Here is a 72,089-nt window from a genome sequence, read left to right as displayed (position 1 = left end):
GACCCAACCTCCTTTAATGAGCACTTTACACCCGTGTTCCCGAACAGACTGCTACTTCCTACCACGAATTTGTACGCTGCTAGTGCGTGAGCCTTGTGTCGGTAAACCACCCGACACGCAAATGTGTTCCAGTATATCCGTGTACCCGAATGGTCCATTGGCCCGAACCGCGCGAACCGAGCTTTGAGTTCGTTGGTGGACGGTAGAGATCCGCCTTGTGGGAACTTTATCATTAACGAGGTTGGTTCCAGTGGGACCCGCTGCTCGGTTCTTTTTAACATATCAGGTCCCGGTTTCTTTAACGTCTTAACGACCGGCTGCTTGACAGCTGGCTCATCGATTTTCTTAATTACCTTTTTGTCCTTGGTTAAGGTTCTGATTTCACCTACTTTTTTCTTCTTTCTTGCAGCCATTTCTTCCTGGCAGTCAGACAGCCCTCGTTTTCGCCCGCCTAAAGTCGGGTCATCAATTCTAACTGAAGAAACAGCCTGTGATTTGACAGGTGTCACTCCGGTTGCATTCTCAGAAGGCTTATTAGACCGGTTATCGTTTCCGTTACTGTCATCATCATCGGGTGTTTGGGATGAGGTTAAGCTTTTCTGAAATACGAGTGACCGGAACTTTATAAAAACCTGTCGGGTTTTAATGAGTCTTCCTCGGTTCATAGCATGGAAAGGGTCGAGTGCAAGTAACAACAAATCACCGAGCACAAGTGGAAGCTCAGGTTCATTATTGGAAGTATGTGAAGTAATGGGCTTATTATCATCGGGCCCGTGTGGGCCTGGGCCCCCCAAAGGAGCCTTGTTTGTGCCATCTGATATCAACTGTTCTTTCTTTATTTTCTTTTTCTTCTTCTCACTAGAGCCCGTTTCAACAGGTCGTTTAGCAATCTTCTTCACCTTTTTCGGCCCGTTAACTGCGTTTTCAGCCCGTTTATCAGTTGCTGACCTGTCAACTACTGACTCAGAGCTTGTCGTTTTGTCCTCCATTTGTGAATCAATCGTTTTGTCATCATTATTAATAGTTTGAAAACCAGGGTCTTCAAATTCAACAACAGGCTTGTCTTCCATATTTGCATCTGAATCTTTTGAAACCGATTCATCATGTGCTGTTGTTGAGGGTCTCTTTTGAAGAACATGGTCACCAGCAGGAACTGCCACATCATCCTCGATATGCTCAAGCTGGGACGAGGGTGTTACTTTGTTTTTGTCCTTTTTTGGGTGTGGTTTTAGCTCTTTAGGGTCGTCTCTTCGTTTGAACAGATACTTATCTTTCTTTGATTGATCTTTGGGCTTATTGGGCTTTGTGGAACTCTTTCCTTTGCCTGATGTGTCAGCAAACACCTGACGACCACTTAATGGGGCTGTTGAAATAATAACAGATGTGAATTAGAGACATATTGAAACTCTAAATTTTATAAATACTGGCAAGTGTATTGCAACAATACTAAACCAACTAGGGACGTTTAAGCTGTGCATATAGGATATAACTATACAAGGAATACAATATGTTGGAGATAACGATTTACTTTTCTTGTGTGCCTAGTATCCTAGGTTATTTAGTTTCCTTTTTATGGTCTTGTACCTTACGCCCTGCTTGCGGTGCGCGCATATAATGTATATATGTGTGAACCCTCGGGTGGGCAAAAGTAAAATTGCACTAATTTTGACGTTATTTTACTAATCTCGTGAAAATAACGTTAAAAGTGGCGGAATGTTAATCAGGCATCATGTGGTGGCGTTGATAGCCGAAAGACAAGGGCACATGCACCGATCAGCCGGTGTCCCGATGATTAAGTGCTATGTGCCTTATGTCCAAGGCTTGATGCAAAACTACTATCGAGCCGGGGGTCTCACCGGAAGCAGCCTCTCTATCCCTATGGGATAGAGGTAAGGCTGTCTACATCTTACCCTCCTCAGACCCTACCATAGCATTGCTATTGGTGGGATATACTGAGTACGATGAAGATGATGATGATGATGATGATGATGATGATGATTTATGGTCTTGTACCGTAAATTTTGGTGACCTATGACGTAATAAGATATTTAAGCCATAACTCCATCTGTATTCGGTTTAAGTAACGTGTTAAAGATAGGCCTTGGTTTTAAAGATAATGAGGCGCTTAGGATCCTACAAACCGAAACACAAGGTGAAAGCTTTAGCCTTCGGATGCCAGTCACCCGATATTCATATAACAATTATAACTACATTAAGATAACATTTTCTACTCGCTTAAACCTTAAACACCCACGAGAATAACTAAATAATCAACAAATTAAATTTACATTCCTTATCACTCGCTACATACGACAAAAAAACCCTGCTTACAACTAAAATGCACAAGAAAACAAAATGTGCAGTCTAATTACCAAAATTCACAAAACATTAACTTCTATATTTTTCAACCCCCCCCCCCCCCTTCTTCTTCTTCTTCTTCTCTCTCTCAACCCTAACAAAGTTCCTGGACACAAAGACCTGATCTGGCGCCTCAGGTAAAAAGCGACTGCCTCAAGTCGCTTCACGAGACCAAAAATACTTCATGTCCTCTGAAACGATTTCCAGATCGCCTCCAACAGGAACATACTTTATATAACACGCCTGAACAACTTTTTTAATACTAATCCGTCAAAACGCAAATAAGAGACTATTAGACTATACTCTTGTCGTATTAATTTCACCAAACTTTAGGAGTTTGTACATACTTAAGACACATTAATTGTAAAAGACTATACTACCGTTGTATTAATTTGTTTTTGTTTTAGTTTTAGGGAGAGTAAGGCATGAATTTGTGTTAAAAAGTGTATCAATTCCCAAAAGTAACCAACATCTGTTATCTTGTATAGATTACCACCAAAAGATAAACTATATCAAGAAAAATTTCTTTGTTGTAAGATATAGCCACTTTTACATACACAAAAACATGATATATTACTTAAGAATCTAGTAAACAAACAACAAACAGAATCAACCATTTAATCATGCTCTTGGTTTTAAATTGCGTGATTCGCTCCGATGAGTTTGGTCCCAAAATCTAAAAAATACTAAAATTCCAAAACAGACGTAAATGTTCACACATTCTTGTTGTCCCAACAAACTAAATTCTAAACATAATAATATATGATAGGAAGCTAAAATTCACACTTTACCCCTTCTAGATCATGTTGCTTGCATCATAGCGCATTATGTGCACATCATGGAAATACAATATGACAAGTGAGCCAAAGCGCTCTCGTCAACAAAACAAGCACATCACGCATTATGTGCATAAAAAGCGCATTTTAAAACCAAGATCAATGATCATGTCATCCATTGCTTTTAAGATCCAAAAGAACAAGTAGTTTGTTAAGAGCGAAAATGAATCAGCCATTTGCAGTAAACCGAGAAAAAAGAATGTACATGAAAAGGAAAAACACAAACACACAGCTTATAGTCTCGTATAGTATATGCATCAATACCTTTAGATGGCGTTTTCCGATGATCCTGTTCTTGAACTGATCCAGATGACGAACGAGCAGAATCATATCCAAACGCTTGCGCATACGTCTCGTCAAACTCCTCGTAAACCGCCCGTCGGTAAGATATAACCTTAGCCTTATTCTTTACAAAATCAATACCACCATTCACACCACCCATCGGCTCCAAAGCCAAGCGCCTTACAAAATCAAGAGCCGAACTGGGCTGAAAACTTTCCCTAGCTTTCCCAATTTCATCAATTGAGTACACAGCTCCCGGCTCATAATCAGCCACATCAACAGCATAATACCCTTGAGCATCAGTCTCCCTAAAATTCTGCTTACTTCTACACATACAAGACAACCCAAGGGCGCTCCTTCTACTGACCTCATCCATCGCCTCCTCAACAGCCTTGACAAAAGTTTTCGAGTTAGTTTGTTTCGACTTCTCCGCATAATTCGCATCAAAGGGTATAAGCTCAGACGGATGAAACCATCCGTAACTACTATCACCAAAGAAGGCAACCAACAAAAGACCATCTCGCTTGGATCTCCTTACCGACGGTGTCGCAAACTTCTCACTGAAAATATGACCCGGCCACCAGGGATGCGACTTCACCTTTCCCCAAACCATATCCCCAACTTCAAATCCATGACCTGGTGAGGCTTCGACCTCATTGGCCACACTACTACCACCACCATTTGCAGCAAACTCATCAAACTCCGAAATCATAGAATCATACACTGTCGCTTTCAATTCGTTCTGCTTCTTCTTCTTCTTTTGCACTTTCTTCTTCTTCTTCTTCTCAGTTTTCACACTCGTATCGGTAGACACCTCATTGTTCCTAGTATCTACATCGCTAGTATTTCCTCCAGACACACTATCCATAGTAGCATCCGCAACAGACCGATTAGCTGTGGAGCTAGGGTTTAAATCGCCAGGTGAATGTAGGGATGCAGGTTCTAATTCTACGCTAGGGTTTGTAGTGTCTAAATGGCCGTCCATCATCTCAACACAAGCCCTAGAAATTGAAATTAAAAGGGGATTGAATTCATGTATGTACCTTGCTTGGAATCGATAGATAATATCAAAGCAAACCAAAAGTGATGGTGTGTGTTTGTGGTTTTTGAAACCCTAATTACGATTTCACGCTCTGGATGGAAGGAAGAAGACACTAATCTAATGTATATCTCGTTCAACAAATTACGTTTTTGGTACTTCAACTTATTGAAATGTTGTTTTTATATATATTTTAGGAACAATTTCGTCTACAACTACAAACACCAACTTATAGCAAGCGTGCAAATAACTAACGTAATTATCATTACAGCTGCATGAGACGGGAATACCCGTATCTATGCTCGTTCAGTACCTATATCCCCCGCCTATTTGGCATGGGTATCGGTATCAAGATTTTAGTGTTTTGGTACTTACTGGTATCGGTATGAGTATAGAGTATAGATATGGGTATTTCGGTAATTGGTACCTGTTTGGATTATGGTTTTTGTTGGGATATCCAACACTTAACTCGTGCGTGTCACCTTCAAGAGGTACCCGTTGGTACCCATCATGTACCGGTTCAAGGCTTCAAGTGTTTACTGTTTAGGTATTATAGTTCATTGAATGTCGGTATCGTACTAGTACAAAATTATCCATTTGGTACTCGTCGAGTACCAGTACCTAGACCGATTCAGTTTATTTGTTACTTGTACTAGTATCGATACAAAGTTCAGTGGAGATTTAAAAAACAAATTGGTACCAAAATAAGTAAAGAAAATTGTGTGAAAATATTTGTTTTTGATTATGATTTATGGATTAACTTTGTTTATTGCTTATTTTGAAATCATATACTTTACTTTTGGGTTGCTTTTTTTAGCGTAGTCCCCTCCGGTGCAATTGAAAATATTGATCGGCAGGATCCAAAATCAATTTGATCATCAAGAAGTGGAGGCGTCAGATGAGTTGCAAATGGGCTAACACTATGTTCCCGAGTTTAATTTAAAGAAGGAAAAATAAAACCATCAACAAAAAGGTCATTCTCAATCGTATCCTTCCTCCTGTTCCTACGTACGAAAGAAAGAAGTCACAAATTCCCAAGTCCAAGCTTTATATTTATAGGGCTACTATATAATTTACCCTTTGGAAATCCAGGACAAAATGCAATCACTCATCCAGTTCAGATGAGTCTCCAAGCTCTGATTTTGTTGCCACCAGACCACCCACATTGTGTACGTTGGTAAGAATATATGCTCCCCCTTGCGTTACAAACAAACATACATTCATCTAACCCTTCCCACTCAACACACTCCCCCTCGCTTTTTAATTTATGAACAAAGATGAGTCTTATGAGGTAACCGGCTGCTCTTCAAGGTAATTTGGTTTGATCAGTTGTTCTGCTACTATAGTGGATCTGTTCATTGTTTAACTTTTAGTATAAACTAATTATTTTGAAAGAATAACCATCCAAATCGGCAAGACCTCAAAGAAGGACCCTACCATCGAGCTGTGGAAACCAACCGAAGCGTCCAAAATAATTTGTTTACAAAGTCTTTAGCAACTTCTCGTGTGTGATGGAAGGAGGATTTTTAAGACTGTTTTGAGGCTATCGAAATTGATTTGTGTTGTGTTTAGACAAATTGTTGTTATATATAACGCTTGCAAAAATCCAAGTTGAAATGTAGATCACCACTTTTCTTTCGAATATATTTTTTGTATTGGTCAATTTCTAACAGTTTCGATCCGTTCTGGCCCAAAACAAACTCTGATTAGTTTCTACAATGACTAAGTAGTTGTATTTCAAAGTTTAAAACTCTATAGATGATTATGAACCATATACAGCCTAAGAGTAAACATGCACGGATATGGTTCATAAACACCTTAATGACCTTTTCATCATCTTTTATAGAGACCGATTCGAGATGGTCGATCTCCCAAGATAGTTAATTCGTTGTGTGGATCAAGCTCCAAAGAAATAAGAGAAAGAGAAAAACATTTTACTTCATAATTTTCTTCTTAACAATACTAAAGTATAAAAGACATTTTATAGGCTACAATGCAATGCATGAAAGTTTTTTTTTGGGTAAAGGGGTTCACCCGGTTAAATGCATTCACACAGCCAAAAAATACAAGTAATATGACAGAGTGCCATATTAGTTCTCAAGTATGACATGCCATACAAGAGTAGACAAACCAAAACCACCAAAACTGGTAAACACAGCTAAAGCTTACACAAGAACCAAGGAAAAACAAAACAAAAAAACAAATCAACCATTATCATCAATTTGATGGGAAACTCCCCGCGGAAAGTGCCAATCCTCGAGAACCCGATTAATCCGTTCAGAATTCTTGAACTTTCGAGTCATAAGCTTTAGGCGAGTACCCCTAATAATTTCTTCAGCAACAGTCGTAGGAGTCTTCAAGGAGTTCCTGAAAAGCCGGTTATTTCGCTCCTTCCAAATAACGTACACCGACGCCCCAAATAACAGCCGATTAACAACATTATCAATAGAGTTGGACATTCCAAATTGAGACACATATTGAAGAATATTCGCCCAACCATTTCTGCACCCCTGAAACTTCCCTTTCAGTTTTACAATACTCCAAACCTCAGAAGAGAACTTACAGTCAAAGAAGAGATGATTACGAGAATACGGCTCTCCATTACAAAGAAGGCAGCAATACAAGTTATGATTTGGATACCCACCAATCTTCCACCCCATAATACGATTCTACGTGCTCAACCTGTCATGAATCACAGTCCACAACAAAAAGGAGTGTTTTGGAACACATTGAGAGAACCAAACAACATGCACCCAAGACACCTTATCAGCCGGTCTCCGAAGAAGATGCCATATACCTGAAGTCGAGAAATTCATTGAAGCCCCATTCTCATCCAAAACCACTATCTTGTCCCTCATATCCGGACAAATACTTACATCTTTTAAGTTCGAAAGAATTGGGTATCTCAAAGACCAATCAGGCGGCCAACCCCAGTTATTATGATGAACAACATCACTGACACAGGTCTCTAAAGACAATCCAGCCCGATGAATTGCTCTAGGGTTGATATAATCAATTAAAGGACAAAGAACATCCCATTTATCGTACCAAACTGAAGTAGCTCTCCCATTACCAATTTCATGCCATATAAACGGTCTTATATGGGGACGAAACTGAATAATTTTCCTCCACCCCCAAGTACACGAGTTAGGCATCTGCAAGCTCCAAAAATTTCGCCCCTTCATTTTATACTCATGAATCCATTTAACCCACAGCGAATTACGCTCATTGATTAAGCTCCAAATATGATAAACCAGAAGAGAGTTATTGACATCCCGGATACGCCGGATACCCAAACCACCTTCACATTTCGGCCGACACACAATATCCCAAGAGACTTTATGGTTTCCCTTATTGTGACCATAGTCCCAAAGGAAATTTTTTATCCGTTTCTCAAGATCAGTAATAAGTCTAGAAGGGAGTGAAAACACAGCAGACCAATAAATATATAAGGACGACAGAACAGACCTGACCAGCTGCAGTTTACCCGCAAAGGATAAAGTTTTATTCTTCCAATCTCAAATCCGACTATCCATACAATCCAGCAACCTCTTACAATCACGGTAATTTAACCTCGTGGAAATAAGCGGAACTCCCAAGTATTTAACCGGGAGCCTTCCCTCAACGAATGGCATAATACTCAAAATACCACTTTTAACGCGGTCCGGGACATTACAGAAAAACGCGGTACTTTTCGGAACACTCGGAGTAAGTCCGGACATATCTTTGAAATCATTCAGAGCCCCCATAATAGTTTTAGCAGAATTCACATCACCTCGAGCAAACAGGAACAAATCATCCGCAAAGCAAATATTGATAATATTTAATTTTTCACAATAACGATGAAAACGGAACGAGCGTTCAATACGAACCTTACGATGCAAAATTAACGTGAGAGCTTGCATAACCAGTGTGAAAATATAAGGGGACATCGGATCGCCCTGTCTCAGACCTCTTTTACCACTAAAGAACCCGTGTAAGTTCCCATTCACGGATATCGAAAAGGAAGAAGTGGTTATGCACTCCATTATCCAATGAATCATCCTATCGTGGAAACCATACCCAAAAAGAATATCACGAATGAAGTCCCAACTGACCGTATCGTAAGCTTTCTGGATATCAACTTTAAAAGCACATCTAGGCGGACCATTATTAGTGTGATAATTATGCATTAACTCTTGGGTCAAAAGGATGTTATCAGAAATCCTACGCCCAGGCACAAACGCAGACTGATTGATATCAATTAACGACTCCAAACCCTTCATCATACGAACCGAGATAATCTTGGTAATGCATTTATATAAAGTGTTGCAGCACGAGATGGGGCGAAAATCATTAGGAGTCACAATGTTGGTCACTTTGGGAATAAGGGCAATAATAGTGTGGTTTACCTGTTTAAGGAGACTTCCTTTTCTGAAAAATTCATGAACCGCCATACAAACATCTTTCCCAACAATATCCCAAGAACTTTTGAAGAAGGCCGAGGAAAACCCATCAGGACCCGGCGCTTTGGAATTCCCAATAGAGAAAAACGCATCCTTGATTTCCAAATCGGATATAGGTCTAACCATAAGCTCCGCCTGAGAGGCCGTGAGCTTAGTAGTAAAAATCTGATTATCCGGTTTTCTCAATGGTTGCAAATCAGAGCCAAAGATGTTCATAAAATGATTAACAAACACCGAAGGAACATCCAACCCCTCAAATAAACGACCCTGAGCATCACTTATAATATCAATACGACCCCTATGGTTTCGCATTTTCAAGGAATTGTGAAAGTACGCAGTGTTAGAGTCACCAAGCTTTAACCAATCAACTTTAGCCTTCTGTTTAAGGAATTCTTCCTCATCTTTAGCCGCCTCATGATAAGCCTTGAGATAACTACTCTGCTCCCGAATCAACTCCAAATTCGTAGGGTCAATGTCTAGCCGGGTTTGACAAGCATCCAGAAGGGTTCTAAGATCATTAACTTTCTTGTGGAGATTGCCTTGCCGGTGCAGCAAGGAGCGGATAGGATGTTTTAAGTTTTGGAGTTTCTTTACCACGCGAAACATGTGATAACCATTCACCTCAATATTCCAGCCATTAGCAATAATATCATTATAACCCGGTTTTCCAATCAAGAAATTAGGGAATTTAAACGGTTTAGGCTTACCTTTAATAAGAGAGGGGAATTTCAATAGACATGGAGAGTGGTCTGAAATCCGGTATGGGAGGAACACCGCCGAAGAATCATTAAAAATCTCCATGAATTTAGAGTTTCCCATCACCCTATCAAGCTTTTTGAAAAGACCCATACCCGTTTTCGGTTTATTGCTCCAAGTGAATTGGAGTCCGACCCCATTAATATCCTCAACTTCAATGTTCTTAACACAATCACGAAAATCAAGCATCCCAGTGGAGATTTTGGAAGAACCATGTAGGCTGTATTCCAAATTAAGAGCACAATTAAAATCTCCTAGTAAAGCCCAAGGTTTACCACGAGTGAATTGATTATGAACAGTAAGATTGTGCCATAACTCCCTTCTTTTCAAATAACAATTCTCAGCATACACAAAAGAACCATACATCACCTTGCTATCCAGCTTAAACTTTAACTGAACGTGAAGAACCTGGTTCGAATAATCAATAACCATAAGATCAACCAAATCCGTATTCCACCCCCACAATAATCCGAGTACCTTTATCACAAACACTACCATTACTGGTCCAATCCCAATTTTTACAAATCTTCTTACAAACATCAAAAACCGCGTTTAATTTGACGTGAGACTCAAGAATAGCACACACCTGAATATTATTCTCTTGGATTACCTTACGAACCTCTTTTTGTTTAAGAGGGCGGTTCAACCCTCTTATATTCCAAGTGGCGATGGTACCCATTAAACACCCAATTCACCAGGTGTGCTTGCACCCTCAGAACCAATATCCGCTTTCATAGCTTTAGCCACATCCGTAAACAGCTCCTCCACATCATCATCATCTGCATCACTTTCCGATTCGTCCGCCAAATTACCAAACCGGTTACTGGTTTGGACAGCATGCTTTTCCTTTAACTGGACCCCCACAGCCATAGGAGTTGTAGGTTTTCCCACAGGATGATTATTGTCTTGTCCTTGAGCAGATGGTTTATTTATAGGTTGTGACACAGCAGGTTTAACGACCGGTCGATAGACAAGATTATGTTTTTTGACTTGCGTATTAACTTTTTTCTTTCCCTTCACCCTCTGGAAACCATCATCATTAGTGACTTTCGTTGGTTCTTCATTTAACTTTTTATCATGAACTTGTTTCGGGCATTGAGTGTTCGAATGACCAAACACCTCACATAGAGAACATCTGGGGGGCTCCCAATCATATTCAATCTTAATCTCCGAGATCTTATTTGTCTCCCCCCCACGTATCCGGAACAGCAACAACAAGCTTCCTTTTAATATCCTGATTTGCCTGAAGCTCAACCTGGACTCTAGCAAAGCTACTTCTTCCCCACGATTCCTTACACATATTGGCAGTATAAGAATCCATACTTATCGGATCCCCAATTCTTGACGCGAGCATACTTAGACCCTCCTCAGTAAAAGCACCCAGGGGAATGTTCTGTAATTTGACCCAAACCGGAACAGACCGTACATCCTCCTTCTCCAAATCTGACTCCATAGTCCAAATATGAAGAATAATGGGGACATTCCTAATCATCCAAGGACCATCTTCAATCAACTTCATCATCCCAGCTTCCGTATGAAACTTGAAAAAGAAAAACCCTTTCGCATTCATCATAAGTCTCGTTAGCCCATATTTGTTCCAATTTTTCTTAGCAAAATCCTCAACAACCGGAAAAGGAAGTCTATTACCCAAAAAATAGCCAAACAAAGTATTATTAAACCTTTCTTTAACTTTCTTGACAGATTCAACCGGGATAACCACATCAACTCCTTCCATTGTTGACTCCACATTTAATTTTCTTAATGTTACCTTCGATGTCTTGTTTTCAAGTTGCACAACACTCACATACGAAGGCTTAGAATTTTCCATCAGTTTTTCCTTCCCTACATCCCTCTGAATATAAGAAGATTCAGATCCAACACCTTGTTGTCATTCGAGACAAAGGCTGAAACACCTTCATCTTGTTTAATATTTAACGAATCTGATCCAATAGCCTTTTTATCGCTCGAACAACCACTATCTTTGTTCCCCATGGCTGAACATCCACCATCTTTGTTGCTAACATCATTTAAAGGAGCAATGAATGTAGTTTTTGCAGCAAACGAAACAGACGAACCCGTAACATTAGGGTTTTCCGATGAACCAGTTTTCAGAGCCCCCCTACGAGGGAGAACCCCATCAATATTCGTTACCCGATTAGCTGAAAACCCTTGCCTAACACGATCAACAAAGCCATTACCACCCTTCTGCTCCATGCACACCCAAGAATCACACCACACCCTGATCGGTCACAAAATAGCCAAGATACCCCAAAATCAAGATCAAGATCAGCCAATCAAACCAAATCGGCCAATAACAAGATCAAGATCCAAAGAATCTCAGCCAAGATCAAGGAACAATCTCAACCAAAATTAAAATCAAGAACAAGATCAAAATCCAAAGAAAAAATCTCAACCAAGATCAAGAAAAATCTCAGCCAAAAATAAGATCAAGAACACAATCAAGATCCAAAGATCAAATCGGCCAAGAACACAATCAAGATCCAAGATCCAAAGAACCAAGAATTCAACTCAACCAAGAACCAATCGGCCACACTAAGAAACCAATCAGCCAATCAGCCAAATCAAGAACGGCCAATGGATTAAGATCAAGCAACACCTAATCAAGACCAAGAAGAACAATCAAGATCAAGATCAATCAGCCAAGATCAAGATCCAAGGAACCCAGCACTCCAAGGAACCAATCAGCCAAGAAACCCTAATCAAGATCGGCCACTAGATCAAGAACACCAACACCGAATCAAGATCAACTAGGATCAAGATCAAGAAACCCAAGAAACGGCCAATAACAAACAACCCTAACCTTGATTAACCACAAGATTCTTAATCAATTAATAGGATATTATCGATCAAACTAAACTATAACAATAGCCGTGATCAATAACAAACCTGCTAATCAATCAGAACCAAGGATTAGATCAAGATTTAAGCAATAAAATCAAGAGAAAAACAAAACCCTAAGCGGCCGAAGGCACTAGGGTTTGAACTTCAAAATCGCCTCCTAAGCGTTTAGGAGTTGTTTAGGCAAATAACGCAATGCATGAAAGTTAACTAACTACTTAACACTACGTCATTACTTGAGAACATGAATAAAATAAATATGCAAATTATATGTGTCAAATAAACGTGCATGTGGGCCCATATCTCGGGTTCAGTTTCACAAGCTCCAACCGCGCAATTGAGTCGGGTCGTATCAACATCATCCTTATATTTTCTTATTGGAACAAATCTATAAATCTACTTTTTTTCACAAAAAAGTAAGTCCAATGTTATACAACTAGCCAATCATTTAAACCTAAATTCTCCTTTCAAAATACAAGATTAACTAGAATAAATTACACTAATCATAATCTATATCAATAAAGACCAGTTTACAACTTATATGCAAATGCAACTAAACTAGAATTTACTAACATAAGACGCATTTAACCATCAGATTAATGCCAAGCACCATAACTTGCACTTTTGCGGCATATACATTATTCAAAACCACATATATTTTCAAAATCTCCATCGTCTGAAACATCCATACAATTAATCAGGCTAATTCAAATACAGTTTTCACCCGTTTCATTCTATTAAACTATGATTTATGTGTTATATATGTTAAGGATTGTAATTAGGCTAGATGATAGTTTACCATAATTAGTTGTATGTGCTCTATATTAAGAGTCTTCTATTATACACAATAATCATCAATACACAATATACAATTTCCATACCAAGATTATTTTGGTATCAGAGCCTGGTCGTCCAATCTTAATTCCGCCGCCAACTTTTTTTTTCTCCTGTAAATTTTTCTTTTTGCTTCTTCTAAACTGCCCACAATGGCCATAGTAACCTTTACCACATAACACAAAACAAATCACAATTCTCACAAGTTTGGTTTCAAACTAAGTCCTACCAACTATGGATTTTGGAAAACAATGATCCAACCTTTTCTGATCACCAATGATCTTTTTGGCTATATCGATGGATCTATCTTCTGTCCATCAAAAACTATCCTCACCACATATGACAAGGATCCAGTAACAACAGTCCTAAACCCTAACCCTGAGTATTCAGCATGGATCTCTAATGATGCTCATGTCCAGATGCTGCTACTTTCAACGATTTCTGAAGCCTCATTCAAGCATGTCCAAGGTGATACTTCTCGTGAACCATGGCTTGCCCTGGAACGTGCTTATGCACCACACACATCCTCACGAGAATACATTCTCAAAACACAGTTGCTAAAGCTCGAGATGAAGCCATAAGAAACGTCTGTTGATTATCTTACACGAGCACAAGAGTATTCGGATGCTTTAGCAAACATCGGTGAGCCCATGAAAGAAAAGGATGTCGTTATGCTGGCTATTTCGGGACTTCGGGAAGAATACAATTCCCTGAAGCCCACTCTGGTTGGAAGACAATCTGCTGTCACTCTTTTGGAACTTCCTGGCCTACTTTCTGATCATGAGTTCATGACAAAAAAAAGTTGATCCCACCATGCCGGCTGCCCAAGCCTTCACGGCTACAAACAGCCGTGATTCCACCAGTCTACGGCTTCCAACCAAAACAGTTAATTCTCTTCAGAAATTATTGACACAATTAGGCCTTACTGTGCACCCCACACAACAGCCAAACCTGGCCTTTTACACCACTCGTGGCATACCCAACCGCGGTTCCTACAATCGACGTGGTCATGGACGTTACAACAGTAGTAATCAAAACAACTGACAAAATGGCTCCACTACAGGTATTAATTCTAGATTTGCTTGGGCATGTAATCAAAATACGGTCTACGGTTCGTGCAACAGATGTGGCATTGCACACATTCCTTTAGAATGCCCCAACCATGAGCCTTCAACAATTCTTCCACAAAGACAGGCTCCACAAGCAAACCTTGCCCATCATTGCTCACAAGCATCATCATCATGGCTGCCAGACACTGGTGCAAGTAGTCATGTAGCTCCTGACCTCAATGGCTTTGATGAATCTGAGCCGTATTATGGTAAGGATACACTAATGGTTGGTAATGGCAAAAGTTTACCCATCTTTCACATTGCTTCTACCACAATTCATTCACCAAATAAAACCCTCTCTATTAACAAATTCTTCATGTTCCACAAATTAAACGAAATCTCCTTTCTGCACAACGTTTTTGTCATGACAATAATATATTCTTTGAGTTTCACTCTACCTTTTTTTGTGTGAAGGATACGGTTACCCGCACTATCCTCCTCATGGGTCCAAGTAAAGATGGTCTCTATTCCTTCCATCTGCCAAAGTTTAATCATGTTTCCAAAGTTGCTTTTTCCACTGTTCGAGCATCTCCCACAACTTGGCATCAAAGACTTAGGCATCCTCATTCATAGTTGTTAAAGTCTATGATTTCAAAAAATAAACTTCCTGTTACAATTAATTCTGTTTTTCCTTCTTATAATTCTTATCCTATGGGAAAATCTTCAAAAATGCATTTGTATGCTTCAAACCATAAAAGTGCATGTGTCTTGGATTTAGTATTTTGTGATGTTTGGGGTCCAGACCCCGTTACTTCCTTTTATGGCCATCGTTGTTTTTTACTTTGTGTTGATCATTATACTAGATACATGTGGTTATTTCCTATAAAACAAAATATGATGTATTTAGCACATTTAAACAATATCATAAAATGGTTGAAAGACAATTTCAAACACAACTCAAATCTGTTCAAACAGATGGGGGTGGAGAATTTTGAAACTTATCCTCTTTTTTCACAAACCTTGAAATTATGCATCGCCATTCTTGTCCTCATACAAGCGAACAAAATGGTTTCGTTGAGAGACGAAACCGCCATGTGGTCGAGACCGGTCTCACTCTCTTGGCACAATCCGGTGTTCCAAAGCGTTTCGGGAACTTTGCCTTTGAAACCGCAACATACTTGATAAACCGCATGCCCTCTCGCACTTCTTCAAATATCTCTCCTTTTGAGCATCTTTTTAATCGTAAACCTGATCTATCCTTCCTACGTTTGGGTGCCAATGTTTCCCTCATCTTCGCCGTATAATCCACACAAAATGGATTTCCGCTCACTACCTTGTATCTTTTTAGGGTATAGCTCCTCTCATTACGGGTACCAATGTCTCGATCCCATCACCAACCGCATTTATGTTTCCCGACATGTATGGTTTAATGAGGCATTTTTTCCTCTTCTCCAACCATCATTACCTACACCTCCCACACCCTCTCCTGATCCATACTTCTCATCCTATCCATCTCATGGTCCACATCACTATCCCTCCAGCCTAACTGACCAGCCATCCAGCCCAAATAACCAATCATCTAGCTCACTTGATTCCCATCATACCGACAATTCATCACCCAACTCTTCTATGACCCAAGATACAAACGGACCCACCCAACAAACGTCTCCACATCCTTCTTTGACCCATAATACTGATGTACTAGTTACAAACACCATCCCAACCTCGACTTCATCTACTACCCATACCCAACCACCTATCCAACATACATACAGCCGTCGATAAAGCACCACTGCCCAGCCTATTCCAACTTCCCCACAACAAAAAGTCAACCCCGTACCCAACCAATAAATCTTAGACAAAATCCTAAGCAGAGAACACCCTACAATGCCTCTGCTTTTCACACCTTCACAGACTCTTCCTCAACCGAACCCCACCTTTGCTATTGCCAACAAAAGTCCTCAAACCACCTTTTCCTAATGCTAATGTTGTTGATTGTAAATGGGTGTACAAGTTGAAATGTGATGAAAAAGGAAATATAAAATGCTACAAAGCTCGCTTGGTAGCAAAAAGGTTCAATCAACAGCCGGGAAGTGATTATCATGAGACATTTAGCCCCATGGTAAAATCCACTACTGTACGTGTGGTTCTATTACTTGCTGTCACAAGGCAATGGCCTTTTCGTCAACTTGATGTGCAAAATGCTTTCTTACACGGTGATCTCAAGGAAACCGTCTATTTACGACAACCACCAGGTTTCATTGATTCACAAAAGCCAAGTCATTTACGTTTGCTTCATAAGTTGTTGAGTTGAATATTTACAAAGGAAGATTGGAATCTTCTCAGCCTCCTCAAGAAATCGGCTAAGTATGGACTACGAGCAAGCTTGGACCATCGAGCGTGGTTTTACTACCTCGAGAATGGTGTTTCAAACCTACTACAGTGAAATCTTCTAAGTGTTGAACGCTTCGAGCAAGCTACACTTCACCAAGCAAGAGTGTTCTTCATCGAGTATGGATTGCCAATCGAGCAAACAACTTGATCATCCAGCTTAAACCAAGTGTTCCGAGCACATTGGTGGGTCGAGCATGGATGCAATAAAGAAGATGCCAAATGTTCTAAGTATAGACTTCGAGCATGGATCAGTCCCGAGCAAGCTTTGCATCTGAGCATGCTAAAGATTGTTCAATAAGTCTCTAAGGCAGGATTGAAGACATCAAGAAGAATATGCTTGCTCGATGGACTTATTCGAGCAAAGCGAAGATTGGTCAAGAAGATTGGAGCATGCTAAGTAAAGTGTGCTCGAAGACTTGCATCGAGCATGCTGTGCATATCAAGTTTGCTAGAACAAGATATACCTTACTCGAAGACTTGTCTACACTTGTATTTTATTTGTCATTCATTAGTAATGATTAGGGTATTCTAGAAGGAATGTCAGGGGCCTATAAACAGTGTACTAGGTTTCCATTTATTGCATGCGTGGATAGGCACAGAATACGAGAGCACAAACATTCCAGCGAATATTCCTTTTATGTTTTCTCGTACAACCGCCACCGCCTTCACGAAACCCTAGACATTCCTTTCCATATTACACTAATGATATATTCAATATAGTGAATCTTTGTCTTTGACTATTATTCTTACTGAATATCTATTATTATTTCATTCCTTCACTTCCATCCGTTGAATATCTTGATTCTGCCGGGATATTCAATAGGCCTACGGGTTTATTAGATCTGTGTGTTCTTGTCAACCTATTAAGGTTTGCACCAGGTCCGGTCCTGACAAGTGGTATAAGATCTTTGGAAGCTCACTGAAGGCCACGGGACTGAAGGTTTTGAAATAAAATTTGAATCTTTAAAGGGTTTTCGTCTGTAAAGGTCCAGATCTGAAAAGATGGACAACCAAGAAGTCTCTACAAACAAGATTCCAAGGCTACTCGTTCAGGAAAATTACATAAAATAGAAAGTGTTGTTTGAGGATGCTGTGAACTATAATGACACAGAACTTTGGGTTTCTATTCAAAATGGACCCTATGTTCCTTCTAAAGCAACTGGAAACAATCAAGCTGTTGAGAGACAAATGAAGAAAAGAGATGACAAAGCACTGTCAATGCTGAAATTAGGTCTCTCATGGGAAATATTGACAAGTGTGAATCATCACACCAATGCAAAAGATATATATAATGCTATGGTAGAAATGTTTGAAGGAAATTTCGAGCTAAGAGATATAAAAAAGGACGGATTGAAACAACAGCTTGACAAATTCAAGTTTAAAAAAGGTGAAAGGCTTAAATATGTGCTGCAAAGGTTTATGGCTATTGTGAATGAGATTAGAACCACTGATATGCAGATTTCTGATTTTGAACTAAACAAGAAACTACTGTCTTCTTTGTCTGACAAATGGTATACAGCCATCAAGTTCATCAAAGAGAAAGTTAATTTTCCTAATTTCAAGTTAGATGATGTCATATCATATCTACAGGCTGTTGAGCATGAAATGATTGAGAACAATATGATTAAGGAAGAGAGGCCAAGCTTTCCGGTGACAAATGCATTATGTGCACCAATGGGCAATCTCTCTATCAAGTCTCAGCAGCAGCCAATAGTGGAAGAGCCATCTGAAATAGGCTCAATGTGTGGAGGAAGTCAATCAAGGTTCAATGTCCAAATGATTGAAGATGACAATGCCTCAACGGCCAGTGGACAACCTCCATTTGTTCAGAGTTCAAGTCAAGGGACTGATTTGCAAGCATTATTTTCAATGTTTACTGATTCCTATAATGCCTTTGTTGCAAAGAATCTGATACACACAAGTGTGGTGCAAGAAGATTTAGAGCAAATTGATGCAGATGATCTTGAAGATATGGATCTTAAGTGGCAGGCTGCAATTTTGGCTGTAAGAAGTAAAAGACTATACAATAAGACTGGGAGGTCAACCATTTCTGGACCCAATGACAGAATAGGTTTTGACAAGTCAAAAGCCATCTGCTACAACTGCCAGAATCCAGGTCATTTTATAAGGGAATGCAATTTACCAAAACAATTTGGAAATCAAGTGAATCAAGCACAATTTTATCAAAACCAGCATCAAAACTATCAAGGCTACCAACAGAGAAACCAACCCACAAATCATAATCCTTATCAACATCAAAACAGACCCCAACAGCAACAGCCTCCTTAAAGACACAACCAGTTGCAGATACAGGGCAACCAGAACAGGGGAAATGTGGATGTGAACCAGAATAAGGATCAAGGGAATGTTGCAGTGACAATGGTTCCTCAAGATGGTGAATTTAATGGGAGCAATCATGCTGCAAAATTGAGAAGGCCAATGTTGCATATATGGCTATAGTGCATTAAAAGGGAGAATCATCTAACTCATAGGTACACTCTGAACCTTCTATTTCTGAACTTCTTTTAATAATTGATGATCTCAACAAGGAAGTTGGAAATTGGAAATCTGAGTGTGGAGAAAGGAAGTTATGCTGAATGTGTATATGGCCACTGAAGCAACATATGAAAATCAAATCAAGAGCCTTGAAGAAGATTGTATGCAAGCTTGCATGACTCAATCAAGGATGAATACTGAAATTGAGGGGCTGAAGAAAATGTATACTGAAGAGAAGCTCAAGAACTCAGAGTTGTTGATACAAATGGAATTCTTGAAGAATCTTGTTTCAACAGGAAACATAGTGGGATATGTGGAAAAGATGAGTCCAGAAGAGAAGTACAAGAAGGTTCCACCACCATTTTGTGACAAATATCCATTAAAGGTTGACAAAGAAAACAGAGAAGAATACTTGAAGAAATTTAAAAATGTGTTTGAAGACAAGGAAGAGTTTGTGGAGAAGTATGACAATGTGACAGTTAACAAAGAAGGTGAGTTTGTGATGAAGGAAACAACTACACCACCTGAAAAGGAAGTGAAGCAAGATGCAACTAAGAAAAAATGGAGTGAATATTCTAGTGAAGAAAGCACTTACAGCTGCAGAAGTGAAGGATCATCTGATCACAAGAGGAAGAAGAAGACATCAAAGAAGAAAACTGGTGATCAACTACTAAAGATGCCAAAAGTGACTCCCAAACTGAGGAAACACTATGAACAGATGAGAAGGGAACACAAGGTATTTGATATTTATGAGAGGTCTCAATCCAAGAACAAGAATAACCAATCAAGAAGCCACTCAAATGAAGAGTTCTATGCTCCTATCTACCCTGTGTTCTCAAATCATGAACTCTTTGACATTGGTGATGTTGATTATGGGCCAAGAAGGAGATATGTGGCAGAAAAGGATGTGAGCTCATCAGGTACCCCTGCAAAGTTGAAGACCATTAAGTTTGTGAAAGAGAAGTATCCACAGATTCCTGAAGTGAACAGACCAATCAAAATGGAGTTCAGCAAGTCTTTGTATCCAAAAACCTCCTTAGGTTTTGACTTTCCAAGACCTAGTGAAAAAATTAAAGACAAACAATTACTAGAGGATATGGGAAGTTTGCCAAGGTGTGGTGCAAAAAGTGTGATGCCTATGGACATCACACTGATTCTTGTTAGGTGGAACAAGAAGAGGAATACTTCATTCCTGACATTGTATGTGGATTGGACATGAAAGCATACAAACAAATGTATGAAAGGTACCTGAATGAAGAGAAGAATCCATCAGATGATGAATATAAGTGACTGAAGCTGGAAAATAGGTTGAAAACAGTTTTGAAACTAAATGAAAAATCAAGCCAATCTGAAAAGACTGTCAAAAATAAGAAACCTGGCATGAAAGAAAAGGGCAAAATGAGACCAGGAGTTTTGAATGGAGATGAGAAGTTTCTCCTAAAACAAGGTTTTGAACCTAAAGGCTTTTAGTGGAAAACAAAGGAAGAGGTGTTGAAGAAGAAGGAGACTGTGATTGAACAAGTTGAAGTGAAGAATGTTGAAGCTATTGTTGAATATGGATATGATTATGATGAATCATGTGAATAATACATCAAGATCCAGTTCCAACCCCTTTTGAAGTTCAAATTGACTCTGATTTACAAACTGATGAAGTTTGTAACTCAGAATGTAACTGATCTTCTTGTGTCTATATGTGCAGGAATAGTCCTCAAATGGAAATGATATATGGTACATGGACAGTGGATGTTCCAGACACATGACCTGTAACAGAGAAGCACTTATGAATTATGAACAAAAATATGAAGGACCGGTAGCCTTTGGCAGTGATGAAAATGGAGGGAATATTGTAGGAAGAGGCACACTGACCAATGGCAAAGTATCCTTTGAGAATGTGCTACATGTTGAAGGACTACAATACAATCTGCTTAGTATTTCTCAAGTGTGTGATAAAGGATACAAGGTTTCTTTTAATGATGCACATTGTCTCATCCTGAAGCCTGAATTCATCATCCCACCAAAAACGATAATGATGATGGCTCCAAGGAATGGAAATCTCTATGAACTGAGAATGAAGAATGCTATCTCTAGAGGTGGTTTATGCTTTGTATCAAAGTCCACTGAAAATGAAAAAAATTGTGGCATAGAAAAATGTGTCAAGTAAATCTCAAAAACATGAACAAGCTTGTGAAAGGAGAGCATGTCATAGGTCTTCCTATAAGAGAATTCAAATTAGAAGAAAAATATTCTTCCTGTCTCCGAGTAAAACAATACAAATCCTCACACAAGAGCAAACTGATTAACTCAATTGATGAGGTTTTGGAACTACTTCACATGGATCTGTTTGGTCCTGTAAGTGTTCCAAGCATTGGAAGGAAGAGATTCTGCCTGGTAATAACTGATGATTTTTCAAGGTTTACATGGGTCTTCTTCATGGGAAACAAAGATGAGACTCCAGAATTAATCAAGAATTATGTATTGAAAATGGAGAATCAACTTGAAAAGAAGGTGAAAGTGATTAAAAGTGACAACAGTGCAGAGTTCAAGAATGGAATCATGAAAGCACCTACACTTCTAAAGGAATCTTTCAACAGTACAGTTCTCCAAGAACCCCTGAACAAAATGGTGTTGTAGAAAGAAGAAACAGAACATTAATTAAAGCTGCAAGAACCATGATAACTGATGCAATCTTACCAGTGACATTTTGGGCAGAAGCTATCTACACTGCATGCTATGTGCAATACAGAGTTCTTTTAAACAAGACACATAACAAGACTCCATATGAGATTATCTTCAAAAGAAAACCTTATGTGAAGTTCTTGAAGCCATTTGGATGTAAATGCTCACTGTTGAACACAAAGGACTATCTTAACAAATTCCAATCTAAATCATTGGAATGTTTCTTTGTGGGCTATTCATCTCAATCAAAGGCTTACAGAGTCTATGTTAAAGAGCATATGGTTGTAATTGAGTTCTCAGACGTTATCTTTAATGAAAATCACTTCAATAATGTAGAAGGACCAAAATGGTTGCTTGATTTAGAGAAAATGATTTAAGTCATTCAAGATATATAATGAATATATGGATGACAACATGTTCAGAACAAGCATTGAAGAAAAAGGGAAGCAAAAGAAGATTGATCTAGACAAGCTGAGGTCAGCTGTTGCATCAAGAGAACAGGAATATAACTTTGAGAGAAATGACAGAAGAACAAATGAGATTGAGAACAGTGATCATGAAGCAGCAATTGAAATCTCTAATGATGGTCCAAGTGGAATAGAGAATGAACCCATGCAGAGTCAACCTGAAGAGACAGAAAGAAATGAAGACAGGTTCTAGTCATTGTTTGACTCTCTGCAGATCGGGAACAATGAAGCATCCACATCAGAAACTATTTTCAATCAAGAGTCAGATCAAACTGATGAAGAAACTCAAAATGAAACTTCTGATGTGAACATGACAAATCTAGATGCTGAAGTAATTGCAGATCAGATTGTTCAGACTTCCTCAGTTGAAAGAGATCATCCTGCTGAGAATATCATTGATGACTTGCATGAAAGAGTGACAAGAAGTTCATCTGAAAGAGCAAACAGATGTCTTTATGCCTGCTTTCTCTCCCAAGTTGAACCCAAGAATATCAATCAAGCCTTGAAAGACAACAGCTGAATGGAAGCAATGCAGGAGGAGTTAGCTCAATTCAGGGACTTACATGTTTGGGATTTGGTTTACAAACCTAGAAGAAAGTATGCAATTGGCACCAAGTGGGTTTTCAGAAATAAGAAGAAAGAAAGAGGGATAGTCATCAAGAATAAAGCAAGACTAGTGGCTCTAGGATGCTTACAAGAAGAAGGGGTAGACTTTGAAGAAGTCTTTGCTCCAGTTGCCAGACTAGAAGCCATTATAATATTCTTAGAATATGCAGCATCCATAAACATCAAAGTCTATCAATTGGATGTCAAGTCTGCACTCTTGAATGGGAAGATTGATGAAGAAGTTTATGTGCCACAACCTCCAGGATTTGAATACCCAATTCATCCAAACAATGTGTACAAGTTGAGCAAAGCATTGTATGGACTACATCAAGCTCCTAGAGCTTGGTATAATGAGCTCTCAAATCACCTTCTGGATAATGGTTTCAGTAGAGGATCAGTTGACAAAACCTTGTTTTACAAGAGGAACAAAAGAGCCCTACTGTTGGTTCAAGTATATGTTGATGACATTATTTTTAGATCAACAAATGAACAAATGTGCAAAGATTTTGAGCAAGTCATGAAATCTAAGTACAAAATGAGCTCAATGGGATAAATGATTTTCTTTCTTGGATTGCAAGTGCAACAGAAGATTGATGGAATATTCATCAACCAATCCAAGTATGTGCAAGAAATTCTAACCAAATTCAAATGCCAGGACTACAAGAAAGTGTCCACTTCAATGGACACTCATGAGAAGATGGTGGCAGATGAAAAGGGGGAGCCAGTTGATCAACATGAATATAGGGCCAAGATAGGATCACTAATGTATTTAACAGCTTCAAGGCAAGATATCATGTATGCAGTCTGTGTATGTGCAAGATTTCAAGCAAACCCCAAGGTTTCTCACATGTTAGCTGTTAAGAGGATATTCAGATACTTGAAAGGAAAACCAAACTTGGGAATCTGGTATTGATATAATGCTTAATATACATAAATCCCGTGTACATTTTATATAATATTTTATTATTTTATGTTCGGTTTTTATTATGATTTGTATACTGCTAACATAATTGAATAATGTAGGTTCCGGGACTTGTTCATGGTCAAAAAGGGTGAAAAATGAGCTAAAACACCGGTGAACCAGAGCATCAGAGAATTAAACCGGACCGCATCAGAATTGAACCAGACCACATCAGGAAACGAACCAGACCGGTCAGCAACCCTAGCCCGCACGACGCGCGACCGGAAGGCAAAACGCAGCCGCGCGGTGCTCCGGGGACCCTATTTCTCAAATTTTCATCGGTATTTATCAGTTTTTGGGCCCAGAAAACCTATATAAACACCCCTAAACTTAATCTTGAGCATACCCTGTGAACCAGAGCTGAATTTGGAGTTTCCTGGAGCTTAGGATTGCAATCTTTGGTGGGTTTGAAGGCTAGGAATCAGCCGGTGAAGTGCTTATCATCCAAGAACGAAGACCACGGGTTTTATCGCCTTTAATCTTCCATTCTTATGTATTTTCGCCATGAATTCTTTATTATTGTTTTGTTTTATTTTATGATGTTAGGCTAAACATTATAGACTGCCTAGGCTTATGATGAACCTACTTTGACGTTGTGTTTTAATTTGGGATTTATTTACCGTTATGGTTTTATGATTTAGTAAAAGGTTTAATTATATTAAATTTATGTGTATGGATATTTAGGATTGTTTGATTAATTGTTATTATTCCATAATTGCCTTGATTATTATTTGTCATTATGATAGGTTGCTATTAGGTCATCTACTTTGTGTTTTTGACTATTTTATGATTGATTCGCGATTAGATTATAGGAATAACAATTATTAATTAAATAAACCTAAGTGTACTGCTAACCTAAATCTGTAAAGTGCTAGGTTATTAATAGATCTTTATTATTTGATCTTGCTAGATTAGTTCTTCGTAAGGAGTCCGTCTAGGTTTGATTATTTAATTATTGTCTATTGAATCAATTAAATATATTAAACTGCCTTTGATTTCCGCGCTGTAAGGTAGGATTTCGTATAAAGGAACTAAGTCATAAATAATTAGGTGACCGTAAGGAAACTTGATTTTTAATACTGGTGTGCGTTAAAACTTATTAGAAACCCATAGTTGTCTCTTGAGAAGGGTCAGGGGTCCTGTTCGGGTTTTCTCTTAGGTGTCTTGTTTATGATCTCAGTTCCATAACTAAGTATTCTCCCGGTTAATTGATAACTGAAACTTAGGGGATTCTAGCCTAGGTGGTTGTTCATCATCGTCTGAATTAAGTCCAAGTTATAAGTTTTGTCGTCTTTGGTTTTCTTAATTAGTTTAAATTAGTTTATTAGTAAAACCCCCTTAAACAAATAATAAATAAATAGTCATGTCTGTAGTTGAGTCTAATTTAGCTAGTTTACGTAATTTAAAGAGTCCGGTGGGTTCGATATCCGGACTTACTTAGCTGTACTAGAGTCGACCGGTTCACTTGCCGGTTAGTATTTTTTGTTAAGTTAAGAGTCTAGAATTTATTACTTGGTGTCTAGATTAGCGTGTTTTTATTAGACTACTTTTAGCACATCAAGTTTTTGGCGCCGTTGCCGGGGACTCTTGGCGATTGCGTTATTAGTTTGATTAGATTTATTTGCTACATACGTGCTACTTGTTTTGTTTTGTCTTTAAGTCATTGGAGTCTAATTAATTTTAGTTTAATTTTAAGTCTAGTTTATTTTATTTATTCTTAGTTTTTATTTTAATATTTACATAGAGTCTATTGATTTGATCTTGTGTGTTTTTCAGGTTTATGCCACATCATCGTTCGCAAGGACCACCTCCGTTAAAGCCAGAAGCCAGTTCATCATCACCGACATCATAGATTCTCCACCGAATTCATCACCACACAGTTCACCGCCGTCGAGTCCCAGAACCATTCCCGATATTCAAATGGCCGACAACCGAACCGTTTACCAACAAGCCTTCAAGGGTCTCACCGGAGATCACTCGCCCATCATCACCCCCGCAATCAATAACCCTAATTCCTGTCAGATTCCATCTTATGTCATAACCAATCTCACTTAGAGTAATCTATTCCATGGCCGTGACGATGAAGACGCACTAGCGCACATCAACCGTCTCACCCGTGTGCTCAGAACGTTCAATTTACAAGGTGCTAATGAAGATGCCATTTTCCTCCATTTGTTCCCGTTTTCACTTACGGGTCGTGCCACCACCTGGCTCGATTTGCAACCTGCTGGAGCATTCACTACTTGGGAGGCGCTGCGTACCGCTTTCTTGAAGAAATACTTCCCGCCTGCCAAAGCATCTCGTCTCCGAGGTCAGATTTATTCTTTACATATGGAGCCGGACAAGCCGTACTATCAAGTTTGGGAGCGTTTCCAGAACTTACTGTCCCGTTGTTCACAGCATGGTCTTACTCCGTGGGCCCTGGTCGAGAAGTTTTACAAAGGGTTGACATATGAGACACAAGCTCGTTTCGACACTGCTGCTGGAGGTAATTTAATGGATAAGAAAATTGTAGTATAGTGTAATGAGTTGTTTGAAAGTTTTGCCCAGTCCGAGTTTGCTAAAAAGCCACGTAACGTGAATTCAAATGCCGTCACTAGTACACCCTCATCCGTCCGAGGTGTGCACCAGGTTAATCTGGATACTAGTGTGGCTGCTGCCTTAGAAAGTCTAACCAGTGAGATCAAAAACCTTAAGGCTAAGATAGATAAGTGTGAGCCGTGTAGAGGAGGGCATGGGACTTCAGATAGTCCATTGATGGATCAGGAGCAGGTAGAGTTCATAGGAGGGCAGAATAGGGTTCTTAATGCATTTAATGGTAATAATAATTCAAACTGGAACAACTATAAAAATAATAACTATAATTCTAATTGGCATTCTTCCGGTACACCCCCTGGTTTCCAACCAAGTTCAAATCTTAACTGGGGGCAGGATCAATCATTTAGTGGGGATCAAAGTAGTCAAGGTGGGAATAATAGGCCAGATCTGTGTAAGAAGTTGGATGAGATGATGTAGAAAATCATTACTAGAGATCAAGTTACTCAAAAGACTCTTGTCGAGCATGATCTACTTGTTAAGAATCAACAATCAGCTATGCTCGACATGCAAAGGACCGTAGGTGATATAGCCCGACGTTTAGATGAGAGACCCCTAGGTCGGTTTTCAGGTTCTACTCAGCAGAATCCGGCCACTCAAATAAATGTCATTTCTACTCGTAGTGGTAGGGTTTTAGGTCCGGAGAGAGAGATTGAGGTAGAGGAGAGTGATGAGTTTGTGGTTGAGGAGATAGTGTTAGAGACTCCTGAGAGGGTACAACCTAGGTTAGACCCAGCAATTACCGCACCAACCAGTGAGTCCATAGTTAGAGGAAGTGAGGAAAAGAAACCAAGAGATGTTAGGCCTTCACCACTTATAGATCATGCTCGTATGCCGTATCCAGCCCGTGTTAAGAATCAGAAATTCAGAAGAGAGTACGGGAACTTCCTACATATGTTTAGGCAGCTTAGGATTAATCTTCCATTTATCGAGGTCCTCCAGCATAAGCCGAAATAGGCCAAGTTCTTGAAAGATATTCTTAAGCAAAAGGAAAGTCTGGAGGAGCTTTTGACCGTTCCACTGAACGGAGAGTGTTCGGCAATAGTTCTCAATAAGGTACCCGAGAAGTTACCCGATCTCGGTGTTTTTACTGTTCCATGTTTATTCGGTAGGGATACCTCGTGCCAAGCTTTAGCGGATCTAGGAGCTAGTATAAACTTAATGCCATATTCGTTGTTTGAAAAGATACGCTTAGGAGAGCTCACACCCACCCGCATGACCTTGTCTTTAGCTGACCGTTCGGTGAAGTACCCTAGGGGGATAGTAGAAAACTTGCTCGTGAAAGTCGATAATTTGGTTTCCCTGTAGATTTTGTGGTTTTAGATATGGAGGCCGATGAGAGAGTTCCTATTATTTTAGGTCGTCCATTCTTACGTACTGCTAGGGCACTTGTAGATGTTTTTGATGGTAGGATCACTCTTAGAGCCGGCGACGATAGCGTCACTTATGTTGCTAAATCCATGAGACACCCGAGTGGTCAAGACGGTCTCATTGATCCATGTTATCCTGTTTATGTGATTGAGTCTTTTATTTCGGGCATGGATCCACATCTTGAGCACCCCCATTCCGTCAGAGTTTGTTTAGAGGAGGAGAGAGAGGTCGCGAGTTCCCAAGAGGCGATGGAGTTTGATAGAGAGAGAGGTGGTGGTCTGCAAAAGTTTGTGGAGTTTGGAAAAGTTGGAGATAAGAGGAATAAGATTGAAGATGAATGGTCGTATCGTGATGCAGTTTCTTGGAGGACCATGGAGTTTTACCGAGGTGGAGGAAGCTCCACTTGGGCAGCTGAATAGATCACATAGTAGAGTGTCTTGATTAAAAACTCAAGTGTAGAGTTTGTATTTTTGTCCTATCTTTATTTTTGAGTTGTGTCGAGTCACTAACATAGATTTTGGTAGTTCTTCTTTGTTTTTGTTTTTTAAGTTTTGTAGGTTTTGAGCTAGAAAAATGACCCCCATGAAGTTTATTGCAAAATTCAAGTGTGGGGATGGAGCAGCCGAACTATATACTTTTTATTATTAGCTGCTATTTGTTCAAGTTCTATATATAGGGTGGATTGGTTGGTCTGGTGAAATACTTTGAATGTTTTAACATCTATCAAATTGATAAGATATGTTTTAAATATTGTTTGTGTTTTCCGCTTCCGTTCGTGAGTTAGAGAATGAGATATTGTTTGATGCGCACGTTTGGAGTTGGAGGGCATACATGGAAGAAGACTTTGGCATCATATCGTCATTCGCATATTACCAGCTAAGTCTTTTCCATTATTTATCTTGCTTGTTTATTTTTATTTTTATTTTTGTTTTTATTTTTTGGTTTTTAGTTTTTTGTATTCCGATTTTCTTTTTATTTTCTTCCTTATCCTTGCATTGAGAACAATGCACAATTTAAGTGTGGGGATAAGACATTTGAGTCGTAGTTAAATTTTTAATTAAAAAAATTGAAAAAGTTTTGAAAAATGTCCCTTAATTTTGTTTCTTTTTGCACTTAAATGGGAGATGAGGATACTTATCGGGAATCAGCTTTTCAAACTACTAATAATATGAGATAATATTAAAGAAGGCGTACTTAACTTGGGATGTGTCGGTAGGCCCAACTAGTCTTGAAAGGTTTTCCATTGCATATTCTTAATAAACCTAATTAATCTTAAATTTTGTGGGTTCTCATCCTAAGGGGGATAGTGAAGCTAAAATTCGATTAGGTATAGAGAGTATTACCATAAGCTGATTAACCTAAGGTGGTGAAAATTGAATGCACTTTAAAATTAGCACGCCACTCCATTTTATGAAAATAAATAAAGAGTGGTGGCGCCCGCAAATGTCCAATTTTATACGAGCTTTAGTCTTTAGTTATATATTTTTAGGTAAACGATGCCTAAGTGCACAATAAATAAATAAATAAATAAGTATTCCAAAATTTGATCTGAAAATAAAAAGTAAGGAAAGTTATGTAATGAAAAATGCCAAAGAAGCATTCTCAAAAAATAGAAAAAGAGGCCAAAGTGCACATACTAGACGAGACTGAGAGTTTACGTGTTACCAAAGGAATGGCGACTCTGAGGGTACACTATTGGGGCTCGAAAGTTTCTAGTCAATAAATATTTTCTTAGGGCATATATAGGACGAAATCCAATAATATTTAGGGCGTGATCGTATGACCTCACTTGACCTATCATCCATAATTCCATCTAAGTGCATTTTCTTCTTACCATTAAGGGGTTGTTATCTTACGATGATATGTTGAACCATTTTGCTTCAACTCGATTATTTTTAATTGTCTTTACTATGCTTGAGATGGGGTAGGTGGATCTTAACTCCAAAGGTGTGAGACCCATAGCTTTTTGATATCACATGAACTTAAATGCTTAATGTGCGTGGGGACTTGATAGGCTTGGTGGCTGGGTTTAAGTGGACAACAATATCGGCAATCGCGGTTTTTACGTTTATCTGAGCTTTAAGATAACCTAATATGTTTTTAAGACTGTATTTCTCCGATACTGATCCCATTGCAATAAGACTTTTTCAGGGACAAAAAAGAGATAAGTGTGGGGATATTTGATATAATGCTTAATATACATAAATCCCGTGTACATTTTATACAATATTTTATTAGTTTATGTTCCGTTTTTATTAGGATTTGTATACTACTAACATAATTGAATAATGTAGGTTCCGGGACTTGTTCATGGTTAAAAAGGGTGAAAAAAGAGCTAAAACAAGCCAAACCGGTGAACTGGAGCATCAGAATTGAACTGAACCGCATCAAAATTGGACCGGACCGGTCAGAAACCCTACCCCGCGGCGCCGAGCGACCGGAAGGTAAAGCGCCGCCGCGCGGTGCTCCGGGACCCCATTTCTTGAATTTTCTTCAGTATTTATCAGTTTTTGGCCCAGAAAACCTATATAAACACCCCCTAAACTTAATCCTGAGCATACCCTGCGAACCAGAGTCAAATTTTGAGTTTCCTGGAACTTAGGATTGCAATATTTGGTGGGTTTGAAGGCTAGGAATCAGCCAGCGAAGTGCTTATCATCCAAAAACAAAGACCACGAATTTTATCGCCTTTAATCTTCCGTTCTTATTTATTTTCGCCATGAATTCCTTTATTATTGTTTTGTTTTATTTTATGATGTTAGACTAAACATTATAGACTACCTAGGCTTATGATGAACCTACTTTGGCGTTGTGTTTTAATTTGGGATTTATTTATCGTTATGGTTTTATGATTTAGTAAAAGGTTTAATTATATTAAATTGATGCGTATGGATATTTAGGATTGTTTGATTAATTGTTATTATTCCATAGTTGCCTTGATTATTATTTGTCATTATGATAGGTTGCTATTAGGTCATCTACTTTGTGTTTTTGACTATTTTATGATTGATTCGCGATTAGATCATAGGAATAAGAATTATTAATTAAATAAACCTAAGTGTACTGCTATCTAAATCTGTAAAGTGCTAGGTTATTAATAGATCTTTATTATTTGATCTTGCTAGATTTAGTTCTTCGTAAGGAGTCCGTCTAGGTTTGATTATTTAATTATTGTCTATTGAATCAATTAAATATATTAAACTGCCTTTGATTTCCGCGCTGTAAGGTAGGATTTCGTATAAAGGAACTAAGTCATAAATAATTAGGTGACCGTAAGGAAACTTGATTTTTAATACTGGTGTGCGTTAAAACTTATTAGAAACCCATAGGTGTCTCTTGAGAAGGGTCAGGGGTCCTGTTCGGGTTTTCTCTTAGGTGTCTATTTTACGATCCCAGTTCCATAACTAAGTATTCTCCCGGTTAATTGATAACTGAAACTTAGGGGATTCTAGCCTAGGTGGTTGTTCATCATCGTCTGAATTAAGTCCAAGTAATAAGTTTAGTCGTCTTTAGTTTTCTTAATTAGTTTAAATTAGTTTATTAGTAAAACCCCCTTAAACAAATAATAAATAAATAGTCATGTCTGTAGTTGAGTCTAATTTAGCTAGTTTATGTAATTTAAAGAGTTCTGTGGATTCGATATCCGGACTTACTTAGGTGTACTAGAGTCGACTGGTTCACTTACCGGTTAGTAGTTTAAGTTAAGTTAAGAGTCTAGAATTTATTACTTAGTGTCTAGATTAGCATGTTTTTATTAGACTACTTTTAGCACATCAGGTATCCAAAGAACAACTCCTTTGACCTGACTGCTTTCACTGAAAGTGACTATGATGGTTGCAACATGAGCAGGAAATCTACTTCAGGAGGATGCTTATTCTTAGGAAATAGGCTGGTGTCATGGCAATGCAAGAAGAAAACCACAGTGTCCATCTCAATTGCTGAAGCTGTGTACATTGCTGCATCTGCCTGCTGTGCACAGGTTCTTTGGATCCAAAACTGATTGCTGGATTATGGTCTAAATTTCTTACTCACTCCTATTTATATTGATAACACTGCTGCAATGTTTATTGTGAAATATCCTGTCCAACATTCAAAAACTAAGCATATAGAAATTAGGCATCACTTCATTAGGGACTGCAATGAAAAAGGGCTAATAGAAATGAAAAGGGTAGACACCACTGACAATTTGGCTGATTTGTTCAACAAACCATTAGACAAAACCAGGTTTCATTTTCTATTAAAATGCCTAGGAATGATAAATGCTGATGAAGTTTAATTGCTAATATGTGCTTAGATGAGATACTGAAATTTCTATCTGTTTATTACTCACTTCATGAATGTATGATTGTGTGACCTATGCTGATTATGCTTTATGTGTCTGATGTATTTTATGCTTACAAATGATTTGGCAGTATGTCTTGATTGTGTTTTGTGCTGATTATGTTTTGACAATCAACTGATTACTTGCATGTTTGTTGTGATTAATCTGAATGAACTGCTGAGTGTTCTGAAATCTATTTGAATCAAAGCATTGAAATGGCATACATCCATGACTGTTTGATTCTTAAGATGCATGATTCATATGCGCTTGAATGAATCTGTTTTTGTTTGAATGAATCATATTGTGCTGTTTTTGAAACGTTTGTAAGTTAAATGCTCTTTAAAGACAAAATTGTTTTCAGAAACCAAATACTAAATGATTAATCAAAGGTAAGTTTTTGAAACAATAAATGATTTTTGACTAAGCAAACTATTTTTTGTGATATCCAAGGGAAATGATAAGATTATTCAGTTGCAAGCTTTATAGAAGCTTGAAAAGGTTTTGTGATAGAAATAGTATCCAACCCTTGGGAAATGATAGAAAACTGTTTGATTGACCTAACACATTGATTATAGGCTTAAAAGTCCAAAATTCAGTCATTGACACTATTTGATAACTTTCTATGGTAAGTAGTTGTCTAAGTGATATAAACATAATGATAATGCTGAGTTTGATGTGGGGATACATTTGAAAATCAAAGTCTTTCTCTTACATATCTCTCCAAATGAAGGGCAGAAAGGTAATTATACAGTCATACACAAGCCTGTTAATGTATTGGTCACCAAAAACTTTTGTCTAAATGATTGAGCAGCTATATATATGCTACTATATAATATAATTAGATATTTAAAAAAAGGTATATAAATATGCTAAATATGAAAATTTTATATTTATAAAACTATTCAGACTTAAAGGGCACCATGGGAACTACAAGGGTGGGGCATTCAAATAAGTTCTAAACACCTTGAATGTAAGGCATGTAAGTTCGGATGGCGTGTAAGTCCAACGTTCAACCTTAAAGTCTTCTTTTCAATAAAACTGCTCAAACACTATTTTGACTAGTGCATCAGGGAGTTGAAGTCAAATTGGGGTGACTTTGAGAAAGCTAAATAAGCATTAAGAAGAGATTGGGGACAAACTAGATCTAAAGTGTTGACCATGCAAACTTTGACACTCAATTGAACCCTGATAATATCACTGAAAAACAATGATGACCATGAAAAGTTCATCTCAACTGTCAACCTGAACTAGGCCACAATAATGCCAACCATGAAAAGTTGTGAAAGTAATTAAACAGTATGATCCCATGTTGAGATCTTTCTATAAAATGTTTTACTTGGAATATTAACTGAAACTTGATCTCTTAGTTCACCTTAAACTAAATGCTTAGGTTAACTCAGTATCTAAAAGTTTATTCTTGATGAGTTTTGAAGGCTTAAGCATGATGTTTTTGTGTGTGACAATGTCTTTTTCATTAAACAAAGTTGAATTACTTGTCAAAATGTGGTCTGTTATGACAAAATTGTTTTCGAGCATGTTCTACCTGTTAGATTTGCTCTTTAAGTGCTTCGAGCATGCTTCTATGCCTGGTTTTGACAAACTGTTGCTCTTTGAGCACAATGATATGTAGTGGAATGTTTTCAAAGTCATTCGAGCACAGATCATGATACTCGAGCACATATCATGTGCTATGGGTTACTCTAAGTAATTCGAGCACAGATTCTTGCTTCTTTCACATGAATGTGCTTTTCGAGCACAAACTTTGTCTTGATAAATTTTTATAAAGTGTTCTCGAGCATGTGTACATATCGAGTACAAGTTGTCTTTTTCGAGCATGTTTGTAGTTCGAGCACAAGCTAAGTCATGATAGATTTCTTTAGTGTTGTCGAGCATGAGAGTATGCTAGATGCTTCAGATTGGATTTACGAGCACAAGAAATGGAATAATAGATTTTTTTAAGCATTTCAAGCATACGACTATGCTAGATACTTAGGTTTGGCTCTATGAGCACAGGATAAGAAATGATGACTTTGATAAATATTTCGAGCATGAGGATACTCTACGAGCATAGGTGACCATAGAATAATTCTCTAAGTATGTTCGAGTAGAGTTGATGATTTGGATGTGTTTCGAGTACGATTGACTGACTGAATATTTTTCTAAGTACCTCAAGCACATGAGATGTTTGTTATGTTTCGAGCAGAAAAGTTAACTCGAGCATACTGCTTATCTTTCTTGAACTGCATGAACTATGTATTGAAGAGTATGTGTTCGCGGAGATGAAGCTGACTGAATATTTTATAAGTATTTTCGATTATGATCTTTTGCAAACGAGCATGAATGAATGTATGTGTGTGAAAGTAGATTGAAAATTGGTTAAGGCAAGACCTCGAGCACAGTTGTATCTCGAGCAAACATGGAAATAACTGATAAATATGCTAAGTTTTCTCTCGAGCACACATTTAAATGAACATCTCAAACTGAATCGAGCATGCTTGAAATAGTAATTTTGAGTATACTGGGAGCCAGCGGTTTTGGCTGTATGCTCGAGCACAGCAGGTACATTAAATTACAAATTCAAAATTAAATGACATCTGGCGTGCACTAGACGACAAATTTATTTTGTACTGTATAAACGTTAGGTATAAAAGGGGGACTTAGAAAATTTTTCGAACATTCATCTTTCCCTCTCTCAACCTAAATTCATAATACCTCCTTGCTCGTGCTTCCCTTGTTGCTCGAAATCACTCGATTCTGCTTGATTATTGTTCGACAATAGCCATTAGCTCTATTTCGACCTTGGTAAGATATCGATTATGGTTTATCATATCTCCGAGCATCGAAATTAGGGTTTCTATTGAACAAGTTACTGACTGTTTATTTGATTTATGTAGGTTCACAAACTGTTACGGAACAGGTTACTGAAGAAGAATCTCTTCTTTAACTACTAGCCGCTATTGATTCTGCGTTTATAAATACTGATTATTTTCTATTTTGCAGAACTGATGGCCATGAGGTTCGAACCCAAGCACAACATGTGTGCCCGGTTGGAAGTAGATGATGAAAATAGGGAGTTGGAGTTCATAATAAATTTCCTTAACAACTCCAACATCCGGGTGGCACTTACAGAGAACCAAATAATTTACAGAAACCATATCACAGATTTCTGGGGTTCTGCTGCATATGTGAATGATATCAATGGAAGGAGAATAGAAGCATCTGTTTTGGATCAGGATATTGAAATAACTGAACGTCCATTAGTGTAGCTTTGCAACTAAATGACAATCATCAGGAGCTGCTCATGTATTCTACCAAGAGGCTGTTAAAGATATTCCAAGAGATGCTGGGATATCAAGGAGGTGTCCATGAAGGTCAATTCCAGAAGGAGAGCTTTCCATTGTTATACAGATTTTTAATACATCACGTGATTTAATCCTTATCTCTTGGAAGGGAAACATGGACATTGCTGAGTAGGGAACTAGCTACCATGAGAGTGACAATACTATTTCGCCAACCATTCAATTTCTTAAGATTTATATTCAGTGGTTTGGTCAGCAATACTGAGAAGCAGGCACATCATCGTTTTCTAATGTATCCTAGGTTCTTGCATATCATCATTAACAGATCTCTGCAAGGTCTGAATTTGGTAGGAGACAAATTAAGGCTGCAAGATCCGAATATCTACAAGAGGACAAAGGGGCTAGGATCCAATTCAATGAGAATGCTGAATGGGATATTCTTCCATGGCTTTTGAATGATAAAATTGTGATAATTAAAGTACCCTCCTCCCCTGAGCAGTCTGATGATGAAGGTGATGACTCTGATGATGAGAGTGATGATGATTCTGATGAAGATGATAATGGGAATGATGGTGATGATGGTGCAAATAATGGTGATGATGGTGCAAATGGAAATGATGATGGTGTAGAGGCTCAAATGATAATTATTAAGCCATAGGCTGATGAGTTGATAAATGAAACTTTCTTAGCTCAAATTGCACATGAAGCACACAATAATGAAGAACCAGAAACGCAATTTGAGAATATGGAGGTGCATGATGAGACGACAACAAGGGCTGAGGGGGCAGCTGAAGACAACATTGATACATCCTCACATGGGTCAGAACCATGATACAGTCCAATCATCCCTAGCAAATTCTGAACCTTTGATATCCAGCCCTGAGCCTATTCATGATTCAACTATTCAAGCTACATTGATACTAACACCTAGAACCTCACCTTTCCTTGAACCTATCCAGGATACATCTGTACCCACACCTCCAGCATCTCCTATCCAACAAAGTACAAATGTCCGACCTCAACTGAGGCTTCCAGACTACCCTCTCCTGAAACCTCTTCTAATCAACTTTCCTCTGAACCTGCTCTCAAGCCTACCCAAGAGACACCACCCTAAAGTCCAAATGTCTATAACCTTATCTCTGAAAATACAAGTCTGGAATTGGAGAATACTATGCTTAAAAAGAGAAATTCTATATTGGAAAGGAAGAATTTGACATTGGAACAGGCTCTACAACAAGCTTTATTAAAAATTCAAACCCTGGAGCACTCTGAGGTTGAGAAGACCTCATATGCACCAAAACAGAGGGAGAATCCTAAAGAAGCAGATGCCATGAAGTTGATTAGAAGCACATATGCAAGTAGTGATGAAACTACTGATGTAAGAACACACAATGTATTAAATCTACTGAATGAAGAATATGTTGATGAGGATGAAGAGAAGGAAGTTGTAAACAAAGGACAAGAAATTAATGAAGTAGAGACTGAATTAAATGCTGAAGAAGAGAGGGAGTCAAATGATGTAGAAGAGACCCCAAGGCAAGTAGATAACAGAAAACAAAAGGGGAAGGGGGTGGCTCTAAATGAAGAAGATTTGCATCCAAAAGCTACTCCAAGACTAACCTCTGGTGATAAAATTCTGGAAACAAATGAGGTGAATGACCCTGATATGGATGAGGCTGAATATGTCAAGATAGTCATTGAAATGATAAATGAAGAAAGGGCTAGAATGTCAGTTGTAGAAGAAGAGGGGGATATTGCTCAGGAGGTGTTAGAGACCCTGATTGCTAAGAAGAAGAAGAAGAAGAAAAAGAAGAAAGGCTTAGGAAAATGGCTGATGAGACTCTAGGGGCAGCAATGGAGAATTTTAAAAAGAGTCAAAATGAACAATCTGAAGAACCAACTCCAGTTGCACAAACTGAAGACGAGCCCGAACTTGCACAGCCTGAGCCTGAAACTGAAACTGAGTTTGGCATTGGAGTTAGAGATGAACCAAAAAGGGATGAAGGATAAAAAAATGCCACGGGATAAATATGTAAAATTTATTTCTCAATTGGTCATGCTCAGGACATACTATAACATTATTTTAAATCCTGACGAGCATGCACCAGAGACAATGGCTGCAGCAAAAATGGCTCAAGCAGAAGAACGAGAAGAGCACTGGAAGGCAAGTCAGCTGCTTATAAAAGACAAACCAGAGCCTAGAGTTGAAGAGATTGTTGACGAAGAAGATAGGGACACTGAAAATGAGCCCCACATTACAAAGCCAATAATTGAAGAGATAGTGGATGATGAGCCTATTGAAGGGGTAACTGAACCTGTTATTATTGAGGAACCAGAAACTGAGGCTAGGGAGTCTGTGAAAAGGAAAGAAACATCATAGATAGAGACCCCTAAGGCCAAGAGACAAAAGTATGTTAAGAAATTCTACACAAGAAGACACAAGCCCAAGGTTGTTGTTGAGCCAATTATTACTCAAACAGAAGAACCAATGATAGATGCTCTACATAACCTGGATGAACAATTAGAAGTTGAGGAAGATGAAGAAAGGCTGAAGAGGCAGAAGAAAAGGAAAATGAAGATAAAGCATACTTGTTAAGCCTTAAATACGAACCAAAATATTTGAAAAAGATGATAAGGGAGAGCATTACACAAGAGGCAGAAGGATGGAGAAGCAGAGAATCTCGAAGAGCCTTCTTATTGCAAGCTGGACACCGACCTTCTTTCCTTAATCTGCAATCCTTTTTACACATTTGATAGAATGTACATAAATGCCTTAGCGGACGACACAGCTAAACATGTGCAGGAAGTGACTGAAAAGGAAGTACAGTTTGATAGTGGTTATGTAGAGTTGAAGAAGAAACACAAGGATATTAAATTCCTGCAACTGCATGGATATAAATATGACTCTCTCATTGACTTATCAGAAGAAGACTTAAAAAGAAAAGTGAAAATGGTCAAATATTCTCACAAGGATGCTAAGTGTTGAGCAGAGTGAAAGAGAAAAGAAATTAAAGATGAAACTGGATAAGGAAATAGAGGAATCGGAAAAGAAGAAGGCAGAAGCAGTTGAGTGGTTCAATGATCCCAGAAGAGTGCAGACCTTGAAAAGTATATTATTAGAAAAGGGGTTGACTGAAGCTGAGTTCGATAGCATGCCTCATGAGCAACTAATTGAAGTATACAAAAGAGAGAAGATGCTATTTTTGTAAACTCAGAGAAGAATTCTGGCAGACAGACTAAGAAGAAGAAGAAGAAGAAGAAGAAGAAGAAAAGGCTGAATTGATAAGCACTCTTTGCAAAAGAGGTGTAATCCTGAATAAATTGGTGTTACAAGACAATGAAACAATCAAAAGATGGTTTGAAGAATCCGAGAAAGAAAATGAAAAGAAAAATCCATTTACAAAGTCAAGCAGAGCTGTCATCAGATCAGAGGTTGTGAGGCCTGAAGCTCCACCGAGAAATTTAAACCTGCCCATAAATCTTTATTTTGACAAAAGATCAACTACGTTTAGAGTCATTACTGAAGATGGTGAAGAGACTCATATCATATTCAGGGATGATTTCAGAAGTTTTTCAAGGGAACAGTTGGAGAAGATGGCTCAGCTAGATTTATTTGACAATCAACAAAGGAACCTAAAGGCTGGCCAACAAAGGAATGATCTTTTAAAATTCTTAAAAGAACAATCTGAAAAGGGATTTCCACTCATTAAACAAAATAAAGAAAGTATCATTCAGAAGCTGAGAGTGAAAGAAGGAGGAAAAGAATAAGTGAAGTGCATTTATCTGAATTATCCCTCTAGGAATCTAAGAAGGGAGGAACACACAAAGGAAGCACCTCTAGTGCTAAAAGACAAACATTGAGAGAATGCTTAGCTATGAGGAGAGACATGAAAGAACCAAATTCAAGAGTCCAACAAGATGGAAAAATCATTCATCTTACATACAACAAGAAGAGTGACTCTGTCTCTCTTAGAAATGCATCTGGAAGAACAATTGCTATAATTGAATATGATGAAAAGTTGCAGTTCTTACACATCCAGGACCTTTCAAGATATTGTGAATGTAGAGGTTCCTTTGGAATCTCAGAATGGTGTAGAACTGGAGATGTTTAAGTAAAGGGCTGCAGTTGTGAAGCTAAGAAAGGAGAGAGAAGCTGACAGGCTCCAGGGCAGAAGATAGCAGGAATGGAGCTAATGGATGATCTGTTTATCCTTGTTATCTTTTGCATTCTGTATTTTTGTTTACTCTATGTTTGATATGTAAATTGATGTGTAATGCCCAAGTGGCAGAATTCCCTTATGTAATGTAATGACTTTTTTCTTAAATTGACTATCTTTGAAAATTGATACATTTGTAACTATATGCAGGTATGTTTTGGTGCATCTGAGCTTGTTCCAATCTAGGGGGAGATTGTTGAGTCAGATATTTACAAAGGAAGATTGGAATCTTCTCAACCTCCTCAAGAAATCGGCTAAGTATGGACTACTATCAAGCTTGGACCATCGAGCATGGTTATACTACCTCGAGCATGGTGTTTCAAATCTACTTCAGTGAAATCTTCTAAGTGTTGAAGGCTTCAAGCAAGCTATACTTCACCAAGCAAGAGTGTTCTTCATCGAGTATGGATTGCCAATCGAGAAAACAACTTAATCATCCAACTTAAACCAAGTGTTCCGAGCACATTGGTGGGTCGAGCATGGATGCAATAAAGAAGATGTCAAATGTTCCAAGTATAGACTTCGAGCATGGATCAGTGATGTGGTCTAAACTATACATATTATTAAATAAATATTCCCTATTTTTAAGTCATTTTGAGCCAAGTTTTTATTGAATATTATTAATATTTTGTTCATATGTGAATTTAATGGTTTCGAGAGACTATGAGGTAAAATGGAGCATTTTTCCTAAATTTGAGATCAACGAATAAAGTGGTCATACGAAACTACTAAATGAAATTACTTTGAGAACCAAATAAATATGAAAGGAAACATGAGGGGGCTATTGTGAAAATTTAAAATAAATTCACTTTTCCTAAGAATATGTTATGGACCATGATGTCCAATAGATAATTCGGAGACAAGATATTAACAATTTTCTTTCGTGATGGAGCAGAAAACAAAAACCTATGTGGGCCGTGGAACAAAAAAAGAAAAAGATCAGCCCATATATATAATTCTATTTTGGCAGCCCATTTGTAAGTGTCGGTGGATGAAACATTTTTTTTAAGATCGGAAGTCATAATTTAAAAGGGGGAGCCGGCCCTACCAGAAGAGCAGGGAGGAATTGATTATATTAGTCTTAGGGGTCCACTGCCGGGAGGTTTTTTTGAACGAAAGAAACAAGGGTGTCGCACAAGAAAAAAAGGTGCTGAACATACATTGAAGTATCATTATTTTCTAGAGTGACAAGATCCCAAACAAGAGTTCGAAATTCTTTTTGAAGGAGCGGAGCATTAATCGGTTTGGTTGTTATTTAGTTTTACGTTTTAAATATTATTTTCTTCATTCAATAATTGTTAGATATGAGTTTGGCTACTATTTATTTTGATTCATTCACTATTATTATGAGTAGCTAAATACTAGAACTACCTAGGTTGAGACGAATATTGATTTTGTTTAACGGTTTATTTGGTTTGACTAGTTACACGATGTATTATTATTGAAAAGCTTTATTTAATTCGATCTTGGATGTGTTAGTTATTGTTTTTATATAATTTTTGCATGTGATTCCCCTTATTGCCTTGATTGGTTGATTTTGTGTCGGTCGGTTAGGGTTATTTGGTTAGGTCTAAGACTTGGTGTTTTTGATCTATTTGTGGTTAGCGCGACCATAGGAATCTTTTATGACATTAATTATTAAAATTCAATAGGTTCACCTCCTTGCGACCGAGAGGTAATAGGAAGTCTGTTTGTCTCGTTTCTTTATTCGGCTAGGTTAGAATTGCGCGAGAGCGAGTTTTGGCTTTGTCTGGTTTAGATTTGCGTGCAAATAGGTGTCCTAGATCAAGTTAAATATTGTTACCCCTTTATCCCTAGAATTACTAGTACCAATTTTTAGCGGGTTTTGTGTCGTTGAGTCCGAGAGGAGATGCGTCATTAGGGTACCTTAGTAATCTTTATCCCAGTAGGTTAATTCAATCTTCTTAGATTCGTGAGGGTTAGTTGGTGAGACCGAGAGGTGATCTAGCGAACTTTAGTGAGCCTTAGTTGATTTATTTATTTTTAAGATCCCGGTGTCGTGTGATTAGTTAATTCCGTTAGCCGGTGAACTGTCAGTAGGATTCTTGCCTAGGTAGTCGTTTCTCCATATTCGTTAAAACCTCGTTAGTGCCGTTAAGTTTTCCCGTTAGCTCCGTTAAGTTAAGTAAGTAATTAAATTAGTCCAGTTAAATTATTTTAAAAAGAAAAACAAAAATTAAAATCAATTAAATATTAGTCTTGGGTAGGTCTTGTCTAGGGTTAGTGATCGTTAGCGTCTTACGTGTCTTCGTGTTCGATACTCGGACTTCCTAGGTCTATACTACTTGCGATCGGTACACTTTCCGGTTGTGTGTGGTTTTAGGATTTTCGCTTTATATTTAAAGCTTAGTTGTGAGGGTCATTGTTATAGGGTTATCCGACGCACATCAATCAGTCCCGAGCAAGCTTTGCATCCAGGCATGCTAAAGATCATTCAATAAGTCAAGAAGAATATGCTTGCTCGATGGACTTATTCGAGCAAAGCGAAAATTGGTCAAGAAGATTGGAGCATGCTAAGTAAAGTGTGCTCGAAGACTTGCATCGAGCATGCTGTGCATATCAAGTTTGCTCGAACAAGATATACCTTACTCGAAGACTTGTCTACACTTGTATTTTATTTGTCATTCAATATGTAATGATTAGGGTATTCTAGAAGAAATGTCAGGGGCCTATAAATAGTGTACTTGGTTTCCATTTATTGTATGCGTGGATAGGCATAGAATACGAGAGCACAAACATTCAAGCGAATATTCCTTTCGTGTTTTCTCGTACAACCGCCGCCGCCTTCACGAAACCCTAGAAATTCCTTTCACTGTTACATTAATGATATATTCAATATAGTGAATCTTTGTCTTTGACTATTGTTCTTACTGAATATCTATTATTATTTCATTCCTTCACTTCCATCCATTGAATATCTTGATTCCGCTGGGATATTCAATAGGCCTTCGGGTTTATTAGATCTGTGTGTTCTTGTCAACCTATTAAGGTTTGCACCAGGTCCGGTCCTGACATAAGTCTTTGTATGGACTTAAACAAGCTCCAAGGGCTTGGTTCAATCGTCTTTCAGGAGCCTTGTTACAACTTGGGTTTCAAGGATCTTAAACGGATCCATCATTGTTTATTTACTCCCATCATGGTTCCTTGATGTATATGCTCGTTTTTGTGGATGACATCATCCTAACCGGCAACAATCCCCGACTCATTAACCATACCATTCAACGGTTAAGCACCACATTTGCAATCAAGACATGGGTCGGCTTTCATACTTTCTGGGTATTGAAGTGGTATCCAAAGGTAATGATTTGCTTCTCTCTCAACAAAAATACATTTATGACACTATTCACAAGGCAGGTCTCTCTCAATCTAAACCAGTTGAGTCTCCTATGGCCACCAACTCAAACTTGGCTCTTGGTGATAGTCCCGAGTTTGATAATCCAGTTAAATTTAGACAAACAGTCGGAGCCCTACAATACTTAACTCTTTCCAGACCTGACATTCCCTTTCCGGTCAACAAAGTTTGTTAGTTTATGCATTCCCCAATAGAAAATCATTGGTCCGCGGTCAAAAGAATTCTTCAGTATTTACAGGGCACATCTCATTTTGGCTTGCTGATTAAACAAAACTCAGCTTCTGTTATCCATGCATACCCAGATGCTCACAAACGGTCTCTCACAGCCTTTTCTGATGCAGGCTGTGCTGGCTCTCTCGATGACCGTAGATCCACCGGGGGATATGCCATCTATCTTGGTTCTAATCTCATATCATGGCGTGCTCGTAAACAACGTACAGTCTCTCAGTCCTCAACAGAGGCTGAATATAAAGCCTTAGCAGACACCGTTGTTGAGTTAACATGGCTTGAGGCGCTTCTAAAGGAACTTCACGTTTCCATGACATCAGCTTCTATCTTATGGTGTGACAACTTGGGGACCACCTACCTTTTAGCTAATCCAGTATTTCATGCTCGCACAAAACACGTGGAGATTGATTTTCATTTTGTCAGCGCGAAAGTCACTCAAAGAAAGCTTTTTGTTCAATTTATTAAGACAAATGATCAGATTTCAGATGTATTTACAAAACCTCTAACCTCACAACGGTTCCTACTTCTTAGATCCAAGCTACAGGTCACTCCCCGGCCTTAGCTTGAGGGGGAATATTAAACTGTGATTTATGTGTTATATATGTTAATGATTGTAATTAGGCTAGATGATAGTTTACCATAATTAGTTGTATGTGCTCTATATCTCTATATATTAAGAGTCTTCTATTGTACACAATAATCATCAATACACAATATACAATTTTCATACCAAGATTATTTCATTCAAACTCTTTCTTTTCAAGCTAATTGTTGCCAGCCTGCAAAACGCGTTTACAGTATTGGTGTTATTAACAAATATGTTTTTATATGACTGCAGTAACTATATTACCAAACAAAAGTTACCATGTTGAGTGTCATTCAGAAGAAGAAGCGGCCTCTTGCTTTGCTCTTCTTTGCTCGGGAGGCAGGTCGTCTCTCTGTCTTACATACCTTTTACTCTGATGTTTTGATTGCTTTTCCGGCTTCGGTTGATAAGTCAGATACTAGCAATGAATCATCTCCCCATTCACACACCTGTCATCTATAACATTATAAACAAATAATCAATATATCAAACTAAAATCAAATATCATGTTCAGTTTCCTAGAAATAAAATAACCTCCATAGTCTTTCTTTGTTGAACAATGCCGCATGCATATTCTTGGTCATCTAATGCTACATTGATGCCTTGCTATTAATATTATATTTTCGGATCTACTCATTGCTTTGTTTTTAATTTGTTTGGTCGTTGAACACGATTCATACTTGACGTCTGAAGTGGGTGTCAAAGTGATGTAGTTTTGAGTATGAACAACGCTTCTAAAGCAGAGGTCAGATTATTATGGACTGCTGGATAAAATCGACATGAACAAAAAGATCAAGGTTCAAATGTGGTTTAAAGTTTAAACATCATGGATACAGGTACAATCAATGTTTTAAAACCCGGTTTTTTACTCGTATCGGATTGGGTTAAAAATGGTATAACCGGTTGAACCGGGTTATACCGAGAGGTTCAACCGGTTGAATAGTTTACCTTATAATTTCCTATAAATACAACTTTAACTCTAAAAATAATCCAAAAGTAAATTATTTCATAACAAAAAATAATCCAAAAGTTAATCCATATTAAAAAAAAATACAAAAGCACTCAATTTTAAAGAAACAGTCCTAAAGTTTACACGTTTGAAAATTAATTGTTAGGTTAAAAGTAATTTTGATAAAATATAGGCCGCAAATATCAAAAAAATTTTGGACATAAAACCGGTTTGCCGGTAAAAACCGGTATTTTAGAAAAAACCGCCGGTACGATGTTCTAGCAAACCGGCCAAAAATACAGAGCTCAAAATACCGGTCTACTGTGCGAAATCCGATTTAACCGGTTCAACCGGCTGGTTTGAACCGGTTTTTAACACTGGGTACCATTTTAAAGAATTTAAACAAAACTACTTAATAGTAGCATAGTAAATTGAATGAGAAGGGGAGGAGGTCCGAATAATCAGTATGAAGACTATTTTGGTCAAAATGGGTTCTTTTAACTTTTTGAAGGTCAAAGTTGACAAGATAATCAAAGGGATATGAAAATGTTTTATAGCAACATAGTAAAGTGAATGAGAAGTGGGGGGGGGTCGTATAATCAGTATGAAGACTATTTTGGTCAAACTGGATTTCTTTTGACTTTTGAAGGTCAACGTTGACAAGATAATCAAAAGGATATGAAAATGTATTAGCTAGGAAAACGGGTATGAATGCATGATAATGTGCCATTCGATATTCCAATTGGTTTGATGAGAACCAGGTAAGATTGGTGGTTAAGCTCAAATTGATGTACTTCGTTTCTAGTATTTGTATGTCCATATTTGTTTTGGACTATAACAAAGACCCTGTTGATCACGTAAAAATTATAAGTGTTCATGGTTCGGTTTGAAGCCTTAAAACCGGTCTAGGTTTCATAGTTGGTTTTTTTTTTCTTTAACTTTCGGTTTCAATTTTTAACAATTCAGTTTCAAAGGTTTTACGGATGTGTTTTTAATGCGATTTGTTCGACTTCGGTTTAACCGAGTTAGTCAATTATAATTTGAATTACATTAATTATTTTGTATATTAGCTCTTTAGCCTAATCTTTTTTAAAGTCCATGTATTATGTATAAATCCATATCCATAATCCATATTAGATCCATATCAAATACTAAATCCCATCAATCATCACTCATCGACGTGACGATGCCATAATATATATCCTAGCACCGCTACCAAAATCCATCATCATCGTGCTTCTTTAATCAATTGATGCTGCATGTTGTGTGTCTTCTTGCTTGTGGTATGTGATTTTATACTTAATAGTTTGATTATACTTTGACTTTTGTTTGAATATTTTGTTGTTTTGACTATCTGGAACACAAACAGAAATGTTGTTTGGATGAATTCGATTAATACGATTTAAATAGATTTCTTTGGGTTTAACCGAAAAGCGATCCGAATTGCATTCAATTTGATTATCCCCTTTCCAAATTTGGTTAGGTTCCGTTTTCGATTAGTGGTAAAAGAAACTCATAACCTAACAAATCAAACTAAACAAATCAAAATCGTCAACCGAACCAATAAACGCCCCCACATAAAACCATATAAAATAGGGGGGCAAAAATACCACACAACGTAACCATGGCTATTATATGCCATCATCATTAATCTAAATAAAATTAATGCAATTATATGGTCAACCTCGCAAATATTTCACTTCTACATTTCATAATCCCAAATAAAAACAAAAGCATCATTTAAATGAGAATGCTGGTCAACCTTTGACCTGTTGTCCTAAACCAAAGTTACGTGAAGTTTAAAACATCTTGATTGTTCGTTTGCAAGCTGACCGCGTACACACCGGAGTTCCTGCAGGATTGTAGATGCACTTTATAGTTAGTTCCTCATATAATCAGTAAGTAATTTACATATGAAAAGCTTGTAGCTTTTTTTATGTTTGGTAGGGAGCTTTTAGAAGTTTTTAAGGGTTTCAAGCTTCAAGCTTATAAGAAAAAGCTCATACTAGATTAAAAGCCTTGTTTGGTTGAAAGAGCTTGAAGCTTTTAAGTCATGAGAAAAAGCTTAAAGCTTGAAGCTTCTACTAGTAGCGTTTAGAAAAAGCTACAGACTTTTAGTATTTTAATTACTTAAATAACTTTCCAAAATAAGTACATTTAATATTATTTTTTTTAGTTATGCCCATTTAGTCATTTTATACATTTTATTAAAAGCTCCGGCTACTCTGTCAAACATCTAAATATATCTAAAAAGCTACAGCTACCAGCTTCAAGCCATCACTTTCCAGCTATAGCTACCAGCTAGTTTTGCCAAACATACTCTTAATAAAAAGTTTGGTACTTGAACTTTCAACAACTTTTGTTAATTTATATAATAGTTACGCATTTAACCCTTATTCAAAGCCAACCACCCCCCATGATTTTTTAAGAGGCCATAATTTTTTTCACACATTAATATTTTTTTTTTAAATTACATCATAAAAACGAACATTTTATTCTTTTTAATTTGAGTATACTTCTTTAACTTTAAAAAATTAACATATTTCGTGATTACCGGTTAAGATAGACAACAAATCGAGTCAGGCGAGCTCGGGTAATATGTAAGACCAAATCAGGGTCGGAATGAGTCGATACAAAAGGGGTTCATTTAGTTCAGTTACGTCGGTATGGCTTTGAGTCAAAAGAGGTCAAGTCAAACATGCTTCAAATTAGAACAATGTCGGGTCGGAACGGGATTCAAATCAAAACAGGTTGGTTTAAAAATTATCTATTTGAAATTACTATATATTTCAACTTTGCTTCTTAATTTTCATCACCGGTTACACACGTACTTCCTTTGCACGAATTGCACGTCTACATTTGGGTTACATGTGCATTGTCATCAGATGAATCATGTACCGATACTAATTATGCGGTTGATGTAAGGTTGCACTCCCACTCCGCCGCACCGCACGGGCATCCAGCTAGTTTTATTAAAAGTTCCAGCCTATTCTAACAAATACCTAAATATATCTAAAAAAACTACAACTAACAGCTACCAGTTAACAGCCACCAACTTACAGCTAACAATCACCAGCTACTTTGCCAAACATACCCTTAGTAGAAGCTTCAATTTTTTTCTTCAAACCTAAAAGCTTGAAGTTACTTCAACCAAACAAAACTTTTAGATTAAATTAAAATTTTGTCCTTTATATATTACTAGATTTTATCCCCGTATTACGGGGTTGTTTTACATTATTCATTTTTAATATTTATATATGTATATTTGGATTTTAATTTTATTTATTGTAAGAAAATTAATAATTAATATACTTGAGGTTTGATGATGAAATTGTTTCACAAATAAATGATATGTTATAATTCGGTTTAAAAGCTATCTGGGTTTGGTGATACCCATTACCCGTTTATTTTCTTTATTATAAAATTGTTTCTTAATTATAAATAATATCTTATTTTAAATAAAATAGGATGTTAATTTTTAGTATATCCCTATTTTATAAGATTTTCATATCAACTATTTGATTAGATTAGTTTTTAATATAATGAGATGTTATAACCCGTTTAAGAGCTATCTGGGTTTGGTGAGACCTTAACCCGTGAATTCGGGTCAAATACTTGAGAAGCTTCATCTACAAATAAAGCAATCTGATGGCTTGAGAGAATGGTTGTTTTACATATTTCGTTTTTTAATATTTAGTTTTTGGATTTTAATTTTCTTTATTGTAAGAAAGTTAATAATATACTTAGGATTTGATGATGAAAGGGTTTCATAAATAAATGACATGTTATAACCCGTTTAAAAGCTATCTGAATTTGGTGACCCATGACTCACTTATGTTTTTTACTATAAAATTGTTTATTGATTATAAATACAGTAGAAACTCTATAAAATAATACACTTGGGACCACCAAAATTTATTAATTAAAAGAGTTATTAATTAATCGATAAATTAATAATTATTAATTTATATATTAATTAATATTTTATTAATTTATAGTAGAATGTTCTGACTCACCCAGAAGAAAATGTAGTTGCACAGTTGTTGACTGTTGAAGAAATTATTGAAAGCGTTATTGGAATTAATAAAGATGATATCGATGAAGAAGATGATGAAAGTTCTACAATGGAGCCCCCTTCGCGAAACGAAGCTATTAAAACGGCAATCACATTAAACAATTTCTTGTTGAGCTATAAGAAAACACCACCAGAAGTTCTTACCATGCTAAGGAAAATTAGAGACGAGATTCAAGGGGAAATTGATTTTAACAAAAAACAAAAGACAATTGAGTCATTTTTCAAGAAACATTCATAAATCATTCATGTAATATGCTATATATAAGGAATTATTAATTTATATTTTATATGGATCTAAAGAAATTATCAAAAATGTATTATCTTATAATTTTAGCGAATTATTAATTTAGCACCCTATCCCCGAGTTGGGACCGGCAAAAAATATTATTTTAGAGAGTTTATTAAATAATCGAGTATTAATTTATCGAGTTTCTACTGTAGATATTAAATTTTAGTATATCCTTATTTTATAGGATTTCCATATCAAATAATTTGTTAGATTAATCTTTAATTTAATGAGATGTTATAACCAGTTTAAGAGCTATCTGGTGTTGGTAAGACCCTTACCCATGAATTTAGGTTAAATCAATGAGAGACCTTTATTTAAAAATAAAACAATCTGGTGGCTTCCATAAAAGGAGGGAGCGACCATATCGCGACACGTATGATTTTAAGGGTTTTGTTTATATATAATAATTATTATACATCCAAATTGTGAAATGTTTTAAGCGAGAAATTACATTAAGCGTCCTTTGATTGTATGGTACAAAATCAAAAGTTGTATACGGCGTGCGTGATTGTTAATAATAAATAGCGGATTGGGAGAAGATGGTCAATGTTGAAGGGCAATGGCTACCTTTACTTGACTGACTGACTGAACGAACATACACACAGATAGAGAGAGAGAGAGTCAAGAGTGAGATGGCGATGATTGTTCAAGTTCCAGTTTCGCTCATTAATCCATCTCGTGAATCCATCCTCCACCTACCACCGCCAATTCATAATCATAATAATAATAATAATAATTCCACTACTTTTGTAATCAGAAGAAATAATAATAATAATCTTCATTCAATCAGAAGCAGTTTTACTACAATCACTTGCTGCTCTTCTTCTAATTCTAATCCTACAAACCACCAGGTATTTCCCTCTTCAAACTTAATTAACCCTAACCAAACCCCTACCCCTACCTCATATTATTAGCAGAGTGTTGTTGATGTACAAGAGAAAAGCGTGTCAGTGATTCTTCTTGCTGGAGGAATGGGAAAAAGAATGGGTGTATGTTATGCCTCTCTCTCGTTTTCTTATCCTAATTCATTCATTCAAACTTAATAATAATAATAAAAGATATGTTTGTTTGTGAATATGCTAGCATGCCAAAGCAGTATCTTCCTAACCCATTGCTTTGTATAGGTGGTAACTAACAATTAACAATTAACAATTCACATTCAACAAACAAGTAAATCAATGTTTGTATGTCTGACTTGAGCTGCTGAGTCATTGCAGTTTCTACACTTTTTCACGGATGCCCGAGGTTAAGGAAATTGTTCTAGTTTGTGATCTGTCTTACCGCAACATTTTTCAAGGTCTATTCTAATATATTTTTCATTCACTTTTATAACACTACTAGACATACATACACACATCTATTCATTCATTTAAAAACCTTCCTTGCTTCATCAGATGCCAGACACAACATCAATGTGGACCTCAAATTCGCATTGCCTGGTAAAGAAAGACAACATTCCGTCTACAGTGGACTTGAGGTTCATCTTACTTTTCAATACTAATATTATATACTCTTCTCTTCTTATTCATAATAATTATTATTATTTATCAACAGGCAATTGATTTGGCTTCTCAACTTGTATGCATCCATGATTCTGCAAGACCTTTGGTCACATCCAGCGATGTACAAAAGGTCCGTTACCTTTCTTACCTTTTACTTTCACTTGACAACTATTTTCATCTCAACTTTTGGCTGTCATTGCAGGTTTTGAATGATGGGTTGCGAGTTGGAGCATCCGTACTTGGTGTTCCTCCTAAAGCTACTATCAAAGAGGTAGTTCAAAAATGTTCTTATATTTGGTATTGCATTTTTCAAATTGTACAAATAAAAAGAATGTAACAATTTTAATAGACGTTTGGTGCTTCTTACTTCTTATTCATTTCAACCCCTTTTCTTTCTTATAATCAATCGTTTTATTTATCTACCTCAAATTGCATCTCAGGGAAATAGTGAATCATTCGTGGTCAAGACTTTGGACAGGAAAACACTTTGGGAAATGCAAACTCCACAGGTGCGTACGTAGAAACCATTTCCCAGAATCTTGAACTTGTTTTCTGTCAATTATAGATGACTTCCCACAATATTGATCTTCATTTGCCTTCTCTCTTAGCCGTTTAATCACAATATTCTTATATGGCTGTTGTCATCAGGTGATGCCTGCATACATATATGAAATTACATTTCTTTAATGGAATGTAAGTTTCAGGGGTTACTTAAACTTAAATGTGAAGATTTTACCCCAAAATCAATCGAAATATCAACCGACAACCACAACCTTCTCTGAAATTAACCCATAAAACCATGTGAACCGGTCTTAATTTAAGCGTTACCCTACAATGTTAATAGAAAAAGAACATTGGATTACAAAGAAAACGCAGGCTGAGATCGGTAAGTTTAAATACTTGAGGGGTGTGGATGCCATAATTGAAACTTATATGAATAGATCAACCATAATAACTTTATGAGCAAAAATGGTTGCTGGTTTAGGACTGCGGTTTTCAGCTCCGGTCTGTCTGGAAAGGTTAACTGGATTAAAATATAAATCAAATAGATTAACAGAGAATTATAAATAAAGATAGCACTGAAAGAACTTCATAGTATTAAAATGCAAACCTCTACTGATTTAAACTAATAGCTTTAAGAGACCATTTTGCATATTTTGATTCTGCAATATAAATTGTTTAATTAGTGATCAAATAAACCAAGAAATATACGTACCAGAGACACACCCTACCCTGTTTGACTAACGATTAGCTGGAAAAGACATTCTTGAACATATGGAGAAATAGGTATTTTAGGAAGTTGCAGTACCTCCGCCATTACCTACATGAAAATAGTCTCAATTTAATTAACCGATTCAAATATCAATGTTGATTCTTGGTTTCTGTATATGACCAAACTTGATTAAAATAAATGTTACCTTGTCAACAAGACCATGAATGACTAAACTTGCCTTCTTGTCTTTTGGAGTTTTCTGTAAATATATAAAATCATTAACACCCACAAGCTAATTTTCACCAACAATATTAATTAAGAAAACAAACATGACACTAAGTGATGTTAACATGAAATGCCTGAAGGTTGACTATTACCATCTTTCCTCCAATGCGAATGGACTTTAAACAAAATTATTTATTTTTTTTCAGATAATTTTTAAATTTATAAATTCAAAAATTAATTTATAAATTTAAAAGAAGGTTGCATGCAGGAGTTTATATGCAAACTGCATAAAACTTGAATATTAATTTATAAATTATTATAATAATTTTGCTAAAGATCTTTTTTAGCCATCATCCTCTTCTCTTTTGAATTATTGGCTCCACTGTTATAAAAGATCAGAATTAATGCCATCATCCTATTTTCTTTTGAATTATTGGCTCCATCGTTATAGAACATTAGAATTAATCCTTCAGCTTCATGTTTGCTGGTCAACCAGATTTGAACAGCAACACTGCTTTTGAATCCAAGTAGAAGGGTTTGTCTCATGAGTCACCTGCACAAACAAACCCCAACTTTCATGTCAATTTCAGATTACTGCAAGCTTTCCCTTTTCACTTGCAGATTACCGTTTGACCCTTTGTAGACATAGGTAAGACACGTGGCTTATTATTTTCATTTCAAAGATCTAATGTAAGTTTGTGTAAGATTTAAAAAATAGCAAATCACCATCCTGTTTATAATTACAGAGGCTCCATACCAATACAAAGTTAGATTTTCGATGTGTAGAATAAACACTACGGTCTCTCAAAACAATAGGAAAATAGATATGCATAAACTAATGATGCATTATGGCTTCAAATTCGACTCAGAATGAACAATACGATCTTTCAAAACAATAGGAAAGTAGATATATTATATAAGTAATATATAGATGTATATAGATAGAGGTCCGTTCAATATAGAGCCATATGCCTATTGCTTTAACTGTGATAATAAAGGTGGCTATGTAACTGCATAACCACTTTTCTTTCTCTCTTCCACTATAGTTTTAAAGCACTATGTACAAATTATGCGGTTTATAGAAACTGTGTTTGATTTTGTGTTTTTTTCTTTACAGGTCATCAAGCCTGAGTTGCTGAAGAAAGGTTTTGAGCTTGTAAATAGGTACCACATTCATTTTATTTCATATAACTATAATTAAATGTGGAAAATTTTGCCCACTTGTTGATGGATTGATTCTCTTAACGGGTCAAATGGGAAACACAAAACTGTTAAAAGAAAACGGGTCAAAGTCGCTCTGAAAATGTATCTATTCAGATAATTAGATTATTGTTGCGACTTCCATATAACATTTGAAACAATAACTTTGGGTACACGACAGAGAAGGACTCGAAGTGACGGATGATATGTCAATTGTTGAGCACCTCAAACATCCTGTATACATCACTCATGGATCTTATACTAACATAAAGTTACATGATTACAAATTAGATAATTTTATTATATGAATATGTAATATGCATCTATAAATTTGTATTATGGCTGCAGGTTACAACTCCAGATGATTTGTTACTTGCTGAAAGGATATTAAATACCGACTCATTTGTGCCAGCTTAATTAGTTTATTCATTTCTTTGACACTGTAAATATGCCATATTAGGTTATATGGCAGTTTACAAGATACTTGAAGAGGATTAACAATCATAAAGTGCTTGTAATGAGCTGTTCTTCTTATGTTTTTTGTTTTTTTTTTGGCAGTTTTGAATCTTTAACAAGGATTAAAGTAAATTACAAAAACATCCCTGGACCTTTTGTTAAGAGGCATTTTGTGGATATTTGGTGGTGAATAAATAAGACTTGTACGCGACCTTACATCTTGTATGCGACCTAATTCTCTTCTAATTTCTAAGTTTTGACTTTAAAAAATATAATCAATCGATCTAAGTTACAACATATAAAGTATCCCCAAAATGTTCTACTGGGTTTGCACAAAAGCAAAAGTATGGCTGATCGTATGCGCAGGTCTAACCCAAAACTGACGTGACCTCAAACCAATAAATGTATAAATAAAAATAAACACTGTATGATTTGGCGCAGCATGTATGAGCGGATGACAGGAAAAAAAAAAGAAAATGAAACCACAGCAGAATGTAAGCGGAGCTTGTCGGAATGTGCTCAAATTCAAGGTATAAGCCAAGACAACACTTCGGTCGAATTAAATCAGTCCTTCACCTGCCACCAAAAAAGAAAAATGATCAAAATCAAAGATACACAAACAGTTTAAACTAAGACATCATACAATAGTACAATACAATAATAACTATAACATTTTTAAACATACATTTTGATGATTATTAGTTTTTGAAAGGTCTCTTTTTAGTAAATAAATTAAGAAATGATAAGGGTTGTTCAAAAGGCTGAAAATGGTATTTTGCTATTTTATGACGTTGAAGATTTAAAGATTCTTCCGTTCTGCTTACGTAGTTCATCGAAGGAAATACTGCTGATGGTTTCTCCTGTTTTGAAGAGGCGGACCTTTCCTGCATACTCCATCTTGTTAGTTAAATTTAAGTAAATAATTTCATGTTAATATTAATGGTTGGGTAAATATGATATTATGCAAGTTTTCAAGAGTATATGTGTGTGTGTGTGTGTGTGTGTGTGTGAAATTACCCCTTTCTTTAATTACTGAATTTATCAAACAAATTCTGATAATTCAGTGTCACATCACTTTCAATGGGTGTGAATGAAACTAAGAAAACTGAACTGAAACAAAAACCGATGGTGCGGTTTTATGTTTTTGGAAAAAAAAAACGAACTTTCGATTTAGTTTGTGTTTTGCGTGTGATTAAACCCGAACCGAACTTATAGATTTTGATTTTTTACTGATTTTAAGTAATTAATAATAATAATAAACTGTTGGGTTAATCTTGACGGGTCAATCGGGACGGATACGGGTCACCAGGAATTCAAGTTTAGAGGGTCAAGTTATTAGGAAGTTATTTATTTAAATCACATGTTTGTTATGTTTAATTGTAAGTTAAGTAGTGGGTCATGTTTTCAGTTTTTAATCATGGGCTGATCAACACGTTCATGTTACGCGTGTGTGTGTGAATGGGCCTATTTATGTCAGCAGCTAGGGTTAGGAATAGAAGCAAGCGTCTTCTTTGTTTTAGTCCAGTATGTATTTCAATTAATCAAGAAAGAGTCGATCATCAGTTTTGATCAGTTGCTGTGTGTTAATTGCTGCAATAAAGGATATGTGCCATCAATTGGTATCAGAGCGCCTAGGGTTGCATCTGGTTCGAAGGAAGTCCGGCGGTTTGGATGTGAAAAATCGCAAGAAAGAAAGAAGGGCTGATTGTTATCAGGAAAGAAAGAAGAAAGAAAAGAAAGAAAGAAAGAAGGGCTGATTGAAATCAGCAAAGAAAGAAGAAAGAAAAGAAAGAAAGAAGGGCTGATTCGAATCAGCAAGAAGGAGAACAATAAAGAAGACCGAGAAAGAGAAAGAAAAATAAGAAGGAAGAATGGCAGGAAACGCAGGTCTGTTGGCGGTTTGTGAGCAAGGTAACGTACCACTTCAATGTCCCAAATTGACTGAAACTAACTACACTTCATGGTCAATTTTGGTTGAGACGGTACTAAGGGCATACGGTTTAAGGGATGTGGTGGATCCTGTAACCGGAGCAGCTGTGGATGAGAGAAAGAATTACACCACGAAAGCAATTATTTTCCAAACCTTACCGGAAGATATCCACCTACAAGTTGCCAAACATAAGGATGCAAAAGATGTTTGGGAAGCAATTCGGGTTCGGTATTTAGGAGCCGACCGAGTTCAAAAGGCAAGGCTGCAATCTCTAAGGACAGAATTGGAGATGTTGAAGATGAAGGAGAACGAGACTATCAATGATTTCTCGAGTAAGATAAGTACTATAGTAGCTAAGGTCAAAAGCCTCGGTTCAAATCTTGAAGAAGAAGTAATCGTTAGAAAGTTTCTTACCTCGATGCCAAAGAAGTTCCTACCAATTGTAGCCCCTATTGAGCAATATTCTGATATAGAAGCCATGAGTTTTGAAGAAGTTGTTGGAAGACTAAGAGCGTATGAAGAATGCCTACAAAGTCATGAAGAAAAGGAAGAAAATCAAGGTCAATTGTTGCTTTCGGGTTCAAATGAGAAAAAGAATTATGAGCAAGGTAGAGGTGAAAAAGGTCGTGGAAGAGGCGGCTTGGGTCACGGTGACAAGAGTAAGTTTCGTTGTTTTGAATGTGGAGAATTTGGGCATTTCGGGTATGAATGCACCAAATGGGAAGACAAGGATAATGAAGCAAACTTGATCGAAGAGGAAGCACTGGCACTTCTTTGAATATGTGGGTCAAGACGTCAAGATTAAGGGGTTGAATGTTGGGTTAATCTTGACGGGTCAAATCGGGTCGGATACGGGTCACCAGGAATTCAAGTTTAGAGGGTCAAGTTATTAGGAAGTTATTTATTTAAATCACATGTTTGTTATGTTTAATTGTAAGTTAAGTAGTGGGTCATGTTTTCAATTTTTAATCGTGGGCTGATCAACACGTTCATGTTACGTGTGTGTGTGTGAATGGGCCTATTTATGTCAGCAGCTAGGGTTAGGAATAGAAGCAAGCGTCTTCTTTGTTTTAGTCCAGTACGTATTTCAATTAATCAAGAAAGAGTCTATCATCAGTTTTGATCAGTTGTTGTGTGTTATTTGCTGCAATAAAGGATCTGTGCCATCATAAACAGTGTAACCCAAATTTTTTAGACCAGCTGTAAGATAATATATATATTATTAATTAACAAAAATATTTAGACCCAAATTCAATATTTTTGGTCACTTTTTTCAGCCCAAAAGTTTCAAGCCAATAAGGCAAAACCGAAACCGAACAAAATCCGAACCAAAAACTGAAATCGACATATTTTTAAAAGCTCAAAATACAACATTTCTGTTTTTGGTTCGGTTTGAACCCAAAACGACCTATTCACACACCCCTAGCACACATCCAAACACTCTTTTCAAATCTATATGCGGTATAACAATGATATTAAGAAATACTTTAATAAAACGCGTACCATCACGACGAATGCATATCTCGGGTATGTTTTTAGCTTCACCATTGATACTATCATTATAAACTCTGGTTTCAATATCACCTTCCACATAAACTGAAGAGCTGCACATCACCAGAAAATAAATATGATTATTATGTTGACTAGTAATAATACAGAAATATAGAAAAAAGAGACTAAACGTACTTTTTGGTGAGTTGTTGAACAGCATAAGCACCAAGTGTTTCATTGTGCACAGCAATTCGATGCCATTGAGCAGGTTTCGGCAAGTCTTTTGCTCCAATTGTTCTTTGATCGAACATGCCACCCGTCCCAACCGTAAAAATGGTGACAGTTTTCCCATTTCTCAAGATTTTTTGCAGAGGTGCTTGCCCAACTTTTCCACATATAATTGCCTGTAGTGTAAGCATACATACATTCAATTCTATGATTTTAAGACTACCAACAACTATATCTCATCTTTTGATGCAAATGCATTGAAGAACCGATCTACAACATTCAGCAGTGTTAATTATCTTTATTCATAACTTTGACCAAGGTTGTTTGTGGAAAATACAAAGAATATAATAATAATAATAATAATAATAATAATAATAATAATAATAATGGGTAGAGTACCTTATGGACACCACGAAAGCCCCAGCCTTTTCTGGGATCAACCCCTTGCAGCTGTAACTCGGGCTTTTCGGGTACGAAACGATGATCATCATTCTCATTCTCATCATCAGTTGGAATAGATGAAGAAGAGTAGAGTTTCTTCTGAAAGCTGCTTCCTACTACGGCTGCATAATCTCCTCCTCCTCCTCCTCCTGAATGAAATGTAAACACAAAGAAGAATAATAAATAAATAAATAAATAAATAAAGAGAGAATGAATAATGCCATACCAGAGAGGCTTAGTCGTGATAGTGATACTGATCTGACTGAACTCCTCAACATAATATTCTTCCTCTTCTTCTTCTTCTTAGGGTTTTTCAATTCCTATAACCCCCCACAAACGGGTTTGGATATTTTTATTGTTCTAAAATAGCCCCTCACTTTTTCTTTACCTACCATTTTCTTGTTTACTTCACTTTTACGTATATCATTTTCATTTTATTTATTCGGTAAGGTGCTGCCCTTTTATTTAACTTAGAAAACAAAGTCCTAACATAGAGCAGCATGTTTTCATACTTAAATTATTATGAAAATTATGTGACCGAGAGTTTGTAAATCTTAGGGTGAGGTTGTGAGTATAAATTATAGGGTGGAGAGAGAAAAGGTAGTGATATTTTTTATAAATTTTTTAGGAAAATGTAGTGATTTTTTTGTAAATTATAGGGTGGAGAGAGAAAACTGTAATGATAAAGATATAAAAAAATATTATTTAATTGAACATGAAAGAAAAATATAGTGTTATATAGTGTAACTAGCTTTTGAACCCATGTATTACACGAGATTTATTAAATAATAAAAATAAATAAGGTATGTTTTGTTGAAAGAAATAAACAAAACTAAAGGTAAGAAGAAAATAAATATATACTACAAGTAATAAGAAATCTATAATCTCAAATTTAGGAATTAGAATGAAATGAACCATTACAAGTTTACAACAATATACAACATTTATTAAAATTGTTTTGACATGAGATGAGATATTAACAAATTAGAAGGGAAATTATAACCAATTTGTTAAAATAATTTTGACCTATGACCTATGAATATGTAGGATAAATAAGATGAGGAATTAAAAAATTATAAAGAAAATTATTATTATGAATAATTATTATATGGTTATCAACACCTAAATCAGACTGGCTTATTCTTCAAGTTTCTTTATCCCTATTTATATATTAGATTGTATATTATTGTAAGACACACCTATGAATGAAATCTCTCTCTTTCTCCCTCCATGTTTATCTCTTATAGTTTTGTTATTAGGCTAGTTTCACAACACGTTATCAGCACCACGAAAGTGCTCTTCTCGAAAACCCTAATCACTTTTCCATTGTTCACCCCCATACCCTCAAAACCTTATTGTTATTATGCGTGTTTATTAGTTGTCATGGGCATCGTTCCTTTGTTTAGATTAAAGTGATTTATGGTGAATTCATAAGCAAGAAACGAGACCACTAAAAGCCTGTCTCGTTGCATCCCAAACGAACACCTCACTGTGATACTTTTTACAACCGTCACTCATAAAGGTAATTCTGATTTTATTTTGAACTTTAATCGTAAATTCACACTTGTATTTTGTCGGGGTTGGAGTACGAAACTCCGGCTACCTTGATTAGGATTAGGCATAGTGACGCCGTTTAACTTAAAACCTTCCTTTTCATTAAAATAACCCATCAACTAAGTTTTTGATTACTGACAGTTTGGTGATGATTTCGAATCCATAAAATATTAAGATGTTTGTGTAGATTTAGATCTAGAGTTTTCATAAAACACAATTTCTTTTACTAAAAGAAAAGAATCAGGAAATAAGTTTTATATAAATTTATTCAATTTGGACATATCGATTATTTTTTAGTATGTGATATGAGTTTACAAATTATGTTTATAATAAGTATAAATCGGTGATTTACATTAGTAGCAGATATTGTCTATCAAATAGATATTTTGAAAAATATAATTGGAGATTTAGTTGCTCTAAATGAGTTATGTTCAATATTCCAAAGTTTCATCCTATTCTTTCGATTTTGTTTAAAGCTTATATCAAAAATATTTTATGTGAAACTCATTTAAATATATTTTACAAATATAACATTAAGAAACTTACATCCTTCAACTGGCCATACATTTTTTTTCCTATTAGTGAGTTATGAAATCTCAAAATAAAATTGGTGAATAAGAACCTACTTGAATGAATTAATTACATCGTTGAGATTCCTAATATATATTTAAGATTTACTTATATTTTGAAAATTGATAAAGAAAGTCAAGTTGTTGAAATTTTTTTTGAGTGCATTAATTGCATGTACTGTTGTTTAGCTTATGATTTTTAAATCATATGTACGAATTTAAAAATCACTCCCTTGATTACTAGCAATGGTTTCCTTTATTTTTTAAGCAATCTTTTATTTATAAGGTTGATCATCTTTTATTTATAAGTTCTATTACGTGGGTGTTGTTTTCTTTTTGATTAGATGAGTGTTACATTAGTTATCTATTTATTTGCAACTGTTATGTTTGTATATTTCTTCTCTAGAGGAATGAAAAAGAGAATAAATACATACATGCTTATTGCAAGAATGATATAAAAGAAAAAAAATTTCTAATAAGTAAACTATTGATAAAATAAAATATTTTGAAGTGGAAACTGAAAAGTTATAACTATATAATCTATATTAGAAATAGTTTGATCCTTGCATTATCGGTTTTGTCATTCACCATGATTTTTGTGAGTATGCATTTTTCATATTTAAACTTGAGTTCTTTATATAATAATTTGTAAGTTGTATAAGATATGAATCTATTGCATGTTTGTGTAGTAAAGATATTACTTGATAAAATAATAAATGATTACCAGACGATTCACTGACCAAAACAAAGTGTCTAGCTAAGACACCTATAATAACTGCTTATACTCCAGTTAATATAAACGTCCTGGAAGGACAACCATACATTGGTAATGACTAAGGTGTCTAAGGCACGCCTGAAGCGTGGTAGACTAATCGATTCCAAGAATAATGATTCCTTGAAAATTGGAGCAAATAATAAAGATGGTCAAGTCGAGGTATAGTAAAAATGTCTCTTGAGAGACATTAGACATGATGGTTATTGAAAAAACCTCAGGTATCTGAAAACAAAGAGCTCTTAGTAAATTGTATTTTATCATGTCTACAAGATATATGGAATCGAAATAAAGTCGACGTCGTTATAATTTTGTATATAAGATAGCGCTCGAAAATGATGGGGATCATGATTTAAGATCTGCCTATGAAAAATGATTGGCCAAATTGGAAAAACGCAAATAGGGCAGAGTTGATTTCTCTAAATAACAGAAAGTTTTTTGGACCAACAGTTCGTACAACTAAAGTTGTAAAATGTGTTAGATACAAACGGATCTTTTATGTGAGCTATGAAAATTCAATTAAGCGATATAAGGCAAAATTGGTGGCATAAGGATTTTGCAAAGATCCATGATTGATTTTGAGGAGACACATTCTCCAATGGTGGAAGCAATGACTTTCTGATACCTAAATAGTCTGGTAATACGAAGAGAGAATTGATACGCGTCTAATAGATATTGTGATTCAGTTGATATTGAAAGTTTACATGAAAGTCTATTAAGGATTTGAATTATCAAATCATGTAAATTATGTTCTCGAGAACACTATGACTCATGTTGTTTACAGTTCATATTTAAAAACGTTATGATTACTTTATATGTTAAATATAGCTGGAACTCCTGAAGAGTTCCTAACACGTGAATGATTAAAAGGTTAATTGAAACATCTTAAGGATGTAATTCTTGTGCACCAATAAGCATACATAGAAGAAATTGTACCTAACGATTATCATATCTTAATAAACAAAGAATGATACAATATGGGTTTTTATATATGATATATAAATTGATGTGTCAAATAAGCAAGTTCATGTAGCAAAACTCATGAGGAGTGAATGCATATCAATAATTGGTTAAGATGGAAAGAATTTTGTGATGGATTGAAAACGCGTAAGCATTGGCATGAAAGCATCAATAAATGCTCTACAAGGTTAAGAAATTGCATATGGACTAAATAGTCGGATTTAGCGTGGTACGTACAATCAGGAAATATTTTGATAAGGAGGGAGATAAGTTGGACGTCATTAGCCATGCTTTTATCAAAATTTTACTCTTAAAATTTCATATAATCACAGTTTACAATGATTATGTACACATCATCGAGAGAAACTGCAGAACTTTTAGAATGAAAAGTTTTTAAATACCTTGACATGATGTGATTATCGCTCGACATGCATTTCAAGTATATGTGTAAATATATGTTTATCAATCCATCAAAGTGCACCTAAAAGACGTTGAGACATTTTACCAAAGACAAGATTCATTTTTTGAATATGTTTAAGGATGTCCAACAATGCACTCTAATATCATTACCTTCCTGAATATGAATTATTATTAGTTCGGAAATACCACAATTAAATGCATAAGTGCATTATATTGTATTGTTAGCTATATATGATTATTATTTTCTTTATTTATATTTATCGACATGTGTCTAGCTAGGAGACATCTGATCTGGGTTAAAACATATATTTCAGGAATGAAAGATATGCGTTTATATTTTACTAACCCATCAAAACAAGTTTTGTTAGTCTTGTCATGCAGAGAAACACAACAGGGTATCAATACAATAGTATATTGTTACGATATGACACAACAGAAGTTTTCACATGAAGAGCATGCAACATTGTTCAACTTAACAATTCACTTGTTAAGGGACAAAGACAATGATTGATGATAAAAGTTTTGAAGCTTTTACAGAAGATCAATATTTACCATTTTAATGGATGTATATATCAGGGGGGGACAATACGCGCTGCACTCTTTTTCCCTTAGCTATGGTTTTGTCCCACTGGGTTTTCCTAGCAAGGTTTTTAATGAGGCAACATCTCCAAGCGTATTAAGTTGATAACCAAGGGGGAGTATTATGAATAATTATTGATATGGTTATCAACACCTAAATTAGACCGGCTTATTCTCCAAGTTTCTCTATCCCTATTTATCTATTAGATTGTATATTATTGTAAGACACACCTATGAATGAAATCTCTCATTTTCTCCCTACATGTCCATCTCTAATAGTTTTGCTATTAGGCTAGTTTCACAACAATTATAACCCTTTTGCCAAAATTATTTTGACCCATGACCTATGGATAGATATGAATAAGATGAAAGATTAGAAATGAAATTATAATCCATTTAACAAAATGATTTTGCTCATAACCATGAATAGATAGAATGAATGAGAAGAGAGATTAGAGCAAGAATGAATGTGAGATTGCCACATCATTCTCATTATTTTCTTTTATTTGTAAAGTTAGATTATAAAGATGGGGACGGGAGACGGGCTGAGAATGCTCTTACATACTTAAGGTATTATGAAAATTAGTGTTTAGTATGTCATTTCACTTTTGTTGCGTCAATCATCTGAATCTGAAAAAATAATATAATGAAATATTAATGACAGAACAATCATAAATATAATAATTAATCATGAGTATATATATATATAGAGAGAGAGAGAGAAAATAAGAAGAAAAAAAGAAGCTATTTTGAACAGGAAATGAAAAAACAAACTCTTGAGGGACAACTTTGTAAACCGTCCACTTGTGGAACAAAAAAGGGTTTCAGGAACTGTCTACGATAGGATCGAACCTTGGTTTTGTGTTTTACTAGGGCAAGTGCGTGTCGTAGGCTGGCGAACCAATTATTGATAAATTCAAACTTAACTTGTATAAAATCTACAAAATGCAGTAAACTATGATTAAATCCAAAGTAGTTATTGGTCTGGAGATGGAAAGAATCCCTAGATCAGCTCGTTTGAAGAATGAATTAGAGATATGTTTAAATATGCTTTCAAGGGTAGGATTGAAAAGGGAGACGGGCGTGTGGTTGTGGAAAGGAGCTGATAGCTCGGTGACACAATTTCTTGTTAAAAACCTCATATGAGAAATGAATAATACTGGTCATCAAGCGGTCGGTGGAAATACATCGTTAAAAAGCGTACCGATTAAGGTGAATTGTTTCATTTGGCGATTACTTGGATAGGATCTCTACAAAGATGGCGTCAGGCCGGCCCTGAGAGTTCACATGCCCCGACTGAGCTAAAAAAATATGTCACTTAAGCCTTAATATACTAAATAATGTAAACACGTTTTATTATAAGCCGATTAAAGTTATGACGATAAACATAACAATTAGCAAAAATCATGGTATTAGAATGAGTTTATGACATACTGAATAGGCTAATAGCTAACCATGGATTTGTGAAGCTCTCCTAACATTCTTGATAGCAAATTGATGAATCAACTCTTCGCAGTTTATGCCATATAATATTCTGTTTGCTAAAGCTATCATCGGCAACCTGCTAAGACTTTCTTAGTCATTGTGGATCGTAAATAATATTCAATAATTGTAATTTCGAAAACTCATTTCTGCATACGCTACCGTGACTGCTGGTGTTCGAAGTTGACTTTGTTGTTATCCTGCTTATTCGTTTCTTGTTTTATTTATTTAACTTTTATTGATTAATTAAAACTAATTGACCTTTTTCAATTTTTAATGAGCCTATAAGTTTTTTGGTAATTAAAAAAAGTGGGTATAAAACGTGTTTGAGTATTATAAAAATAGTAGGATTATAAGCGTTCGAGTATTTTATATATATAACATCAAAATTTTTCAAAAAGTTTTGTGCCCCGGAAAACACGTGCCCCGACCGTGTGCCCACATGACACACCCTTAGAGTCGGGCTGGATGGCGTTACTGATAAGAGGAATAAATGTTGGAGATGTCAAATGTGTTTGTATGATTTTGAACCAGAATCCTCATTGCATCTATGATTCATTGTCGGACGGCAAAGTTAATTTGGGCTACTGTGCATGCATGGGTAAAGTAACCAAAGACCAGGGTTTTTGACTCGATCAAGGAGATATTCGAATATCCGATGAAGTTTTAACATAATAAAGTGGAGTGTGAGGCGGTTCAAGTTACTTTGGTTGTCACTTGTTGGATGATTTATGGTATGTTTGGCTGAAGGTACTGAAATGGATCATTGACATTCCTTTGTCTTGTTTGGTTAACCCATAGAAATGAAATAAATTATTACTTTATGTTGTTTGGTATTAAAAAAAATGTGTGAATGAAATAGAAATAATAAAAATACTCTTATCTCAAAATAATTTTTTTTTACCAAATAAAAAAATTGCAACTGTCACACCCCGACCAAAGGCGGGGGAACATGCCGAGGTGTAACGATTGTCCATAAGCACATGACACTAATTAAAGTGACAGTATTTAATAAACTCATTTCATTTCACAACATCGAAAATGTCACATAACAATTATCCATAAAATAACCATAAACAAGATATCACAAAATATGACAAATTTGATATTGTTCATTTTTACTAATATCCTAAGGTTTTTGATGTCGTTTTCTTCACAATCATAAATCAACCAAGATGCAAACCTGCAACATTTCATAAAATAAAGTTTGTCAACACAAAGGTTGGTGAGCAATTCATAAGTTTAATCATATTAGTATATAATAAAGATAGCCACAAAACTTGTATACGAAACGATAAATAAAAGTGGTAATTTGGATAAATAGATATCGCTAAACACATTAGCGACACCTAGCTATAAGGGGATGCCAAATAATCTAGGATTTTATAGTTCCACCAACCAAAAGCGATAAACACATAGGCATATAAGCATAGAACACCAAATCGAGCAATTATTTAGGTAAAGTATACAACTACGTTAGTGGTTTAAGATTCAAATATAAAGCATTTTGTTGAATAAGTATGAAATGTCACCCCCAAAATAAAAAATGGAAAATGGGGTATGAAGTACTCACCTTCAAGTAGTAAATTTGAAAGATGATAATTTGGAGATTTGTCTGAACGACGAGTTTAACGCACAATGCCTAAAAAGAAAAGAAGTCTTGAATTTAGAAAGGTTGTCTTGAAGGTCTTTAAACAAAATAAATGTTGAGAAATGTAAATAATTAAAGTTCAAGGTTTTAAAATGTAACTATTTAAGAATTTATAATAATAACCCTTTAAAAATGTAAGTTTGCTCGAAACCGGGTTAAAGTATCTAACCTTAATATTTACTCAACTTATGTTAAGTAATAAGGTGGATAAAATGCAAGAATGCAAATCCCTTTGGAATAAAGATACTAAAACGGGTTTTTTTATCGAGTGTTCGGGTTGTCGGTTCGGGTCTTGATAATTGGTCAAACCCAAAGTCAACTTTCCAAAATATTGAATGTTTTGAGATAACTCAATAAAATTTAATAAGACTAAACCAAGTATGTAGTTCCATTGTTTTAGAACTAACAACGCACGTTAAGCGAATGTTCGGTTTTGTCGGTCCAAACTTTCTCATGAGATCAAGTTGGATCCAACATTTCCAAGTACTTAAGAAAATATTTAAAAATCAATTTGTAACTATTTTTAAAGAAATATACAAGTCTTGATGGCTAAAAAAAACACACTTGTGTGTCCTAAGCGAGTAAGAATCGGTTTGGTTTTCACATGTTCAAACACTAAAGAACTTGTATAATAATGTACAAATAAAAAAAATACTTTAAGTTTTACAACCAAAAGTTAACAATAAAGTCTTTAAACAAAAGTTCGGTTTTTGGTTCGGATCGTGTTTTGGGTTAAGACCGAGGTGGCGGTGGCGACAGTGGTGGTAGTAGCTCCAGCGACGAAAATGGTGGTGGCGGTGGCGACAGTGGTGGTGGCGGCGGCGGTCAGGCAGCAGGGGCAGTGGTTGTGGTGGCGGCGATGGTGGTGGTCAGGCGGTGCCCACAACTGGTTGTGGTGGTTGCATTGACGATGGTGGCGGCGGCGGTGGCGTGGTAGTGCCGGTGACGCCGACGACGATGGCGGTGGCGGCGGCGGCGGCGGCGATGATAGTGGTGGTGATTGCTGAGAAAGTAGGGTGAAAGAGAAATATAATGAAAAAAAAAAGAAAAGAAAACGGGGGGGGGGGGATGAAGGAGTGGTTTTGATGGAATGCGATTCCACGTGTAATGAGTGATTTCATTTCATTGAGAAAACCAAACATCAATTTTTTCGTTCTCACGCAATGAATCATTCTATTCTCTCTGTCAATCCTGCATGCCAAACGCTACCTTGGAGAGCTCGTAATGACTTCAAAATCAAACTCGAGTCTAGCTGAGTTTCCTTGCTCAATTTCAAGCTCGAGCTCAAACCCACCCTAGCTTGACTTGGGCTCGACTGGTGAACAACCCTAGAGATGTCCGACACTCAACCCGTGCCATGTATCATATTCAAGTAGTTTAAGGCTTCAAGCGGAACCCGTTGGTACACATCATCTACCGGTTCAAGGCTTCAACTTTATCGAATGTCTGTACCATACCATACTGGTACCTGTATAAATTTGATAATTATTGTTTTGTTCCTTTGAAGTTTGCCACCAACATTAACATGTCACACCCCTAGGCAGATGGCGGAAACGCTAGGGGCATGCAATGCACATCGTATTAAATGTAGAAACTTTCATTTAAAATAAACAGCTTGCTATATGCCGGCATCATTAATCTAAATAAAAACCATGCAATTTTATGGTCAACCTCAACAAATATTTCGCTTCTACATTTCATAATCCCAAACAAAAACAAAAGCATCACTATGTTCTCTTTGTAATAAACACAAAATCATAAATATATCTTATGCCTAGTCGAAAAACGAAATTATAAAAAAAAAAAAAAGATTTTAAGAAAATAATCAATCACTATGCATGTATTTAGTCGTTTTAAGTTGTCAAACATCATTCGGCTTTTGGGCAGGAGGGGAACCTGCTAGCCAACCCCACACACCACCTGAACTTTGTTTTTGTTTTGCGAAAGCTTCTTCAGAAGCCGCCTTTTGTCTTTGCAAAATTTCAACTTCTTTCTGTAAAGTGTCCATTGCTTGTAGCTTTTGGCGTAACTCTGCAACATCCACCTGTTCATTTACATATATAACGTTAGCAAATGAGAATACTAACCTTTCACCTGTTTTGACCCGAACACATTTTGACCTGCTATGCAAAACATAAGTTACCTCTAGTTTGAAACATCTTGACTGTTCTGCTGCAAGTTGGCCGCGTACAGACTGGAGTTCCTGCAGGATTGTAGAAACAATATATAGTTAGTTGCCTAATCTAGTCAAATTAAGAGCAAAGTATAAATTTTGTCCTTTATGTATTACTCAAATTAAAAAACGTACCCTTTTAAGTGCGAAAATTACACTAAGTGTCCTTTGTTTTAAAAAATATCACGCTTTATGTCCTTTTCACCAACATAAGTTAACTTTTGAGGTTAATTTGATGAGAATGACCAATTTACCCAATGCAAAATTCTCACTAATCTTTTATTTTCTTTCTTTTTGTTTTTATTCTATTTACTTTTTTGTTCTTTTTCATCACTTTTGTTTTATAAACTTATCTCAATTCTCAAATATTATTAATTAACTAACTATATATATAGATAAATATCAATGGGTTAGCAATGCAACAACCTGACTGGTCCGCGTGGCGGCACCACCTTGTGTCACGTCATCCAGTTTTTTTTATAGTTCCGCCACAGTAACGAAGCTAATCCGATACCGAAACCGACACAGCTCGTGCCTTCTCGTTGCCACAACGCCTTGGTTTCACTGACCGATTAAGCGTTGTTTTAATATGTTACGCTTTTTGTATCGTAGGCTATGTGCCTATATCAGTATTTTTGTCGTTTACTAACTTAATTTTTTGGTTTAGTGCCAGTATCGTAACGAAGCTAACCGATACCAGCCGAATTCGTGTCACTTTGATCATAAGCTGTATTTTTTAATAAGTTTCTTTTTATTATAAGCCATGCGAGTATTGCTACTGTTTTCTGAGTTGACAGGTTAATTTTTTCAATTTAGTATCGGTATTGTAACAATCTTAACCCATACCAATCAAAAGCACGCTAATGCACCGCCGCAACACGGTGGGTACAAACTATTTAATTTTAGTCTAAGAATTCTTTTCTAGACTTTTCAGTTATTATAAATTTTATTACATAAATGCATCACATTTTTACAATTAACTTTTAAATCATTTTTCCTTATATAGTTAACTTTGATTTATATACTATATGTTTCGATTAACTTTTTAATATAAAAACTCAAGAATAAACAATATACATCATTAACCCATTTAAGTTTTAATCATATTTCTTTATCATTTAATTTTATTTTTCTCTAAAAACTTGTGTCGTTAACATTTATCAAAAAAACCTAAATACGCAGTTGTGCTTAGTTTCTTTTCCCAACATTCCGATATAAATTTTATTGAAAACAAAGTTGTATTTAAAATAAAGTATTGAAAATACATTACCTTGTACAAATCTGCATTTTTGGATTCAGCTTCTTTCAATTCTTGCTTCAACTGAAGTGATTGCAATTTTTCATTATTGAGAGCTGATTCTAATTCTTCTTTTTCTGCCTTAAGAACAGCTATCGAACGCTCACTCACTTCATTAATTTCAATTATCTGCATACATGTAAACATATTATAACAAAGTAATATACTTCATAACATATAAACGATAACATGATAAAACAATAAACTTACTTGAGGCTCATTATTATCCATACTGATTTCCCTAACTTTTGCATCTTGACCGAGGTCAAACTCCACATCAGCATCTCGGGTGCCATTTGTTGCGTTTTGTGCACCCGAACCGCTATCAAGGGCGGGAGTTGCTGACTTGGTTGCTTGTAAGGTTGACTTGTGGCTAGGTTTAAGTAAGTTGACCTAGCCAATACCAAAAACAAACTAAGAAATTAGAACATTTGGAAGCAATACATGTATAAGAGAAAAGGGCTCGGTTCTTACATCATTGTTGTATTTACCATTATACCCGCCGAATGAAACTAGAATGTCTTCACCGTTGTAGGAGCTTAACACCAAACTCAACCCCTGCAATACGAGCGTGGTGGGTTTAAACAGGTTCATTTTCTAAAGTCTTCATAATTAATTAGTGTGTCACTTACAATTACAATAATAAGCTAAATCTTTGAATACAACGATTTAGGATGTTGTATGCATTAAAAATAAAATTAGGGTTGCTTTCAACCCGTTTGACTCATTTACCTGTTCCCTTTGAAACAAAATTTTATGATTTGTCTGTTTGAGCTAAAACACACGATTAAACCTATTGAAAAATGTTATGTATACTTTGAGTAATTTCGTAGTGAGAAGCGGGATTCATTTATAAGATAACGGGTAGGCCTGTAAGTGAACCGAGCGTTCAGTGAACCGTTCGTGAACTGTGTGGCCAGAAGTTACATTTATGTTTGTTTACTTAATAGACAAACGAGCATGAACACATGTCTCGTTCGTTCATTTAGTTAAACGAAGAACATGAACGCATGTCTCATTCATTTACGCTTGTTCATTTATTTTCATTAGTTTACGTGTGTTTAATTTTGTTCCTTCATTTATATTCATTTATGTACATTAATTTACGTGTGTTTGTGTTTGATCTTTTATGCTTGTTTATATGCGCAGCTAATATTTTTGGACCCACCACAATTAGTTTAGTTTTATTAATCTTTTAGACCCGATAGATTGATGTTCATGTTTAGTTTTAATTGGTGTTCGCTTGGTTATGTTTGTTCATCCATATTCAGTTATGTTTGTGAACCGTTCGTTTATACTATTAATAAGTGAACACAAAACAAAACACTCATTTTCTTAACAAACACAAACAAAAAAAACTCATTCATTTAACTGTTCGTGTTCGTTTGGTTTGTTTACAATAAACGGGTCAAAATTGATACCTCTAAATTAACCAACAAAACTGTTTATTTACCTCACTAGCAAGAGGAACACGTCCTTGAACAGTTGTTACAACTGACCATGATAAAGTAGACATGTTAAGAACAACTGTTTCTGAAACTCCTGCAAAAAACAAAAAACAAAAAACAAAAAACAAAACTATTATTCTTTTTTTTATATCGATCGAATATAATAGCAGTTTGTTGATTCTCAAATAATACCACTTTTGTTATCTCCACCACCAACAAGAAACCAACTTTCTCCAACGGTTGCACCTGCATGACCGGCTCGTGGACTCGGTATCTCTCCTTGTTGACTCGGTCTTGACCATTCCATCTAAACAAAATCATAATAATAACAAGTTCAAGTTTGACATTAGTAATACCAATACGTGATTAGATTTATATTATCTCACAGTTTTCAAATCAAGAACATGAAGATCATTGAAGCATGTCGCATGTGTGCCACCGCCAAATATAAGAAGAAAACGCTCTGCATGTACTGCAGCCACATGATCAGACCGTGGAGAAGGTGGCACGCCTCTGTACAATTACAAGATCATGCCTAAAAAATTAACAGAAATTCATAAGCATAGATGAATGAATATTATAATGATACGTTACATTGTGTCAATTTCATCCCAGGCCATGGTTTCTAAGTCTAAAATGTGAAGGTCGTTCAAGAAAGTTCTGTTTCCATCCTGACCACCAAATACGACCAAGTTGGACCCCACAAGTGTAACTGATTGACCGCCACGTGAAACCTACAAAATAAAAAATATGTTTGAAGTCTATTAATAATAAATGGTGTTTTAAGTATATGTAATATTTTAAGAATGCATACTGGTGGTTTTCCGTTTGTCTTCATGGTCGACCAAGTATTTGTCTGCAGGTCAAATGCCTTCACTGCAAAATTTAAAAATATATATAACTATATAATATAAGTTTGTTAAAATTGAAAACTTGAAGTTAAAACGAACCAATGACAACTTCAAAAGCATCCTTTGAATGTCCTGAAATTGATATAAGCTTATTTCCTTCCCATGGTATCTACAAAATAGCCAACGGTCAAACTTGCCAACTTGATGTTCACATTCACGGTTTATATTTTATTAAATAATCAGATTTGAATACTGACCAATGAATGCCCAGCACAAGGAGTTACTC

The 72,089-nt window shown here is 36.2% G+C and overlaps 3 protein-coding genes and 1 pseudogene across 3 annotated transcripts in view; 1 reads left to right on the top strand and 3 right to left on the bottom strand.

Annotated features, from left to right (window-relative positions):
- Window positions 1-4,461, bottom strand: part of LOC143572544 (PWWP domain-containing protein 1-like) — a 5,123-nt gene extending 662 nt beyond the window's left edge. Inside the window, 2 exon segments of the mRNA XM_077057682.1 lie at window positions 1-1,363; window positions 3,459-4,461. The exon segment at window positions 1-1,363 is cut by the window's left edge and continues 441 nt beyond it. Coding sequence (XP_076913797.1) covers window positions 1-1,363; window positions 3,459-4,461 — 2,366 coding nt within the window.
- Window positions 4,462-43,268: 38,807 nt separating this feature from the next.
- Window positions 43,269-53,979, top strand: LOC143572548 (uncharacterized; annotated as a pseudogene).
- A 462-nt stretch (window positions 53,980-54,441) lies between these two features.
- Window positions 54,442-58,097, bottom strand: LOC143572543 (single-stranded DNA-binding protein, mitochondrial-like). Its single transcript, XM_077057681.1, has 5 exons — window positions 58,006-58,097; window positions 57,574-57,782; window positions 57,391-57,491; window positions 54,782-54,841; window positions 54,442-54,533 (listed from the first exon to the last, which is right to left on the bottom strand). The coding sequence occupies exons 2-5, from the start codon at window positions 57,687-57,689 to the stop codon at window positions 54,517-54,519; spliced, it is 294 nt and encodes a 97-aa protein (XP_076913796.1). The 5' UTR covers window positions 57,690-57,782; window positions 58,006-58,097; the 3' UTR covers window positions 54,442-54,516.
- A 9,783-nt stretch (window positions 58,098-67,880) lies between these two features.
- On the bottom strand, window positions 67,881-72,083 carry LOC143572542 (acyl-CoA-binding domain-containing protein 4-like). The gene is made up of 12 exons (XM_077057680.1): window positions 72,061-72,083; window positions 71,903-71,972; window positions 71,767-71,828; window positions 71,547-71,686; window positions 71,339-71,465; window positions 71,145-71,259; window positions 70,958-71,046; window positions 69,979-70,062; window positions 69,715-69,897; window positions 69,478-69,633; window positions 68,178-68,237; window positions 67,881-68,078 (listed from the first exon to the last, which is right to left on the bottom strand). The coding sequence occupies exons 3-12, from the start codon at window positions 71,788-71,790 to the stop codon at window positions 67,896-67,898; spliced, it is 1,161 nt and encodes a 386-aa protein (XP_076913795.1). The 5' UTR covers window positions 71,791-71,828; window positions 71,903-71,972; window positions 72,061-72,083; the 3' UTR covers window positions 67,881-67,895.
- Window positions 72,084-72,089: the final 6 nt, after the last annotated feature.

The sequence above is a fragment of the Bidens hawaiensis genome, unplaced genomic scaffold (assembly GCF_021521415.1).
Source record: "Bidens hawaiensis isolate Kalapana, Puna unplaced genomic scaffold, B.hawaiensis_p1.1 tig00025965_1, whole genome shotgun sequence".
Taxonomy (NCBI): Eukaryota; Viridiplantae; Streptophyta; class Magnoliopsida; order Asterales; family Asteraceae; genus Bidens; species Bidens hawaiensis.
This window is presented reverse-complemented; position numbering and strand designations above follow the sequence as displayed.

Excerpts from the sequence above, each read along its gene's own strand:
- LOC143572543 (XM_077057681.1), bottom strand. The coding sequence starts at position 57,689 with ATGTTCGATCAAAGAACAATTGGAGCAAAAGACTTGCCGAAACCTGCT. Across the intron at positions 57,492-57,573 it reads GTTCAACAACTCACCAAAAA|CTCTTCAGTTTATGTGGAAG; the intron begins GTACGTTTAGTC and ends GGTGATGTGCAG. Across the intron at positions 54,842-57,390 it reads GATATGCATTCGTCGTGATG|GAAAGGTCCGCCTCTTCAAA; the intron begins GTACGCGTTTTA and ends TGGAGTATGCAG.
- LOC143572542 (XM_077057680.1), bottom strand. The coding sequence starts at position 71,790 with ATGAAGACAAACGGAAAACCACCA. Across the intron at positions 69,634-69,714 it reads TGGATAATAATGAGCCTCAA|ATAATTGAAATTAATGAAGT; the intron begins GTAAGTTTATTG and ends ACATGTATGCAG. Across the intron at positions 68,079-68,177 it reads CAAGATGTTTCAAACTAGAG|GTGGATGTTGCAGAGTTACG; the intron begins GTAACTTATGTT and ends GTAAATGAACAG.